This window comes from Oreochromis aureus, linkage group 5 (genome assembly GCF_013358895.1).
Source record: "Oreochromis aureus strain Israel breed Guangdong linkage group 5, ZZ_aureus, whole genome shotgun sequence".
NCBI lineage: Eukaryota > Metazoa > Chordata > Actinopteri > Cichliformes > Cichlidae > Oreochromis > Oreochromis aureus.
The window spans coordinates 20457644-20529732 of NC_052946.1; the positions used below are offsets into that span (position 1 = coordinate 20457644).

Here is a 72089-nt window from a genome sequence, read left to right on the forward strand (position 1 = left end):
TGTTAACACAACTGATCTGAAATCACACAAAAACATAAAATCCTAGTAGTATTTTTTACTGTAAAAGCAACAGACATGCTGAGTAAATTATTTTTACAACTTGAAATGCAAATATAAATTGTACATTTTGAAAAGTTAGGCACATATTTTGTAAACATATACAACTAGTTATCTAAAAATGCAGCCAATACAGCTGTTTTTGTTTTTTAATTTGTACAACCATTTAAAAATATTACTATAACTAAATTGAGAGAACAATCAGGTGTCACAATAAGATGCCCCACAAAATTATTTGTGCCAGTAAAAAAAAAAAAAAAAAGTTTATCCGTCACAATACAGAAGAGAACACCACGGGGAGAAACCCTGCAGGCCTGACTCACTCCTCTTTTTCACCTAGAGACAGCGTTTACATTGCAATCTGCCTTTGTGACATTCATTAGTACCATCACTCACACACAAAACAAAACAACAACTACACAACAGACTAATTACACGAGACAACACAACACACAAACTAGATACTCCATGCTAAAAGTCACAAATCTCCCACATCTCAAAACTCTCTCTCTCACTCGCTTGCTCTGTCTCGCTGTCTACCTTCACTCCCAACTGCACCTTCTGCACAATCTGTGGTATTCATTTCATTTCTGTCATCCTGTATTTTATGTATATAAGATTTAGACTGGTTATTTATGGTTGGTTTATATACCTTTGTGTACGTATGTGTGCATATGTGCATGGGCGATATGGCCCAAAATACATATCTCGATATTCTTTAGCTGGATGGCGATATACAATAGATATCTTGATATTTTTTTAAAGCCATAAAGTAAGAACAAAAAGAGAATTCCTAATCAAAGCTGTGTCCCAAATCTCACATAGGCACTTTTATTAACATACAGCGTGGATGTACATGAAAAAAATACTCAGAAATAAATTGTCAGCATTTATTAAATAATAATGCTCCATAAATAAACGTATTACTCTGCGAGGCTCCTGACTATGGTAGCCGTAATGCTCCTACAATCCATCAAGCGATGGGGCTTCGTAGCTTACCAAAGTCGTACTAAAACATTTTTTGACAGATTGCGCCGTGTACCACACAAAATCACAGACTTGGATGCAAATATTCTGATTGGCTGTCACGGTCTCCAATCAGCTCGCTAGCTACTGGATTCTGAAAAGACAGTCCAGAATGTAGCTAAATCCAGTGGAGTGGTTTGGTTTAAACTAGATTAAAACCAACAAGGGTCATAAGAAATTATATATTTTAAAATAAAATAATTAAACATACTAACCGAAAATGGATTTAGCAAAGCCTCCGTTTGGAATTGGATCCAGCTGATCATGATCATGGTAACCATTCACAAGATCATCACAAGTGTACAGAGCACTAAAGTAAACGTGTTAATCTATTTATATTACTGCTCAGTGAAATCTTGGTGCTGCTGTGTATTTCTAATGTAACAGCTGTAAAAGCTCTAAAGGGTTAGACTGCATGAGATTAAACATAAAAGAGACATGGAAATTGTAGTTTGTCACCAAATAAATGTGAAATTCATTTTAGTGATCAAATAGATATTCCCTGTGATAAACAGTCTACAAATGTAACTGATCACTTTTCTAATCTGTGTTCTAGTAACTGCAATTACAACAGTTTCAAAACAAAAGTTTGGTAAAAGAATAGGACCAAGCAAAAAAAGATTAGATATTTTCTACTTTGCCATCTGAATATGAATGCATGCCATGACAATGTGACATGCAGTTTGCTGGGCTTTATTTACTGCTGTTTTCTACATGTTGTTTATATAAAATGTTTTCCTTCAGTAGTGAATCGATATTGCACTTACTGGATACTATAAAAACATGAATTAGTGAAAATGTGTCACTACCAGCCAATTGTAAGCCAAAAGTTCTAACATAGGTCGTGTCCAAATTCATGGGCTGCATCCTCCTGAGGCCGCATTTGTAGACCGATTACGTCACAGCAACGCGCCGAAGGCTGCCGACAAATGCGTCCTCCTTTTCCCTGAATTTGAAGGATGGGTCGGGTGTGTCCTTCGTGGCCCACCATATCCCAGAATTCATAGCGCGGCCCAGCCAAACTCCAGTTTCCGGCAATGGCGGCCGCTACTAAGTTTTAAAATTACTTTTATTAATCTTTCTGGGTCACAAAATAAACTTTTAACATATTTTCAGGCGAGAATGTGGGTGTGTAAACTTCAAATATCTGCTTGGTTTATCAAGATATTGCATATTTGCAAAAGTGCTTCGATGTTTTCGGAGACGTCTGTTACCCACTAGCTCGATAGCTAGCCGAGAGCTCGAGGGTCACTGAAGCCGCCGAAAACGGCACAACTCCTGGCACATCATTTTCAGATCACCCCGGACTTTCGCTACTCAGGTTAAATGTAATATATAAGTCACTTAGACAACCTAAAAATGATATTGTTTGGCTTTTTTCAGTGTTTTATTTGTTCGTGAGTAAATCGGTTTGGCTGAGATTAAAGTTATTAGATTAGATTAGATAAAATAAAACTTTATTAATCCCCCGGGTGAGTTCCTCGGTTTTCACACAGCGGAATAAACGTCAAACAGAAAACCGATTAAACAGAAGTGTGAGACGGTCGAGAATTTACGCCAGTGTCCTGTTATATTTTAGATAGCAAGGAGCAGACGGCCGAGTTTATTAAACTCCACCGAGACAGCGGTGACGCTAATCAGAAGGCTAGACCGTCCAATTTCACAGCCGTTTACTTCCGGCCTACCCGACCTTCTGAGGACCCGGCCCACGTAGATCGCGAAGGCCGGGTCCTCAGGAGGATGCAGCCCATGAATTTGGACACGACCATAGACTGGTCTGGACCAGGTAATGTGTTCATTATAGGTTACCATAGCGATGTAGGTGGTAAAAAGGGATCCACTTTTGTGACACTAAAATCTCCTGCTTTACACTCAACTTACCTTGCTAACCTAATAATTTTGCTTTATGGTACACTCCTCGGACCTTTTCCTATTTCATACACATACAAGAAGACATACAAAGTGAAAATAAAGATAACTCTGGTTCTGTATTACTCACAGGGTCTAATCAACTCAAAAGACAAGATTCTCAAACTGAGAATGTAAGTGAGACAAGTGCATCCTCAGCATTTAATGTATTTACTACAGAGAAAATACAGATGCAAATAACTTTTGCTCTATTTTATTTCTAGTCTTCCTTATACCACTTGTACTCAAGCATCCCTGAGGAGCCAGATGAAACACCTACAGTGAAAACAGACCTGGCATACAGCACTCTACAGGCACACTGAAACACATTAAAAATATTGAACTGGCAAAAAACAGAAGATAAGACTGAATGGCCATTACACACTCAAGCCATATCGATAAGACAGGAAAATATTTTTCTTTCTTTCTTTCTTTCTTTTATTTTGTAGGAATCTCACCTGGATAATATTTCTACTTAAGACAATAATTTCCAAAAGATTAATAGAGAAGTATTAAACCCAATTTAACATTTCATATGTGCATGGCTTGCTTTCTGATGTCAGCCCAGAGATTTGTATTACCAGTGCAGTATTATTCAAGCAGTATTTGTGCTTTCTACAAAATGTGTTCTGTAGAACATTATGGAGTTTTTTACATACTGTCATCACTGCTGGAACTGCCTCACAAGGGCAGTGCCAGCAAAAATGCTGGAGCTTTCTTTATGTTTATCTACCTTGTTAAGAATGATCTTAATAAGGGAAGAAAAACCAATAAAGCAGTTAAGCTGATCTTTACTGATTAACTATTAATTTGGAGATTCTAATAACTAAATTTGTTAAAATCAGTGGGAAATCTAAATAAGTTTTTAGTTTAATCAGTCTTATAAAATAGACTATTGGTTTGAAACCAGTTAATAATAATTACAATCACAGTTAGATGTCAGTAGTCAGTGAGGTTGAAGGATTTCAGAACTTTGCATAGCCATGGTTGGCAGCATTCATTCCTATACAACATTAATTATGCCAACATATGTATTAAAGAAAAATTATTTACAACAGCGCTGAGGAAAACCAAACAAAGATCTAACTAAAAACTAAGAGAAGAATATATGTGCATGTGAGAAAATTTCCTCACCATGTGCTTCAATGTTAATAAAAAATGACAAAAAAAAGAGCAAAAACTGCCTTGGTGTAAGAAGGAAAGGAGATCTGATAGTGACCATGAGAAAACCACCTGATCCACCAGACACGTTTGCAGAAAATGCATTACTGCATGCAGACATTGCAGGGGAGATAATATATGTAAAGCCAAGAAGTTTCTATTGACCATGGAAGGTACAGTATGAAATACAGTCCTTCTATACCAATACATGGCAGCTGCATTAAACATTGTCTGTATTATGTTCAAGATATTTTTGTAACAGGATATGTTTTGTTCTTCTGGACACAGATACACATGAGTACACACACATGCATGCACACACACAGACAAACAAACAAAAAAAAAAACTGTAAATGAAGAAGTTTTTCCTTAAATATCGTTGGCTTTAAAACAAGAACAAGAACAGAATAAAGCCATGTTAAAATCTACACTGTCTTTCTGGTAATTTATGTTATTTCATCAATGTGAATTTTAAAAAAGTAAACAAAATATGAATGTACTTCAATACTAAAAAGGGAAACCGTCTCATTGTGCAAATTTATATCTGTTCATGTTCTCTAAAAGCGTGACCGTGAATAAAATTTTCTTGTGCAGATGCTGATGAAGTAAATTTAAAAATCTTGCCTTGAAAAAGTGAAACCCAAATATATAATTAAATGCAGACCACACGGGTGAGAGAACAACTCTGCATTCTCTAGCCTCTATTTCTATACTTCATATATTTACATCAGCCCCAGCATGAGAAAAAATGAATACTTCAACATGGCATCGCTATTTACAATTATGGTATTGCATTTTTGACTTGTGTATTTTTTCCAGTTTCATTTTTGATGGTTTAACGTAATTAAATGTAATTTATTTAAAAACCAAGTCAACTGTGATAATTGATCTAAATATGAGAATAAATGCTGTGCCTTTGAATTCTAATTGAAATTAGCGCTTTAACTAAATAAAGTGCACATTATCAAGTAATTATCAAACTTTAAGTTTGATAATTACTTTTAAAAATAGTTAAGCATTTATGTTGCCAATAAACAAAATATCTTTACAGCTGTTTTCTTTGACAAATTCATTCTTTTTAAGGTTGTGCCTAGATATCTTTTTGTTTTTTGGAAATGAGGAAATCATAACAGCACATTTGCATCAGTATAGAACCTTCAAAAATCTACTTTTGCGGTTTATCAAAATGTGTTTCTTATCTTTGTGTTTCTTTTGTAAGTTACTACTAAAACTTTGTAGGGGTGTAAGGTCTTCAAGGCGGAGTTAATGATTTATTGGTCAAAAAAATGACAGAATATAACTTAGAAACTATGATTCTTACAAGTCTGGTGTATATGGTCAGCATATAGAAAGTACCGTATAAAGACTTAAAATGTCATGTCAGATTAGACCTCTGACCTCTCATTCAAGATCAATAGACTGATATGAAGGTCAACGCGATATTAATGCTATGAAGAGCTATTAAAAACTATGTTCCTTACTGCAATGTTGTACTGAAAACATAAAGGGACTGATAACCCTTCTTCGAGGTCAAGCAAGATCAAACTATAAAGATAAAGACAAGGATAAAATGTGTTTTATCTTTAAAACTATGCTAAAACTATTTAAATTCTGCTGCCTTTGTGTGTGTTGGCCACATTTAGGAAATAATATTAGTATGTTGGGATTCTGAATATTACATTATACTTTGCATTTCATATAAGTTCACAAAAGCTACAGATCAGAAATAACTCAGATTTACTCTTAGATAGATCTTTAACCAAAGAGACGAAGCTCAGCTGAAACAAAACCAGAATGTGTTGGTATAGTTTGAATGTGATAATATTCTTTTGTTTTATATGGTTTGGCGCCCTCTGGTGGTCACAATTGTTAATTGGGAAGCTTGTTATACCCAGCTAGTTCAGTACAAGAGCGCAGTTAGAGATGAAACCTCGGCCCACGGCCTGCAAGTTTCCATTGGTGTATTATAAGCTTACTGTTTGATATATGGTCCATGTATAATGTGAGTATACTAAGTTACTACTTAAGCTGTATGGCAATTAATTATGTCTTCTTATTATTGTTAATTTAGCAGGTGTCTATCTTATTATGCTCACTAAAGTTTGTTGCAGTCAACGTAATTTCAGCTATACAGCTAGCTTAACATTCTTTATTCCCAGCACCTTATCCTCCAAGAAACAGGCCGCTTGTTGTGTTTGGCAGGATTTAATGAGGAAAATAAATTCTCTCTCTCTCTTTTTTGTAAAACTGTACAAAAATGAATACAAAATACACAATGAAGGCTGTTCCATGACGCAGAGAGAATAACATTGTTCAAGAAAACGATACATAACCACAAATTAAGCATCTGCTGAAAATACAAGTGTCCACCTGCCTCCAAATGATTCAACTAAAAATAGTGTCAGAACTTACTAATATGCATTAAAGGTATAAGAATTTACAGATGAAGCCGATATTGTGGACTTTAACACCAGGATTGAAGAGATTGCCATTGGATTACAATTTTCCACTGAAGCAAAAGAGCACACTACTTCCTGAAGACGACTTCCTCTTCAAAAGGGCATTCTGCTTAATTACCACTAGGTGGTAGTAACACTTCTAAACAACTCTAATACGTCCATTCCAATGACTGTACAAAACATGGATGACATGACAGCACCTCCTCCCATTGTTCAGAAATGAAGCCAAAATATCCCACTTGTGGAGGCCATCTTGCATTTTTGGAGCCAGAGTCTGTGCAGTAGTGACTTGAGGTGGAGCGACTGTGTCACCCTCCCGCCCACATGCCCCCCTACACTTTTTACATAGCCCGGCTGCTCCAGTTTATTTGCTGATGGGTTTACTGCAACTGACGACTCGTTCAATTAAGGTAAAAACAACCATGTCACTGTTATGAAAAAGACTCACAGCTTATCATCTTATAGTTCTAAAACATCTAAAATCACTCTGTTGTTAATTCGTTTGCTAGATTAGCCGCTAGCACTTGCAATGTGTTGGGGGCTTGTTGCTAGCTAGTTAGCAATGCTACACACCTGTTACTCTAATACAGGGGGCGGCAACCCTGGGCACGTGTGCCATAGCACGCCAAGGGTTAACTGATGGCATGACCATAGCTCGACTGGCCATCAGGCATATGGGCCGATGGTTTTAGTTTTTTGTTTTTTCGTAACGGTATAAACAATGAAAGGTGGTGAATTGGCCAGATGCTGGCAGATGTGTAAAAATAACTCAATTGTTTGGTGGTGGCTATCGCGGAGCTTCCACAGATTAAGTAACATTAGCAAGTGGTGGAGGCCAGCAGGTGGATGAGGAAAAGGGGAGGCAGGAGGAGAAGAGACCCGAGGCGGCCGCCGGTCCGAATGTCAGGTGAACTGAACTTCAGGTAAGAAGTTATGACCTGCAGTCTATCTGGGTCAGATATAAACCAAGTTTAGGTGTAGTTTATTTTCATTGTGCTGACTTTTTACAGTCAGTTACAATAACTCGTATTGCCTACTAGCTAGCATGACGGAGTTTCTATACAGCTGGGTGGGTGCTATGATGTTACTGATAGTGAACTTTATTTTATTCATAAGGTTAGTTAGTAGAGTTGCCAACCATCCCGTTAACAATGGAATTGTCCCGTATTCAGAGAAAATATTACGTGTTTCGTATTGAGCTGAAAAGGAACACAGTTTGTCCCGTACTATGCTAGAATGAAAAAAGACACAAAGCTGGAGTTATTCTGTGTCTTTACGCTGCAGCTGTTTCTTCTTCTCTCATTCTCTCCCTCTCCCTCTCCTGTTGCTACTTCAATCATGAAACTGATCAATGATCAGCTGATCGGTATTTCTGATGCAAGTCCTGTCTCTCTTGTTTGTTTATGTCCCACTTTGCGCCAGAAAGAAGAAACCAGCGGATGTTACGCTAAACAACAGCAGCACGTTTAACCTTGATCAGCTGTTGTTAGAATTTATTTAATATTAATTTCTAGTATCAGCTGATGTTGGAGCCACAGCTGTAAAAGCTGCTGGTCATGATGTCGGTTTGGATCTGGTGAGAGGGAAACCAGGAGATGTCCTTACTGAATCATCAGAGCTAAACAGGTGATGGAGAAACAGGTTTACCTTTTAGGTGACATCAGTGAGTTGAAGGGAAGTTATGAACTGTTTCTGAGGGACAAATAACACCAGGATCCGTTTCTAAGTAGCTGACAGGTAGGGCATTAACAGGGAAAGGGGGGCACAAAGAAATACTTTTCTTTCTTATTCTCATTTAAAGTGTCTAGCTTTTAATAAAAAAAATATCTGAATCTTACAACCGAAGTTGTTATCTGATGTAAAATGTATAGAAATCATACATATACCAACAAGACAGTGTACATCACTGTCACAACAGCGTTTGTTTTCATTCAAAGGCTTTATGGCTTTTCCTATAATACCTGGGGGGCCGTTCTCTAGTCAAAATGCCCGGGCCGATTTTTTTGTCCCAGTCCAGCCCTGGGCACGACACACAGTGAATTAATCTGAGAAGGTGAATTAAAAAATAAATGGTTGGGCCAGCGGTGCACATCGCAAATTAGCTCGCATAGACACATTAGTTGTGCCGCTTCTTAATGACGGTATCTTAGCTAACAACCCCAACTACCAGATTCAACTTATAATTAGCTAAAAAAAACTTAGCCTACCGGTGAGAGGGACGTTGCTAGCTGGCAGTTTTTTCAATCGATGTTGAAATTTCCACATTCTAAAACTTCAAATGCTTCAGGAGCTGTTCGCTCAGCGCAGCATCAGCACCGTGGAAATACACAGATACATCCATAGACTCGAGACAGAATTCACAATGCGTTTTCGGGACTTTCAGGTGTATGGACCAATGGTTTTTTTTTTGTTTGTTTGTTTTTTCTGATCAAACAAGAAAGTTTTAATGAGCAGCTAGATTTGTCTCTCTGTAACTGGCTGGACACAGAGGACATCGAAATGCAAGTGACTGAACTGAAAAGCTCCACTCTGTGGGGGTCAAAGTTTGCAGAACTACGAACGCAGCTGGAATCCACAGCTGTGCGTGTTCATGGAGCTGCATTTTCACCTGCTGGACATCACTACGTGACAAGTTTAACTGTCTTCAGAACATTGCAGAGGCCTTATTGACAGTATTTGGCTCTACATATCTGTGTGAGCAGAGTTTCTCTCACATGAAGAGTGTCCTCAGGTAGCCGTCTGAATGCTGGACACTCGGAGACCTGTGTCTCTGAGTGGAAGACCAGAGATCAGATTAACATGTGTATCCCTGTATTAACAAACATGCCATATTGGCCCAGTTTATTTTTCTTATCATTGTTGTGAGGAGACTATAAATAGCATTTACATTTTCTGTTGTACAGTTCATTTGGTGTTATGGAGTTCTTGTTATGGATAAAAAGTGTTTTTTTTTTGTTTCAAAATAGCTGATAACTATTCGCTGATAGCTGCCAACATCTGTGAACAAATATAATTCTATAAAGTTGTTCTATATAGTGTGTAACTGTTAATATAGAGCGTTATTAAATTCATTGCTAATGCAATCATATGGCACATTGACTTCTGAGGAAATTTTAGATGGCACTCATTATCAGAAAGGTTGCCGACCCCTGGTTTTGATAGTGAGAGATAGCGAACCACTGATCATTCTATTGAGAGAAACGGAGCCAGCGAGGAAATGGGGAGGTTCTGTCGTGTGTGGGAGTATCTTGAGTTGATTTTGGTCAATTTATTTTATCTGAAAACGTGTAAAACTTGAAATGTCAAAAATCAGCTTTTCATAATGTAAATATCATTACAGTATATAACTTTAGAAACACTTCCATTTGACTTAAATTTAATGTAATAAAAAATGTATTTTTAAAATAAACTTAAAATGCTATTCTAAAATGTGCAGCAATTTAATATTAAATTGCTGCACATTTTAGAATAGCATTTTAAGTGTATTCTTTGTGTATTCTTTTTAGGTGATAGTCTGTGGGACCCTGGAAGACCGTATACCTGCATCTCTACCTACTTGCATTGCAGTTTCTATGTACTTCAGCCTCTTCTGTTCCATACAACAGGATTTTTCCTCAGGCAGGAAAAATTATCTCCAAGAAAAGAAACAGACTTGGCCATCGCACAGTGAAACAAGTTCTCTTATTAAATAAAAATGAAAAAAGGGTTACCTTAAATGGATCATTACCTTAAACTTTAAGGTAATGATCCATTTAAGGTAACCCTTTAAGGCTTAAAGGGTTACCTTAAATGGATCAACCATACTTACGAAGTTCGTAAGTATGGTTGGGTTTTGATTATCGATTTTCCGATTAAAATCGATTCTAGGTTGATCAAAGTGATATTGATTCATTAAAATCCTGAATCGATTTTTAAATATAAATTTATTTTGCCTGAAATGCCAGAATCTCACGTTAAACCTCACAAAATTTCTACAACCACCAAACAGCTAAAACGGGAAATGAGAGCTGGTTTACGGATTCTCACCCGACGGCACGGACACTGCATCGGGGCTGAAAGCCGATAGCCCACAGATTTTGATGCGTCGGCGGGTCCGCTCTTTGTTTTTACGTTTTTTTTGGGAGGGGAGGGGGGGGGGTTGCGGTAGATTCTGCAGCTGCAGGTTTCATCGCTCTCCAAACAAAATTGACTGAACCAGCAGCAAAAGAAGATCCAAACTATGCTTCACATTCCACGTCAGATAAACATCATAATGAATTCCCTCTTACTTTTGCTGTTTTGCTTCCACCACGCTAAAATCACACTTCATGCACAGCTCTCTCTCTCAGTGTACTTCAAGAACAGTTTCCCATCTAAAAATTTCTGTTTTCTGCATTTTTCGCTTGCTTATTACCCACCGGTCTACCGGTATGTACTGACTTCTGACAAGGAAGTCTAATTTCTGCTGTTCAATACTGAAGAAATTTAAACTTTTTAAAATTATGCGAAATTGCAATATGCTTAGCTGTATCTCTAATAAAGACCTCTGTAACTTTGCTCTGCTTTACTTCAGCAGCATCAGGTAATGTTCATATGTTGATTCATGGTTTTCTTCAGTTTTTGTTCTACTGCAGAATATTTTTAAGGTTGCCTGCTATGAAAAGCCAGGCCAGGAAAATTTCCTTCATGTTTTTCTGTGTTTTATTCTGAGTTACTTTGACACAAAGGCATCTGCTGTGATGTTTACCCCTCTGATGAAGTCTCACAAGTTTCAGCTTTCTTTTTATAGATATTAAAATATGGATATTTACTGATAAGTGATCAGAATTATAATATTTCTGACTGCCTGAGACAAAATTTCCCCGATTCAAATCGAATCAAATCGACTCTAGAAATCAGTAACGATACCCACCCCTATTTATAAGCATTTTCCCTTTCCAGTTCACAATCGATCCTACCCCAGGTCAAAAATATGTAAAAGAAAATTGGCCTAATATAATGATATTTATAAACATACCTGTCCAGCTGTCCAGTGATTAATTGCATAAGTACATGGAGGCAGGAACTCACAGCAAAAGCATACTCCATAATGTGTTGTACATTATTATATGTATATTATATGTATTTTTCACTTATTGTATTTACCAATATCAAGAAGTCACAAGTAAAGAAAGACCACACCATGGCACATATTTGAACAAGGAAAGTTTATTGATCAAAATTATTTATTAAACAAATAAACAAGACAATTTTTTCAGCCCCCCCAAATAAATAAATAAATAAATAAATAAATAAAACATGTTCAAAACAACACAACGGTGGCCCAATATCAAACAGAACTGGGCAGTCAAAATGAAGCAGTCCGTTTTATTTTGTAGATTCAATCTGCTCTTCATATTTTTAGCCACCAGATGTCACCGGAGAATACTGTTGAAAAGCTTCGAGTAATGAACGGTTTTTCAATACAAGCTTTAATGCTTCAGAAAGCTTCATTTGGCCATCACTACTCGGTCGTGTTTTCGTAACGTAAACGCTGGCTGTCCTCTCAGACCCTACGCTCTATCTGCTATTCCCGAACAGAGATACGCAAGTTTCTCCGTGACTGCAGCTGTCAGTCAAAGCTGTTATGATGACGTTACACCCCAATTTAATATCACCGCAGTAGGAATTAGAACAAAACTAATGGGAAAGGAGAGCCCTTGGACATAAATCAGCGTGATGAGAACTATTGATAACGAAAAGAAAGAAGCTTTGGAAGAAATGTATCTGAGGAGAATTAATTTATTTTAGTCTGACCGCAGTCCCATCCGCTAACATGGAGGAGGCGGGGTTTATGACCTATACTGCAGCCAGACACCAGGGGGCGATAGAGACGTTTTGGCTTCATTTTTGGGGAGCTGTCACCTTGTCCATGTTTTCTACAGTCATTGGTACAAACAGACCAGTTTTACTGTAACAGGCGCACTTTGATGTGCAAATGATAGCATTTCAGATCATTCAGTTTCTGCAGACAAGAAAATCGTTTGGCAAGTTGTTGTGTAAGGACAAGAGAGGCATTGTGGACAAAACAAGAAACCCCCCATAATCTTTAGTTAAAATATTATATTTGGTTAAAATGTTCTGATTGTTCAGATATGTTATTTTCGTTGGTTGTTATAAAATAATGTGTGCCACAGTCTCCAATAAGACATGGTATGGGAAGGGTAGTTATTCCTCAGTTCCTAAAGATGAGCCCACAGGTTGCAGAGAATGTGGGAAAGTTGGCCGTTAATCCCCATTATGTGTCATTAGTATATACTCATTGGTAGCGATAGTCATGAAGCTAACGATTAGCAGCTAGAGCTAATTCGCTAATGCTTGTGGAAACCTTGTGGCGCTGTAGTGGACCTATACCGGTGTCGGGCTGTAATCACAGTGGGTGAAGACTGGTGAATTACACTATCTTTGTTTATGTTATTTCATTTATGTTACTGTAAGGAGTATTAGCATTTGAGTTTAAAGACTAACCATAAGGCAGTGCACCTAAAAAGGGCTGTGTAAGACTGTGTCTATATATTTGCAGGCACAGTAAAGGCAAACTCATAAAGCTACACTGGTTGCAATTCCTTTCAATCCAAGTGTGCAACAGTTGCCTTGAAGTGTGGAAAAAACAATCAGATATAGTAGGGTGACCATATTTTGATGCCTTCTCTGTGCAGTTAATGAATTGTGAAATAAAATATATAATATAGGCTTTTACAAGACAACAAGTGCAAAAAAAAAAATAGCTTAAAAGCCTCTGGAATAACAAATAATGGTACAGAAATAATGCCTCCTCTGCATAAGAAAAATTACTAGTACCGGGACGGTATGAGGAAAATTTCTTTTGCAGTTCGTCTGAAAAGATGCACACTTTGGGATCTTTTAAACACCATTAGGCGCATTGCTGCTCGCTGTTTGTCCGCACAGAACAAGCGCTCACAAAGCAGCAGGATGACGTCACACATATGGGTCCTCTGTCGGACTATAGAAAAACCCAGACATTTTTATTGATCTTGAAAATCCCCCCGGACGGAACGTGAAAAGTGGACATGTCCGGGGAAAAGAGGACGGTTGGTCACCCTAAGATATAGAAACAGATGGTGGAGTCTCACAGTGCAGTATGACTGAGTCTATCTCTGTGATCACCTGTGGTCTCGCTTTCAGTTTAGGTGAAAAAAGGCCTAAAAAACTGAAGTTAGGTCTTTCTCAGAGTCAGCATAAAGGTGTAAATGATTCAAGTCACTCTATATACTATAATTGCAGTATATATATGAAGTTCATGCCAGTACAGTTACTTACTGTTTATGGCAATAGTAGATGGGTCACTGCCAGGAGACATAAAAAGAAAAGCATCAAGTTTTGCAACATAAGCACACCTAACTTCAGCTTCAGCAGGTAAAATCTTTCTAACCATCTCCAACAACACCGTCCCTGTTAGTGTCTGCCCACAGGAGGAGCCTGTAGACACTTGGCTTGCAATGTAGAAATCACACTGACGGAGCTTCACAGCTCAATATGACTGAGGCTGTCACTGTGATCAAGGATTTACTCAGAGTCAGTTTTGGTGGAGGAAAGGCTGCTAACATCACCACATCAGACAGGTGACCATGAAAGTAAAAACTAGGTTCTCTGACTAACTACTCTTTGATATCATCAACAATAATCTGCTGGAGAGAGAATTTATTAAAAACTAAATGTTAGAAGATTGCAACTCCCACTAAGTGTAATTCTGTCAGTCTAAGGTAAAATACTACAATTACATAAACATTTAATATTTTATAAAAAAAACCAATATTAAATAGGGCTTGAGTTAAATATAGATACCAGGGGGCGATAGATGTTTTGGTTTCATTTTTGGGGAGCTGTCACGTCGTCCATGTTTTCTACAGTCACTGGTTTGTACCTTTTTATATATCAGTCTCCGTGTGTGCAGACAACAATATTACAATATGCAGTAAAACCACTCTATACCTATTTTAGACACATATGTTAAAAGAAAAGTTCGTTCTCCTGTCTGACACAACTGACATGAGCTAAACCTCTGGAGATAGCCAATCTCAGACCACATGGAGAGTGAATTATTCTTACGCGCTCCAGACGGGAGGGTCAGACTCTTTTTACAGTCACTATTCCTCCATCATCATCCGAAGTGAGTCTGCGGCTTTACCACAAAGTATTGATGTTATCTTAATGTGTGAAAGCAAAGCATGCTTTCAGTATGTTGGTCAGACACAGATGTGAACTTAACTGCAGTTAAAGCTTCAACTCTTCAGCTCCTCTTCCACCTAAACTCATCATTAATCACCGGTGATCACAGAGACAGACTCCGTCACACTGAACTGTGAGACTCCTTCGTCTGTTTCTGTGCCTGAATGTTATTTACAATAGCATATTGACCATTACAGTACAAATTTCTTTTTTTCCATATTATTATATACTGATACAGCACCTTAACAACAGACGTTTGTGCTGTAACATGTCAGTTTTTGTTTATCTAAAGGTTGGAATAAGAACCACAGATTTAACAACCTTCATTCCTGGGGACAGGATTGATTAAGGTATTCTTCATCTACAGTAACCTAACCTCCATTACTGTACAAAGTAAGTGACTGTCACTCTTGTCCTATCATATCTTAAAAGAAAATCATATTAATAAAGCTTTTTCACTTGTGAATTAGTTTTTAGTTAAACACAGAAATTAGCAATAATAATAATAACAATTGAGTTTTAAAAACCTTAATTACAAGTAAAATGTTTTCTACAGGAAGATGCAGTTTATTGTTTTTGCAGGTTTGGTTAACCTTTTGCTGTCATCTGTGTGATTCTGAGAAGTCAATAATTTAAATCGATTGATTTGTCTTAGATATTGATCACAAAGTACCCACAAATTTATTCTGATAAGCATCACAGAGATGAGCTGCCCTTTGGGCCTTCTCCTGATGAGCTGGGCCTTCTCCTGAAGTTGCCTGTGTGGGCGTGTCCTACTGTCCTTCTGCTTTAGGTGCCACCTTTTTCTTTTGTACAGCTGACTCCCATCAGCAGTTAAAGGTATTTAAGGCCAGAGAAAGCGAAGCTCTAGGGCCAGAAAAAGCAGATAGAATGCCTAAGGAAGTTATTAAAAGAGTAGACGCAGAGGTACGGATACCATTATCTAAATCTGAAGGAAAGTGTATAGTTTGGAGTGAAAGTAAGAAGTTATGGAAAATGGCGTGGGATAATGAAACTAGAGGGAGACAATTGTATAGGGTACAAAATACAATAGAAGTAAAAGAAATAGAAGACTGAATAGGAGGGAGGAGATTGTTATGTGTAGAATAAGAACAGGGCATTGTTACATGAATGGCACTCTTTTTAGGATGGGGAAACATTTAAAGGGGCTATGTAATTGGTGTGGTGTTATGGAAACAATTGAGCATGTATTTATTAACTGCAGGAGGTATGGTATAGGAGAATGATGAGGGTAGAAACTGGAATGAGGGGGGAACTCAGGTTTGAAAAGGTGGTTGAATGGCTAGGATGTCATGAAAGGAAAGGAGTGGTTCTTTGGTTTCTGAGAAGTACGGGATTATTTAAGAGGATTTAAAGAGCTAGATGCAGTCTAAGTAACACCAGAGGGTGGCAGTAATGCAACTTCTATGGAAGCGCAAGCTGCCGTTAAAATGGAAGAAGAAGAAGAAGAAGACGATGAAGAAGAGCAGCAGCTCTTGGGCCAGATCCTTGTTGATTTGCAGCTAGTGAGCTGTGTGTGTTCTGCTCCTACTTGGTGGAGAGGAGTGTGTTTGGCAACTAATCCTCTTTACTTACTTTTCAGTTTACTGACCAACGCTTGAGTTTTGTTTTGTTTCTTTAAATGGTGATAACAGCTTGTCTGTCTCTTTTAGTTGAGTTATTAATAGAAACTTTAATAAAACTCTTTAATTTAACCCCTTTTGCCTCCCTGTCTCCTTTTTCTGACCCGGACACTTTTTGTTACTTTCCCTAATGGCCTGGACCCTTTTAGGGGAACGTAACAAAGATTAACAATGACTAACACTGAGCAGTGCTGATTTTCTAACACTGGAAAATAACTAAACATGCTAGTAACTTTACAGTGTTAGAGAATCAACACTGCTAATGTTAGCCATTGTTAATCTTTAACACTGACTAGGTTACTGTTAGAAATATAACACTGTCAAAAATGTTCATTTAACACTCAAAAGAGTGGATTCATATAGACAGTTTATCGTGTCAATTTAACACTGGAGATTTTGCAGTGTTATTATTTAAGAATAAAATGTCATACATCTTTTGACAAGCTGTTAAAAAGGAGAATAGCAGGTCTTTAGAGACAATTATTTCAAAATTACTTTTGATTTTGTCTGGAAACACATGAGAGAGAGAACAGCTCATTTATAATACATAATTTAGCTTCCACCAACATATTTCTGAGGAAAAGACTGTTGCTCGCCTATTGAATAAATTCCTTCCTTTTAAGATCACCTCTGTGCTCTGTGCCTGTGTCCAGATTTCCATTTAACTTAACAATATCATCATTATATGGGTTGAGGGTTTCTAAAAGTGTGCTACAGCAGGTCTATTTGGTCTCTGTGTTTCTCTGAGTTTTGATTACAAAAAAGTATCCAGCATTTAGGAAACAGACAACGAAAAAAATTAGTGTGTATTGTTGTTTATCTTTTGTCTTTTTCCTGTTTTACTTGGAAGGTTAGTTTTCTTATACTCCTTGCTTTCATTTGACTTCCAGCTGTTGTTTGTAATTTGCTTCTCTGCTCTCATTAGTTTCACTTTAGTTTGCTTTTACCCGTGTTCACTCGCCTATTTGTGTATATGGTCTTGTCTTGTCTTGTGTTGTCCTCTACAAAAGCCTTGCTTCACCCACAGCCTGTGCTATTTTCCTTTAAAACAAACTTTCTTCTGATTGGCTGAACATCACAATGAGGAGATTTGAACAGCAGTTAGGAGGAACGTCTGTCCTCGAAGTCAAACCTCTTTTACTTTATATAGTCTCATTTTAGACAAGTTATTTATAATTCTATTTGTCCATTTATTCTCATGTATTAAGGTTGTTGAATGCCTATGCCATATTTTTTCTTGCAAGGCATAGCATGGTGTATAGTAATGATGAGACCTCTGCTGTATAGTTTATATGAACTCTAACTGTAGCTATACTGTATGCTAAAATGCATTTTTCTTCAAAGGAAGTTTTGTAATAGCTGGTGAACAAAAACAAAAACTATACTGATATTCAGGTGGAAATGGCATCCCCATCTGTGTCTAAAGATTTCTTTAACCATTTTTACCAACATCTCAAAATTTAATTAATAATCCGTTTACTAAAAACCAAATTACTTGTTGTTTTGACATATATGATAAAGCATGTATCCACTAATCGTTCTGCCATTGTAGAAATAAGCATGTCTAAGAAACACAAAAGCAAAGCAACAGAAGTGATCAACAGACACTTTAACTGTTACGTGCCTACAAAAAGGATGACTAAATATATTCTAGTTATATGTGTGGGGGTTTAAAAAGTGTATCATTGCAGGTTCTCAGTATGTGGCGTGTGTCTTACTGTGGCCAGTTAGTGTGACACTTTGAAAACTGTGGTTTTCCTGAAAACAAGTTCTAAAATTAACATTTAATATAGGTGAGAGTCAGAGCAGTCAGACAGACTGTTGTAGTCTGTGCTGCACATTCACATTGTTCTTTTAATCATGGCTGATCTCCTGCTGCTAGTCGTTCTCATGTGTAAGTTAAACTTCTTATAATTCATTGTTCATGTCAGCTATTACTAAATATAGTCTCACCTATTATTACTATTAAGTGTTGTTTAACTCTAACACAAGTTTACATTTTGAATCTTTTTATTGTTGATTCTATTTTGTATTTTCCTTCTTTCCTTCTTCAGATTCCTTTCATGAAATTAAAGCACAAGGTCAGTCGTAATTTCATGTGTTTCTCACTGTATGGGATTATTAATTTTTCGGTTTTGTCTCTGGAGTTTCTCTACAATAACTCAACTTTGCTCATCATCAATACTTTTTGTGCATATGTAAACTATTTGAAATAACATCTGTGTAAATGTAATTTCAGTCAGTGTTCCACCTGAACTGACTGCGAATCCACCTGCGATCACAGAGACAGACTCAGTCACACTGAGCTGTCAGACGCCATCATCTGTTTCTGTGGCTCAGTGTGATTTCTACATTGCAAGCCAGAAACTGTCCAAAGGTTCCTCCTGTGTGCAGACACTGACAGCGACCGAGCTGCTGAAGATCACACATAAGAGTTTACCTGCTGAGGTTGAAGTGAGATGTTCTTACACTGTACACATTGATACTTTAAAACATACATCTCCTGACAGCGAGCCATCCACCATCAACATAAACAGTGAGTGACAAAAGTACATGAACAGTTTATAATATGTTTCAATAGTAATTATGGGGTTGATTAGTTATTATCTAAGTACTTGCAATAATTATGAATCTAAATGTAATTATTATAAATCTACAATATGAAATATATAATATAGATGTGAATGTATTTAATGAATCTAACATGTACCTGAATTTTTCAGATCTCCGTCCACCTAAACTGACAGTAAATCCACAGAAGATCACAGAGACAGACTCAGTCACAGTGAACTGTCAGACTCCATCATCTGTTTCTGTGACTCAGTGTCATTTCATCATTGCAGGGAATGAAATTGCCAGAACAGCTCCTTGTCTGCAGACTCTGACAGGGTCTGAATTTCTTTCATGGACACGTCAAAGTTCACCTGTAACAGTTGAAATGACCTGTTTTTACCTTAATATATATAAATCTCCAGTGAGTAACACGTCACCAATCACAATACAAGGTGAGTAAATGCTACTGCAATGAACGCAGTAATATTAGGTTTAAATGTGCATCAGATTAAAACTTTCAGAGTAGTTTTTTTTTTTAGATTTTATTTTCAAATAAATGTAGTGTTTTCTCTTTTAACTCAAGAAACTTTTACATTTTTAGCTCCTCGACCCGAACTGACAGTGAACCCACAGAAGATTACAAAGACAGACTCAGTCACAGTGAACTGTCAGACTCCATCATCTGTTTCTGTGACTCAGTGTTTTTTGTACTTTATGAGAAGAAAAAAATCTATGTCCATCTCCTGTCAGCAGACACTTACAGTTACTGAGCTCCTCTCTATGGCACAGCAGAGTTCACCTGCTGAGGTGGAAGTGACATGTTTTTACAGCTCAGAGCACAAAGGAGGACAATACCAGTCTCCTCACAGTAACAGATATTCCATCAGCATACAAAGTAAGTGATCATGCTGTGAGTGAAGAGGACAATTTTCATGTGCATCAGAAAAAAAAAACCAGTTTCTATTATTAGATTTTATTTTAAATAAATTAAGCATTTGCTTATTTAACTCAACAACTGTTTACACTTTTTTAGATCCTCGGCCTGAACTGACAGTGAATCCACAGATGATCACAGAGACAGACTCAGTCACACTGAACTGTCAGACTCCATCATCTGTTCCTGTGTCTCGGTGTTATTTCATCATTTCAGGACATAAACCTGATAAAGCAGCTCCTTGTCTGCAGACTCTGACAGGGTCTGAATTTCTGTCATGGACACGTCAAAGTTCACCTCTTACAGCTGAAGTGACCTGTTATTACTTTTATATACTTAAATCTCCAGAGAGTAACATGTCACCCATCAACATACAACGTGAGTAAATTCTGCTGAAGTGCACTAATGTGAGGATGTTTGTCTACAGTATCAGTACAAAAAACAAAGTTGCTCTCAACTTAAGGGTTGTTGGAGGAAATTGTTTATGTGTATCAAACTTGATTATTTTAAAAAGTAAAACTCTCAGATCAGTTTCTATCAATATATTTTATTTTTAAGTAAATGAAACATTTGCTTATTTAACTAAAAAAATCTTTACATTTTTTAGCCCCTCGGCCTGAACTGACAGTGAATCCAACTGTGATCACAGAAACAGACTCAGTCACAGTGAACTGTCAGACTCCATCATCTGTTTCTGTGTCTCAGTGTTTTTTGTACTTTATGAGAGGAAGAAAATCTTCGTCCATCTCCTGTCAGCAGACACTGACAGGAACTGAGCTCCTCTCTATGGCAGAGCAGAGTTTACCTGTTGAGGTCAAAGTGACATGTTTTTACACATTGGAACATAAAGGAGGACCACATAAGTCTCTGCATAGTAACACGTCCTCCATCAGCATACAAAGTAAGTGATCATAACATGCTGCTCTATAGTATACCTCTGTACAGTATGTGCATAAAGTTTTAGCTTTTATAAACCAAAGAATGAAACTAAAAACTGATTTTTATAAAGTTTTTCATTTACATGTAACTGATGTTACATTCTTAAATAAACTGCCATTTGTTTGAATTTAAGAGTCAATTTAAAACAAAATTTCCATTGAGTAACATGTCAGAAATTACAGCTATTATACAAAGTGAGTAAATACTAATGCAGTTAACTAATATGAGGATGTCTGGCAAGAGTATCAGTAGAAAAAAACAACAACCTCTCTCAACTTGTCGGTTGTTTTAGGTGTGAGGAAAATTTAAATGTGCATAAGATACATAAGCAGTTTCAATAAATGAAACATTTCTTTAATTAACTTGAGAAATCTTTACATTTTTTAGCTCCTCGACCCGAACTGACAATGAATCTAATGATGATCACAGAAACAGACTCAGTCACAGTGAACTGTCAGACTCCATCATCTGTTTCTGTGTCTCAGTGTTTTTTGTACTTTATGAGAAGAAGAAAATCTACGTCCATCTCCTGTCAGCAGACACTGACAGCAACTGAGCTGCTCTCTATGGCACAGCAGAGTTCACCTGCTGAGGTTCAAGTGGCATGTTTTTACATGTCACAGCATAAAGGGGGACAATACCAGTCTCCTCACAGCAACATATCCTCCATTAACATACAAAGTAAGTGATCACAATGTGCTGCTCTCTATTATACCTCATTACAGCATGTGCATTTATTTCTACAAATGAAAAAGGGTAGCTGAAAACTGATGTTTATAAGGTTCTTTTTAGCTTTAACAATGTAATGTACCAGATATTAAGAGGTGATATATATTTCCATCCTAAAATAATCTGCCTATCTATTGAATTAATTTAAGTCCGTCCAGGGAGCAGAATTCTGAGTATTGATGGATGTATTTACAGTGCATTATGTGTTATGCAATGACATCAGATGACAGTAAAATAGTATTATAGGGCTTCAGCTACCGATTATTTTAGTTATTGAGTAAGCTTCCATTTTAGAAATTGTAATGTTTATTGCATATAAGATATAAGATCTGTAAAATAATTGTATTTGTAAATTATATATATGTGTGTGTGTGTGTGTATTTATATAAAATATATTTTAAGAAAGCTTTATCTTAAATTAAAACATTTATAAATAGTTTAAAGTTCAGTCAAAGGTCCAATAAAACAAAGCAAGATATATGTGTAATCTAAACTAAGGCACAAAACAGATGATACGATGTTCTAGATGTTAATAATAAATATTAATAATAATTCAGTGTCCAACCTAACAACTCTCAGGTCAGTGGATCAGAGTTTAAATGCCCATTTACATTTTTATTAGGTTGTTAAAAAAGTTTTTATTCCTATATTTTTAAATATTAATGCAGTTTAATTAGCACATTATCTGATATGATTTCATTTTCAGCGTGAAAAATGTTACAAGAGTCTTCAAGTTAATACGGTTTAGCCCCTGTTTGCTGCAGGTACCACTTCCATGTCAAATAAGACTGCTACCGTCAGCCTTCAGCAAGCTGTATGTTTTAACCAGTCTGATCTCAGACTCAGTTCATCTGCATGTTTTAATAGTACTTGTGGAGGCTTACTGCTGATGTTTTTCTCTGTTTAAAACAAATGGCAGTGGATGGAGCAGCTGCAGAGTTTGCTTTTCTTCACGTTGGAAGTTTGTTGATCAGGTGCTTTGATGACGGACTCACGCTAAAGTAAAGGTTTTAATGGTGATTACAGGAACATCGCTGCTGTTTTAACGTTAAAAACACATTTTGTTTCACTCACCTTGAGCTCACTGTCTTGGTAACACCTCCACTTCTTTGCTCTTGCGCATAAACAAACTCCGGCTCCATGTTAAACTGTGTCAGCGTCATCATCACTGTTGCTATTGTGTTATCAGTGTGTGTAGGATCAATGTTGTCAAACCTTTTATTCACACACTGCTTCTAAATACTTTTGTATTGCAGGTCTTGTTCTAGTCGCGTTTACATCGTTTAATACATCGGAGCACTACAGAGCCGCGTGTTAAAGGAAGCATTGAAGCAAAGACTGTGTCGAGAGTTTTTTATAATCAAAGTATTCGAATCACTCAATCAGTATTAAAGCCCTACAACATTGTTTTGAATTTGAAAGTTTAAAGTTAAGTGTAAAACATTGACACTTTGCTGCTGTATGACAGTTTTGCAGTAGTGGAAGAAAAATGCCTTTTGTGGTGAATCCACAAGAAACTCAAATAATGAAACAATCACTACACAATCTTCTTTTATTGCAGCTGAAAAAAACACTTTGACCTTTGCTCCTCCTCCTTCTATGGACTTTACAATTCACACAATTACAATTCACACAATTGGTAAGATTTCTACAAGTGAATAAAAATGCTTAGGTCAATTGCTGTGGTGTTTTTTGACATTTAGAGATATTCATTTCAGTGGGGACGACTTCTTCTGTGACCACACCAAGGACATCTTCAGGTGAGTGAAATTTCCTTGCACTGTGTATTCATCATACTAGGAGGGTTTTGCTTTGCATATCAGTGAAGTTTGTTCTTTGCCTACATGTCATTCAGCATACTTTGCTGCTCTCAAGACCATAAAATAAGAGATTTGTTGGTTTTTAACAGTAGATGTCTTTCTTCTTTACTTCCACCAAAATGGAAGCAAGACTGACACTTGTTTGTGGTCTGTGCTTTTCTAGTACTTCCTGCCCATAAACTTCTACCTGTAGTTGCAACTGTTTTTGGTGTAATCGTGGGCGTCATCTCACTGGGAATGGCTCTTGTCTGTGTGAAAAGAAGAAATGGTAAGGATAGTAATCATTCCTTATGTCATGTAAAGCCTCAAACCTTTTCTACAGTTTGAAGTATTTCTGATCACACTATATTATAAAAAAGTTTATACACAAAATCCACCAGCCCCACCGCCATTCTGTTCATAAACCGACTGATTTCCTCTGACCTCCATATCTTTTACTTCTCTTCCATACTTACACGCTTTCCCACAATTTTCTTATTCCTCCTTAAGACTCAGCATTATGTTTCAGCTGCTCCGCACCAACACTGTACCTCACTGCTTCAACACACCGGTGAATATATTAACTCGCCCAGCATAGGGTAAAAAGAATTGATGTGACAGTCAACAGAAAAAAGTTTGCATCTTTTTCAACGTGTATGTTTGAGTTTTTTCATTTTTCATTTACAAAAAATGAAAAATTGATTTAACACAGTTCAGTGGAGTGCATACATACAGGATAGAAACATGTATTGATCCAACTGCTTTAGTATATCATTGATATTTAACTCAGTCCGCCCACCTCTATCACACACACATGAGAATGCCCATTCCCATATAGATTTGAGTAGGTCTGGTATCAAGTATCATTCTGATTTATAAGTGAATAGACAGCAGCTGCCACAAAATGGCAGTGTTTTTTTTTTTTTTTTTTTTTTTTAAGAACCTGTTTGGATGGATGCAAACAGGTATGTGAGAAGCTTAATGACAGATTGCTGATGAAAGCAGAGAGATCACTTTACTTTAGCATGTATTAACAGACAATTAATTAATTTGAGAATTAATGCTTGTCTTTTTTGCCCTGATGTAACAACACTGTCACATCCACAATGACTTAAATTAATTAAATATTTAATCACCTCTGGTATTATGTGTGTAATAAATCCACGGCAGACCCAGCCAAGTTTCCATGCTTGTCAGCATACACTTTACTAATGGTTGCTGTACTTTATATATATACACACACACACACACGCACACACACACACACACACACACACACACACACACACACACACACACACACACACACACACACAGCTGCAGCTTTTCAGCTCGCAGCCGAACACATCAAAACAACAACACAAACTCAGGACCCAATAAAGACTTTAAAGCTGGCGAGGCATGATTGCATGCCATCCAGGTGCGACTGCCTCCCTCACAGCTGTGCTGCAGACCACGATGTCCTTGAGTGTTGTTGTTTTTTTTGTATGGTAGTTTTATATGCTTACTTTTGTTTTGCCTTTTGTTGTAGGTAATTTTTCAAGCACGAAAAAAACTGACCGAGGAGGATGGGTACTTTTCTTTCTTATTTTTGTTGTAATAAAATTCCTTGTATCTACTAATAATTCATGTACTTAATTGCAAGTCATTCATGACTTCTCTTCTTCTCCATTTCTTCTGTTATCAAACAAGATGTCTCCGAATGATTCTGAAGTCTACAGTATGACCAGTTTAGTCCCTGTTGATGACCCACCTAACGGTGAGTTGCTGCTTTTGTGCTCACAGGTTTGTTACAGTTGTGTAACAATTAAGATTATTTTGATGAGGAACCAAAATGATATAATTGAATGAACAAAGCATTTATAGAACAAAACAATCTTATTATATGAATATCAGAGGGGTATACTACAAACCAAGATCAACATAGCCAGAATTGATTTGCATTAGTGGACTTAAAACATTCTAAAACCCCAGCTGGAGATAACAGGTGTCATGACAATGGTTATTGTCATCATGATAACCATTCACAAGATCATCACAAGCGCATGGAGCACTAAAATAAACATGTTAATCTATTTATATTACTACTCAGTGTACTCTTGGTGCTGCTGTTTATGTAACAGCTGTATGGAAAAGCTCTAAAAGGTTAGACTGTATGACCCTAAACAATAAAGCAGACATGGGAATTACTGTAGTTTGTCTCTAAATCAAAGTGACATTCATTTTATTTATCAAATAGATATGGTGACAAACAGTCTACAAATGTAACTGATCACTTTTCTAATCTGTATTCTTGCACGGTCCTGGGTCAGTGCCCCTGTGTTCTGATTTCATCAAGGTTTATGATTACTAGTGTTTTGGTTTCTGTTTTTTATTCCTAGCGCTCTAGTCCCTCTTTGCTCTGTTAATTCCAGTTCTTAGGTTTAGTTCTGGTGCCCCTATGTTTAGTGTAGGTTTAGTTCTGTCCTTATGTTTGTCTTCTTGTTCCCCAGTCAGTCGTGTCTCTTGTCGCTCCTGTCTCTGTACTCTGTGGTCCTTCTGTTCAGTGTCTAGTCTGGGTCTCTGTGTCTGTCGAGTCAAGTCAAGTCAAGTCATTTTTATTTATATAGCACATTTAAAAGACATCGAGTGCCGGCCAAAGTGCTGAACAGAGGGATAATATGATAAAAAGAATTAAAATAGATAAAATGAAAACATTATAGAAACATTGTAAGACATCCATATAAGTTTGTAAAAAGTATATGTGTACATGCAAATATGTAACTATATATACAAAAATGTACACATTCACACACAAGCACACATAAGTGAACATAAAATACATGTATATGTGTATACACATGCAAACATCATCCAATGAGATAAAAGACCAGAATAGTTAGAACAGAATAAAAGAGGTGTCAGAGAGATCCGAAAGCCTTCGAAAATAGGTAGGTCTTCAATTTGATTTGAAGACTTCCAAGGATGAAGAGGATTTTATGAAAGGGGGAAGACTGTTCCAGAGTTTCGGGGCGGCAATGGAGAAAGCCCTGTCACCTCTAGATTTGAACTGGGAGCGTGGAACTAATAACAGCATCTGACTGGAGGAGCGCAGAGTTCGAGTGGGTAAGTGCAGGTTAAGAAGATCTGAAATGTAACCTGGAGCCAAACCATGGAGAGCTTTAAAAACAAATAATAAAACCTTAAAATCAATTCTATATTTAACTGGCAGCCAATGTAGAGATGCGAGTATCGGAGTAATACTCTCTCTCTTTCTGGTACCCGTTAGGAGCCTTGTGGCTGTATTTTGAACAAGTTGCAGGCGGCACAGGCTGGAGTGACAGATGCCTAAGTAGAGAGAGTTACAATAGTCAAGACGTGATGATATGCAGGCATGGATAAGGGTTTCCAGGTCTTTAGATGACAGGATATTTTTGAGTTTAGAAATGCTCCTGAGTTGGAAAAAACTGCCACGAACAACTGAATTTATTTGCTTGTCCAGCTTGAGGGTAGAATCAAAAATAAAACCAAGATTTTTTACATGGGGATGTGCATTAGCTGATAATGGGCCCAGATTGTTTCTTTATAAGACTAATAGAGTCCTGCTTACCGAAAATTATAATGTTGGTTTTGTCGTGATTTAGTTTGAGAAAGTTCAGAGACATCCAGCAATGTATGTCGCTAAGACATACACTGAGACTTTCTGCAGTGTACTATCAGCACCTGGTTTTAGAGAGAGGTAGAACTGTGTATCATCTGCATAAGAGTGATAGGAGATCTGATGTTTCTGAAAAATGGAGCCTAAAGGGAGCATGTATAAGGAGAATAAGACAGGGCCCAGAATAGAGCCCTGAGGTATTCCACAAGTAAGTGAAGCTGGGGAAGAGTATTTGTTACCCAGCATCACAGAGTATGATCTGCTCTCCAGGTAAGAGGCAAACCATTTTAGAGCAGAGCCTTGAATGCCGACACGTCTTTAGACGGTTTTAATAGGATTGTGTGGTCGACAGTGTCAAATGCTTCACTCAGGTCTAAAAGAATCAAAACTGTACTTTTTCCAGAGTCAACAGCTAAAAGCACATCATTGAACACCTTCAATAGAGCAGACTCTGTGCTGTGGAAGGCTCTGAAACCAGACTGATATTTATCCAGAATATTATGTGTGTCTAAGAATGAGGATAATTGGTGGAGGACAACTTTTTTGAGAACCTTAGACAAAAATGGCAGCTTAGAGATTGGTCTAAAATTGCCAAGAACTGACAGATCCAAACCAGGTTTTTTTTAGAAGCGGCTGGACAACAGCTTGTTTAAACAAATGAGGAACAGTTCCATTTGAGATACTGCCATTTACAATAGCGAGGATGTTAGGGCCGACTGTCTTCAGCACATCTCTGAGAAATGGTGTAGGTAACACATCCAAGGGGCACGTAGTTGGTTTCATGTGCATTATTATATTAGTAAGATGGGATAATGAAACTGGTTTAAATTCGGAGAAAAAGAATGACCATGTAGGTGGTTCAGAAGGGTCTTGGGATGGGAGCGGGATATGTGCTCTGATATTATCAATTTTTTCAGTAAAGAACTTTTGAAAATCCTCAGACGTGTGTGAGGCAGTCTCAGATATGGCTGAAGTGGTGGGATGCAGGACTGTGTTGAATAGAACTTTAGGATTACCAGAATTCTTAGAAATGATCTTGGAGAAATAATTTGCTCTTTCTACCTTGATGGTGCGCTGATAGTTATTTAAACAATCTCTAAACACTTGGTAAGAAACGTGAGCTTATCTTTCTTCCATGTACTTCCTGTTTTATTTTGACAGTCCTGTGTTCGGCCTCTGTTCCCCGTGTTGTCTGTGTAGTTAGTACCAGCTGTGTTTCCCTTCTGTCTGCCATTTCCTGGTTACTCCGTCATGTATTTTAGTCCTATGTCATCCCCTGCTTGTTGTCACATCGTACCCTCTCTTTGTGCTGTGTTTCTCCCGTCATGTTTCGAGCCCATGTTCCTTAGTGTCTATTTTCCGGTGCCAGTTTAGTTTAGGTTTTAGGTTTTGGTTTCTTTTTGTAAGTGTTAATTTCCATGAAGAGCTCTTTCAGCAATAAAGCTGCGCCCTAAGCTTAACCCTCTGTTTCTGAGTCCTACATTTGGATCCTCCCTCCTGCCCGCCGCACGGCACTAACCATGACAATTCTAGTAGATGCAATTACAAGAGTGCCAAAGCAAAAGTTTGGTAAAAGAATAGGACCAAGCATAAAAAAGGTTATATATTTTCTGCTTCACCATCTGAATATGAATACATGGCACGACAATGTGGCATGCAGTTTGCTGGGCTTTATTTACTGCTGTTTTTTGCATGTTTATATATAAATTGTTTTCTTTCAGTAGTAAAACTATATTGCATTTACAGGATACTATTAAAAAAAGAATTAGTGAAAATATGTCACTTCCAGCCAATTTTAAGCCAAAATTTCATACAAAGACTGGTTTGGACCAGTAATGTGTTCAGCATAGGTTACCATAGCGATGTAGGTGTTAAAAGACATTACAATATCCTGTTCATATTCAACTTACCTTGCTAACCAATAATTTTGCTTTATAGCACAGTCCTCAGACCTTTTCCTATTTCATACACATTATATTTTTATGCATAGAAATACAAAGTGAAATAAAGGTAACTCTGGTTCTGTATTACTCACAGGGTCTAATCAACTCAAAAGACAGGAGTCTCAAACTGAGAATGTAAGTGAGACAAGTGCATCCTCAGTATTTAATATGTTTACCACAGAGAAGACACAGATGTAAAAACCTTTTGCTCTATTTTCTTTCTAGTCTGCCGCATACTACTTTTACTCCAGCATCCCTGAGGAGCCAGATGAAACGCCTACAATGAAAACAGACCTGGCATACAGCACTCTACAGGCACACTGAAACACATCAAAAATACTGAATTGGAATAAAACAGAAGATAAGACTGAATGGCCATTACACACTCAAGCCATATAGATAAGACAGGAAAGTATTTTTCTTTCTTTCTTTCTTTCTTTTTGTTGGAAACTCACCTGGATAATATTTCTACTTAAGACAATAATTTCCAAAAGATTAATAGAGAAGTATTAAACCCAATTTAACATTTGTATGTGCATGGCTTGGCTTGCTTTCTGGTGTCAGCCCAGAGCTTTGTATTACCAGTGCAGTGAGTATTATCCAAGTAGCATTTCTGTGTTCTACATAATGTGTTCTGTAGAACATTATGGAGTCTTTCATATAATGTCATCACTGTGCCTCACAAGGGCAGTGCCAGCAAAAATGCTGGAGCTTTCTTTGTGTCTACCCCGTTAAGAATGATCTTAATAAGGGCACCACCTTTAAAAGAAGAAAAACAATTAAGCTAATTTTAACTGATTAACCATTAATTTAGGGATTCTAATAACTAAAATCATTAAAATAAGTGCAAAATCTAAATAAATTCTTAGTTTAATCAGTCTTATAAAATAGAATATTGGTTTGAAACCAGTTAATAATAATTACAATCACAGTTATATGTCAGTAGTCAGTGAGGTTGAAGGATATCAGAATTTTGCATAGCCATGGTTGGCAGCATTCATTCCTATACAACATTAATCATGCCAACATTTGTATTAAAGAAAAATTATTTACAACAGCGCTGAGGAAAACCAAACAAAGATCTAACTAAAAACTAAGAGAAGAATATATGTGCATGTGAGAAAATTTCCTCACCATGTGCTTCAATGTTAATAAAAAATGACAAAAAAAAGAGCAAAAACTGCCTTGGTGTAAGAAGGAAAGAAGTTCTAATAGTGACTACGATCCACCAGACATGCATGCAGAACTGCATTACTGCATGCAGACGTTGCAGGGGAGATAATATATGTAAAGCCAAGAAGTTTCTAGTGAGCATGGAGGGTACAGCATGAAATACAGTCCTATACCACAAATGCCAGCTGCATTAAATATTTTCTGTATTATGTTTAAGATATTTTTGTAACAGGATATGTTTTGTTCTTCTGGACACAGTAGATACACATAAGTACACACACACATAAGTACACACACACATAAGTACACACACACACACACACACACACACACACACACACACACACACAGATAAACAAAACAAAACTGTAAATTAAGAAGTATTTTTCTTAAATATCATTGGCTTTAAAACAAGAACAAATAAAGCCATGTTAAAATCTACACTGTCTTTCTGGTAATTTCTGTGATTTCATCCATATGAATTTTTAAAAAGTTTAAAAAAAAATATGGATGTACTTCAATACTAAAAAGGGAAACCATCTCATTGTGCAAATTTATTTCTGTTCATGTTCTCTAAAAGCGTGACCGTGAAAAAAATTTACTATTTAAAATTTTATTGTACAGATACTGATGAAGTAAATTCTCTAGCCTCTATTTCTATATTTCATATATTTACATCAGCCCCAGCATGTTTGTTTTTTTGTGACAGATTCATTCTTTTTAAGGTTGTGCACAGAGATCTTTTTTTATTTGTTTTTTAAAAGTAAGGAACTAAAATTGTAACAGCACATTTGCATCGGTATAAAGTCCCCAGAAAGCTATTGTTGCAGTTTATCAAAATGTGTTTTTTATTAAGTTACTATTAAAACTTTGTAGGGGTGTAGAGTGGCGTCATGTTAGTATTCCATTCAAATTTGGCTTACTTCCATTAAGGTCTTCAAGGTGGAGTTAATGATTTATTGGTCATAAAATGACAGAATATAACTTAGAAATTTTGATTCTTACAAGTGCCGTGTGTATGGTCAGCATTTAGAAAGTACCGTATAAAGACTTAAAATGTCATGTCAGATTAGACCTCTGACCTCTCATTCAAGATCAATAGACTGATTTGAAGGTCAACACGATATTAATGCTATAAAGAGTTATTTAACCCTCTGGGGTCAACAGACGCGCCGGCGGGTCAAAATCACATGACCAGTTTAAGACTGAACACAAACTATTTTTTTTGGACTGGCACAAATAATTTGTGTCCCTTCTTATTTGATGCAGCACACCTGATTGTTCTGTAAATAGATTTAAATGGTTATATAAAAAGCGCCTGAGGCCTTGGCTGCATTTTTAGGCAAATAGTACCATATAACTTTGTTGTTTGCAGAACTTGTGCATAATTTTTAGAAATGTACAATTTCTATTTGCATTTCAAGTTATGAAAAGGATTTGTTAAACATTTTTGTCGGTTTTACAGTAAAAAATATTACTTTTCTACTCGGATTTTGAATTTTTTTTGTCTGAATTTAGATTAATTGTGCTAATATAGTATGCAAAAATGAAATAATAACTCAAATATAGAGATATTTGAGGTTGTGCTGAAAATAATGATACCAAACAAGGCAAGATAAACAGTTTTTAAAGGTGAAATACAGAGGTAAAATCAAAAGTAGTCAAAAACTGCCAATTATACCCTGGACCCCAGAGGGTTAAAACTATGTTCCTTACTGCAATGTTGTACTGAAAACATCAAGAGAATGATATGGGAATTCTAAATATCACCTTCTTTGACATCTGACCTCTTCTTCAAGGTCAAGTAAGGTCAAACTTTAATGAAATGTCTTTTATCTCTAAAACTATGCTTTAAATTCTGCTGCCTTTGTGTGTGTTGGCCACTTTTAGGAAATAATAGGGGAGACCGGGGATAGTTGTAACGTGGGTCAGTTGTAACACTTCCAATTTCTCCAATCAGGACTAAGTTTCAAATGATGTGACTCATCCTGTGCATGCCCAATTCAGTTCTGCTATCACATGTGAAAAATCAGCACATTTTGTCAAACACAGACAATTTCACACGAAAAAAAGTAATTTGTATGCCAAAAAGTAAGTTTTTGTACTTTATTTCAATTTCTAATAGCATTATCTGCTTTGCAGTTAAACTCATCAAACTTAAATTATGTTATTTGTATGTCTATGGGGATATATTCTGTGCAGGTCTTTAGTGCTAATGTTTTAGCCGTTGGCTGTATTGTTAGCTAGTTCATGGCTATAGGAGTCTGGGTCAGTTGTAACAGCAACAGTCTGGGTTAGTTGTAACAATAATGCAGATGTTACAACTTACCACACTATTACTTTAACTTATATTAAACAAGTTGGGGCAACGACATCAGCAGAGAGAGGTTCACTGGTCGCTTTTGTATATGCGGTTAATGCCATTGGCAACACAATTCCTCCACTGTTTGTGTTCCCACACATACATGATGCAGACCACTGTGTCAGAGATGGACCAGTAGGAAGTATTGGTAGTGGAAATAAATCAGGATGGGTGCAAGAAACAGATTTCCTCATCTTTCTGAAGCACTTTGCAAACCACACCAAGGTAAGCCATGATAAAAAGTAATGGAATTGCGATGCTGGTGCACAACTACATTTTTTCAGCTTCATTGTTATGTTCAAAATTGGTGCAAGAGTTGTAGGTTATAATGCCCACTGAGCCAACGAGGCCAAACTCAAGGAAGACCAACCAAAATTAATGAAATATTCAGTTGCAGAAAATTCCATAATTTGTCTTTTTTGGGGGGTTGGAATATGTTCAAAAGCTAGATTTCTGCACTCTGTCACACACACATAGCTACATAAATGGCTCTAAGTGCATTCAGGTGTTGAATAAATAAAGATTACATGTTAATGTTTTGTTAGTACCCTTATTTCATTGTGTTACATTTCACCCCAGGATATGTTACAACTAACCCAGACTATGGGGTTAATTGTAACATTTCACTCTTTGTGTTTGAGACCATACCATGCAATGGGTAATTGTGCTGCAGAGAAAATAGCTGCACTATTTAATAGCAGAGACATGTAAATACTTTGCATTACATTTTGAATCCACTACTTCAAAAGAGCTCCAATTTACAGACAGAAATGTCAAAAATGTTACAACTATCCCCGGTCTCCCCTACTGGTATATTGGGATTCTAAATATCACATTATAGTTTGCATTTAATATCATGTCAAATTTGACCTCTGACCTCACTTTCACATTTGACAGCTGCCTTTCTTTTACACTGACCCCAAAATGTGTTATATCTTTATAAAAGACAATTTTGTTAAGAGAAAGAGAATAACTGTTAAGTATAATAAAATGAGTTTCAACAGGGCACTTAGCAAAAGTCTGGATTTTACACTTGGTTTTATTCCAGTACAAAAAATTTTCAAGTACATTAAAAAAGAACAAAAAAACCCAAAATGATTATGATAATGCCCAGAGAGGGGTCTGTCCCTCTTCTTGTTCTACATCACATCTATGGGATGAATAATAAACATAGGTCCAATATGTTTATTGTCTTCATCTTTTTCCTGAGGTCAACAGGTGCAGGATGTGAGTGGGCGTTAAGCCGTCTAGGAAAGGATCTCAAAACTGGATTATAGATGGCAGATGATGTCGTAAACCACCGCCTCTGTTCACTGCCACTGTGAATTACCATCTTTGAACAGAGGAAATCACAAGATAGGGTGGGGCTAGGTTTCACAGCGGGTTCACGCGAAACCTTGGGTGACCTACACCCGTTTTCACACCTTGGCACGTGTGATTAGGTAGAGAATCAACAGGGGGTTCATGACCCCCTTGGGGGACACTCCCCTAGAACTTAAATCTGGGACTCTCCACCATTTGACCTTAGAACTCAAGAGGCTTCTCAGATGAGAGGTGAAATGTCCTCAATGAACTTAAAGAAGTCCAGATGCTTTTCTTTCCAAGCTCTTTAGACTACCATGACCTGGATTGACTGAGAACCTTCACAGACTTATTTCACACAAACACCACATGAGGCCACAACATGAAGTTGCTATTGGCAATGGAAACAGTGCCTATATGTATTTTTGTAGACTTTTGAATATGATGTATTCTGATGCTGCCTGTGGTTTCCTGACAGTAAATATAACAAGTATGAAAACTACATTTACATATAACTCAGATAGGTGTAGTTTTCACAGTCACAGTATTCAGGTTCTTCATCATGGCTGGACATCTGCTGTTTGTCATCCTCATCTGTAAGTTCAACGTTTTATCATTTCTTTGTATTTGAAATGGTTTTGTATTTAACCCGATACCTATTTAATGTCTGCTTTTAAACAATATTAAATGTTTATGTAATTACAGTATATTATATTAGACTGACAGAATTACACTTAGTGGGAGAAGCAATCTTTTAACATTTTGTTTTTAATCAGTTCTTTCTCCAACAGATTTTTTTGATGATGTCAAAGCACAAGGTCAGTCACTGAGTCTAGTATTACATTTCTTGGACACTATCGTGGATATTATTTGTATTTCATTCACTTATGTTCGCCTCTAACTTTTCAGCCTTTAATCTGCCAAAAGTGATTCTGAGTAAATCCCTGATCACAGAGACAGACTCAGTCACACTGAGCTGTGAAGCTCCATCATCTATTTCTGTGTCTCAGTGTGATTTCTACATTGCAAGTCAAAAAGTGTCTACAGGCTCCTCCTGTGTGCAGACACTAACAGGGACTATGCTGCTGAGGATGGCTCGAAAGACTTTACCTGCTGAGGTTGAAGTTAGATGTGCTTATGTTGCAAAGCGTGATGGGTTTTATTTAACATCTCTTGACAGTGAACCATCTACTATCGCCATAAATGGTACGTAACCTTTCTGACATGATCTTTATATATTGCAATTACAGTATATACATGAACCTGAATCATTTACATCTCGGTGCTGACTCTGATAATTACCTAACTTCAATTTTTCAGCCCTTCTTCCACCTAAACTGAAAGTGAGACCACAGGTGATCACAGAGACAGACTCAGTCATACTGGACTGTGAGACTCCACCATCTGTTTCTATATCTGATTGTTATTTTCGCACTTCAGGACAACAACTTGCCAAAAAATTTTCTTGTTTGCAGAAACTGAATGGATCTGAAATGCTATCACTTGCACATCAAAGTGCACCTGTTACATTAAAAGTGACCTGTTTTTACCTTTTTATATATCAGTCTCCAATGAGTAATGTGTCTCCACTCACCATAAAATGTGAGTAAATGTGACTGTAAAATATTACTTTTAGTTACAGTATTACAATAAGCAGCAAAACCACCCTATACCTATTCCAGACACATATGTTATAATCTGTCTCTGCAGCTTTTCTCCAACCTACACTGACAGTAAGTAGATCAGCTATCACAGAGATGGATTCAGTCACACTGAACTGTGAGGCTCCGTCTTCGGTTTCAGAGTGTTATTTCTACACTTTGAGTAAAGGAACTGTTAGAAAGTTGTCCTGTCTGACACAACAGACAGCAACTGAACTTCTGGAGATGGCTGGTCTCAGACCACCTGCAGAGATTAAAGTGAATTGTTCTTACACGCCCCAGACGGGAGGGTCAAACTCTTTGTACAGTGACTATTCCTCCATCATCATCCAAAGTGAGTGAGCGGCTTTACCACAAAGTACTGATGTTATCTTAATGTGTGAAAGCAAAGAATGCATGATGGTCAGGCACAGATGTGATCCTAACTGCATTTAATGTTTCAACTTTTCAGCTCCCCTTCCACCTAAACTCATCATTAATCCACCAGTGATCACAGAGACAGACTCAGTCACACTGAACTGTGAGACTCCTTCATCTGTTTCTGTGCCTGAATGTTATTTCTACACTTTGAGTGGAGGGACGGTGAAAGAGTTTTCCTGTCTAACAACACTGACAGCAACCACGCTGCTGGAGATGGCAAATCTCAGGACACCTGCTGAAGTTAAAGTGATCTGTTTTTACATTGCACAACCTGGAGAGTTAAAGTCTCGGAACAGTAGCATGTCAACCATTACAGTACAAAGTAAGTGACCTTCTTTTTCATCACATTATATACTGATACAGCATCCTAACAACAGAAGTTTTGTGCTGTAATATTTCAGCTTTAAATGTGTTTTTAGGGGGAAATCTAAAGGATGGAAAAAGATCTATGGATTTAGTAACCATCATTCCTGGGGACAAAACTGGTATTCTTCATGTTTTTTATGACACAACCTGGAGGGTCAGGCTCTCCATACAGTAACCTAACCTTCATTACTGTACAAAGTAAGTGTTTGCCACTCTTGTCCCATCATCATTTTGTACTACTTTTGTGTATTTACTACCGTTGCAGGAATGCCCATAACGCCAACTTCAGAGAAACGTGTATCAGGTGATGAAACTGTAAACTGATTCTGATACACTTTACGTAAAGTGATCACACTTATGTAGATTGCAGTATGTTGTTTTTGCATTTCAGACAGACAGCATGTGTATATACTCATTTTTTCAGATAACACACATCCAATGGATCCATCACCACAAGATGAAAGAACAGGTAGGCTGGCTATGTTAACAAGCACAATAGGTCATATATTATACCTGCTGACACATATATCTCCCATTCTACTTTTAAATACTACATATTGTCAACCCTTCTTATTTGTTTAATATGTGCATTGAAGGACACATCCTGATCAAAAATGACTCCAAGATTTCTCACAGTGTTACTAGAGGCCAAGGTAATGCTATCCAGAGTAAGAGTCTGGTTAGATACCATATTTCTAAGATTTTCAGGGCCGAGTACAATAACCTCAGTTTAATCTCAATTTAGAAGGAGAAAGTTAGAGGTCATCCAGGTTTTTATGTTTTTAAGATCTTCCTGCAGTTTAACTAACTGGTGTGTGTTAACAAAACCTTTCATATGATAGCGTTCTTTGCTAATAAATGTTTCCATTGCAGGGACGCTGCTGATAACTGTAATTGTTGTGAGTTGTTCCGGAGTAGCTGTGACCTTCATCGTTATGGGATTTTTACTTCTCTATACTCGAAAAACAGCTGGTGAGAATCTGAGCTTTATTATTTTATGGAGATAGTGGATCTCTAGTGGATTTTTAATTAAATAATCAAGACATAATTTATGCAGATTTTCAACCTTAGTTAAGGAAGATTAACAAAAGTACTACATTATCTGTTAACATTTACCTTTATTTTTATATGTAGGCCATCATTTCCAGACAAATCAAAGCTTGATTCTCCTTTATTTTATTTTCTAGTAATATTTTTTTCCAAAATTATGATAATTATAAATTTATGGCTCTGGAATAACATTACTGAAAATTATAGAATATAAAATTCTATTTATATGTGTAAACTGGACAAAAACTGAGCACATATAGCTAAGCTTTAATTATTTAAGGCAAATTACCTTCATATCTTATATACAGTAGGAAACAAAAGTATATTAAAGTATAATATAAAAAGTTTCCTCATGAGCAACAAGTTTTTATAAAGAAAAGTTTTTAAAGTTGCATGAACAAGATTTAAAGTACTTCAGCTTGGACATGACGGGATTTATCTGCTAGCAAATTGTATGTTTCCCAAAATGTTCAAAAGGTACTGTCTGTTTTTTCTGTTCATAGAGTGAAGAATACCAACAGAGGCACCTCAGAGAAATTATGGGTGTCATTTCAAAAGAATACAGTGTTGACAATGGGATTAATTATGAAGTTAAACATTTTATTATTGTCAGCTTTTGTGTGTGTTTTTTATAATTTACATTTCATTTAAAGTTTGATCCCCAAATGGTTTCATAGTGTTGACACGGAGATGCAAATTAACTATAAAGAAGTAAATAGTGTGTTCAAACAAGATGATAAAAACAATAAAAAGTAAATTATCTATAAATAATAAGATAATAACTATTTTAGAGCTCACTGGTTTTGTTTTTGTCCTTAAAAAACAAAATAAACGTATTGTAAGAACTCCAGCAAGAAAGAGAATATAAATTATTGGTCAGATTGTCTGTGTACTTCTCTCATTATGTTTTTTTTCTTTGTTTTTGTTTTGTTTGTGGCTGCTATGGATCTTTAATTTCAGTAAATATCACCAGTGTAGCATTTGCAGTTGTTTTAAGGTTTCTAATAACAAATAGTTTTTAGATGGTATTTTTGATGTTCTTATGGAGACTCACTCTTTCTCTCTGTAGGCATAAGAAATGAAACAGGAAGGGTAATGTGACCTGCACTGTTGCATTAACTTTGAAGCCCTAGCCTAAAAATGACTCCCACAGACCCTAAAACACCTTTAATGCAGTTCTTTTCAGCATTTGATGCTAATCTGAATAAACACACATACAGAATTAGACTGCATAACTGGTAAGACCGAAATTAAACTGATATTGATGTCTGTCTTTTTAGTTTATTTCACTGGTTCTGAATCTGCACCAGTTGGTCTGTACTAAAAAGAATAAATCTAAATATACAACATGCTGGGGGGTTTACAGAGGAAGACTGAATGTGTTTTTGTGGTTATTGTATTTTGATGCTGTTCTGGTTTCCTGATGTGTATAAAGTGTCGACAAAATGTGTTTGTTAAAGTCAGGTAGATGTAGTGTTTGGAGGTATTCCTCTCAGTTGTAGTAATCTGCTGTTTGCCATCTTCCTCTCTATGCTGAACTTTCTGTCATATACATTGTTTAATTGTTCATACTGCCACTTAACCTCAATAAAAACTTGATGCCTTAATTAATTACCCTTCTAGCAATCGATATTATTATTAGTGGATTTATTTAATTTGTTAACTATTTGCTTCTCCAAAACATTCTTTTTGTGAGAAGTTAGATTTGATGAATCTAATATGTGTTTTAATGGTTTTAATGGTTATCTTTATTGACAACTGACATTGTTGGGCACCAGCATCTGCCTCAGTTTTTCAGTGCTATTTTGATACTGGAGAGTAATAAACTACTAAAGGCTGGCATTAAGGTGTTTTGATGTACATGATATGAAAATGCAAAAGAAAAAGAAATAGCAAACAAACATGTAAACTGTTTTGTACAAGTGAGCTGACATTGGCAAAGAATTCATCTAAATATATTTGTCATGTTCCCCCGTGATTGGTCACATGTCAAATTTTTCACCTGAGCCGTTGGATTAGTTCCCATCTGGGTTTAAAAGCTTGGATCTTCTCAGGCACTGCCAGACTGTTGCACTGCATGTTGTGAAGGAAGCCTGGATCAAAACTTTTGCTTCTGTGTTGTTGCCTTGTTATCATTGTTCGCTTTACTTTTTCTTTGTCCAGAAACTCACCCCTGAGGAGAAACTGTGCGAGAGGATTTTGTCTGGAAACGCACGAGGGAGAGACAACCACTGAATTATTGATAATTAACCTTTTACGAGCATATTTCTGAGGAAAAGCCTGTTGCCAGCCTATTGAATAATTCCTTCTTTTTAACCTTACCACTGTGCTCTGTGCATGTGTCCAGGTTTCCATACAGCTTTACAATATTATAGTTTTATAGGTTGAGGGTTTCAAAGACTGTGCTAGAACAGGTCTATTTGAAGAGTGTCTTACTGTGGCCACCTACTGTTTACTTCAGAGTAGTCAGAGTAGTTTTAGTTTGTATATTCACATCATTCATTTTAATATGGCTGCTGCTAGTGGTCTTTATGTGTCTCATCTTTTTATTGCCCACTGGTCTCTGTGTTTCTCTGAGTTTTGATTAAAGAAAAGTATCCAGCATTTAGGAAAACAGACAATGAAAAAATTAGTGTGCACTGTTGTTTATCTTTTGTATTTTTCCTGTTTTACTTGGGAGGTTAGTTTTCTTATAGGCCTTGCTTTGCTTTGACTTCCAGCTTTTATCTACAATCTTCTTCTCTGCTCTGCTCTCATTGGTTTAACCTCAGTTTATTTTTACCCAAGTTCAGTGGGCCTATTTGTGTATATAGTCTTGTCTTGTGTTGTCTCCTACAAGAGCCTTGCTTCACCCACAGCCTGTGCTAGCTTTCTTTAAAACAACTCCATACTGCCTTGCTGAACATCACAATGAGGAGATTTGAACAGCAGTTAGGAGGAGCATCTGTCTTTTAAGTCAGCGCTCTTTTACTTTATAAAGTCTCATTTTAGACAAGAATGAGAATTTATAATTCTATTTGTCTATTTATTCTTATGTATTGAGGTTGTCGCTATGCCTTGCAAGAAAAAACATGACGCAGGCATTCATGATTCATTGTAATGAGACGTCTGCTGTATAGTTTATATGAACTCTAGCTCATACTGTATGCTAAAATCCATTTTTACTTGAAAGGAAGTTTTATATTTGCTGGTGAACAAACACAAAAACTATACTGATATTCAGGTGGAAATGGCATCCCCATCTGTGTCTGCATCTTAAGTCCTTTCATAATCCATTTATCCAAAACTACGGAGCCCCGCAAGGGACACGGGAGAAAAAAAAATTAAGATGAACTTTTGCGGGATCTCGCAAAAGTAATTCGGGATCGCAAAAGTTCAGACAGACTGTTGTTGTCTGTTCTGCACATTCTCATTGTTCTTTTTATCATGGCTGATCTCCTGCTGCTAGTCGTTCTGAGTACCAGCAGTGAGTAAATACTACTGCACTAATACGAGGAAGTTTGGCTACAGTATCAGTACAAAAAACAAAGATGCTGAGGTGTGTAGAAAATTTTCATCTGCATCAGGCATTATTTTTTTAAATCCGCTCAGAGCAGTTTCTATTAATAAATTTTATTTTCAAGTAAATGATTTGCTTATATTGCTTCTATATATTGACTGTCTATTTTTTAGCTCCTTGGCCTGAACTGACAGATGATCACAGAGAGATTTATCGTGAACTGTCAGACTCCATCATCTGTTTCTGTGACTCAGTTTTATTTGTACTTTATGAGAAGAAGAAATTCTGTCTATCTCCTGTCAGCAGACACCTAAAGGAACTGAGCTCCTCTGTATGGCAAAACAAAGTTCATCTGCTGATGCTGAAGTGGCATGTTGTTAAACTTCAGTGCACAAAAAGAGGTAATATAGGTGTGCCTTAAAAAGCATATAGGTGTGCCTTATGGCCATTCAATTTAGCAGCAGTCACCATAACCCAGATGACTGAACAGAACTGTATGAACAGAACTGTATGAACAGAACTGTATGAACAGAACTGTATTAAAATACTATGATATAATAAAACCTGACTTGTAAACTGTAAAATGTGTGCACAATGATGAAACATGTAGGAGATATTCTACATATTGCAGGGGTCTCAATCTCTAATTTTCTGGTGAGCATTTTTTAAAGTTAATTTTGGATTCAAATAATCGAAAAAAATAATAAATGGTGGGAAAACTGCTTTGATTGTTCACTCCACATGCAAACATGCTGACTGAGGAAATGGGAAGGCTTATGAATGGTCTCCAGGCTGCCACTTTGAGACCTCTGCAGAAATGCATTTTACAAGTGTTTACAAAAACATTGCCTCAGTTGTAATAAGAAAACAGAGAAACACAAAGAAGTACCTCAAATTGGATTACAGTGGTATTTCACCAAAGACTTTTTCTTGGAACCCAGTTTTTAAAACACCTGAAACCTTTGATCTGACATTCACATGGGAACACTTCAGTTTTAGTTCACAACTCAAATATAATCTGTTGTAAAACACCCGTGGCTTTTAAGCCATTGTCCGTGAACCAAACCTTTAGATAATGTCCATGACCCACACATTTGATTCCAACACACTGTTCATCTCCGATCTGAAGTCAGGATATCTGTCATAATTTATCGGCAGCTCCAGTACACATCCACATGTGTGTGCCACAGGTCGTCTCTGGAAACCTTTAAGCTCGTTAAACCCAATGATGATGTTCTTTCCAAGATGTAAATCTGAACCTGTGCAAAACCTGAGGAACAAACACAAATGTTGCTTCCCAGCATTCTTCACATATGTAGTTAGATATTTCTGAATCACCTTCTGGTGGGCCATTATTGTTTCAGGGAAAGTGAGACACTTGAGAACTTTTCTCACATTTGGCTGGAGGGTTTCTTAAACTGAAGATAGATCACAAATGCTTTTCCATGCAGTTCTGAGTGTTCTTGCCCACTGTTCAATAACATATGCAGGCTCTTGGACAAGTGTTTTGTGTGCAAGCTCCAACAGGACTTCAGTGGCATTGTAGGCTGTTGGTATCTTTCTGCAGCTGTGGTTATCAAGTATGTCTACAAGTCCTTCTTAGTCCACGGTGCTAAAATCGGATCGCCACGCCTCTAACACTGTACGCTCAGATTCAGGCATGAACTTGAGGAAATTCTCCACAATATCACTCTTTACATATCCAAAGGCAGCTCGTTCCAGAATGGCAGGTGCAATTTTCACAGGCAGATATTTCTCTCTAACCCATCCAAATGCAATGATTCTGCCCACACTCTCCCACTCCTGTTGCCCAAAATCATGCCTTAAGAAGTGCACTTTGTAAACATTTCCAGTGGTGCACTGGTCATAGAATTCTTTCCAGAATTCTGAAAGACAATCTCTCACAACTCCCCCATCGTCATAGGCCATTTCAGGTGTTCCATCAGGCAGTACGAGCTGGATTTTGATGTCGACATCTTCAAGGTCCTTATCACTAAAATGTGAAATGAGCTCTGACATTACCTGCCCTCTGTGGACCACCACTACTCTCCTCACTCTCTCACTGGATGGACCAGGTTGTGGAAAAAAAATCAGGGTGTCATCCAAATTTATTGGCTCACTGTCAGAAAAGGGGTCAACAAAAATAATGTCACTGCTGTGAGAAGTGTTAGCACTTAGAGACTGCGTGGAAGATTGTGGAAGGATATCGTTTGGAGTGTCTTCTATGTATGTCACATCATGGCGGATTGTTTCAAATGGAGCAGATGTTTGGACTGTAGTGACAGTAAAAGAAGAGGTTTCGGTTTTGAGGACTCTTTTCAATTTCTGAAGGTGGATGCAAACCTGGGCTGGAACTCTGATGGCTGTCATTTTGTTTTTTCTTTGTGGTGAGGTAGAACCTGAGGATATTTAGTTTTGTGACATGATACAGTTCTCCTACAGTAGGATTATCAAGAGACTATCATCTCTTGATAATCCTTTAGATCACAGTCAAAATCTGTTAAGGGCCCCTGAATGTTTCCTCATCTGGAAAGAACAGGACTGTTGCTACCTGTAATATGTCCCTTTTCTTGGCATCCTTGCAAATGTCTATTTTTCTTGTCCCTCGTCCTCGTCTAGCTCTAACCTGCTTGAAAACCTCAGTCTTTTCATCATAATGCATCCATCCTATTTCTATTTTTCTATTTGTCTTCAGAGCGTTTCTTTTATGGGTTGTTTGGGAATGTTCTTCTTGCCGTGTGCTACAGCCATTCAAAAAGCACTGACTTGCGGCTGCTGCCCCTCCGTCTGCAAAATCCAAATACTGCTAGACGATCACCATATTGATGTCAAATAAGTCTTCAGCTCCTCATCTGTCATTAGACTTATGACACTGGCATCAACCTAAAGATGGAAAAATGATTTAATTTATTAAAACAAACAGCCTTGAAAATACAGTTGTATTTTTAATTTAAAAACAATTAAGAAAAGTTGCATTTCAAATAGTATCTTGTTGGAATTAAGTACCTTCTCATTCTCCAAGGTCTGTACAATTTCCTCAGAGACTTCTCTTTGTTTCAAGAATTTCATCAGGTCTCCCATGCTGTAAGCAAGGATGTAAATTAAAATTACCTATTATAAAGCCACCATATTATCATTAAAGTGTCTGTGCCTACATTATGAGCTCTGACTATGGTACAGAAGTGGGAATCGCATTTTTAAGTGTCCATTTGCACTGTAACTGCAATCTGCAATACAATACAGTCAATCCCACATTTTCTCAGTTGTTTGATTACATTTTTATTGGTTTTGTTCCTTATTTATGTAGCTTTCAGTCATATTACCTTCTTTTTTGGTGATTTATGATTTTGTTTTATACAGTGCTGTACACTTATTATTTATGCATGCTTTCAGCAAAACATCGTCTTAAATAAGTTTCATCAGACGTAACAGGTGTCTTTAGCGTGTAACAGAAACCTTATAGGTACCTTTGGTTAACCATCATGTTGCATCCTATTCACAAGAACTTTGTATGTAACAATTGCTGTCACACCGTTGTTGTATACCTTTTATCCAGTTATCATTTGTAGGAAGACATTCAAAGCTGAAGAACCTGGCGCCAATTTGTTGCTATACAGTAGCTCACGATCCAGTTTTGAGTGCGCGCTCCTCTGCGCCATATCCTTCCGGGTAACAAGGAAATGACGTCAGTCAAGTAGATTTCTGATTGGCAGCGCTAACTTGATATTTTGAGTTACTTTTCTCAAAATTTTGACTTAATAATTCTAAATTTCGAGTTAATGAGTCGATTTTGGAGAAAATAACTTAAAATTTCGAGTTATGGATACTTTTTTTTTGTGGCGGAAACGGGCTTCCATACCTTTGACATGTGTACAGAACGTTGACACATTGTTTGACACCCTGAATAGGATTTTGGGTTTATCACATTTCATTGAGGGATTTTGATAGGCCTCAAATATGCTGGGAGCACCTGGAGAATGATGTTGTTCTTCCAGAGCTAAATGTGATTGATTGTTTTGGTTTCCCCAATAGGCATCACTGATGTGGGGACAGTAAAGATAATTGTGAGATGTTTTAATCTGTTTTAAATGGGCTGATTGATCTATTACTCTGTTTAAAATTTAGCTCAGAAGTGTTTGATGTATGGTGGCTGTGTAGAAATACATGGCTACTTCAGGGTTTTACCCCAGACTTTGAGAAGCACTAACATCAGTTTTAGCTTATGTTTGTGGTATTAATTTAGCTCCAGGTTCAGGCATATTCACTGCCCTTGATGGTAAACATCTAGACAGGGCAAAGTAAAATGCCACAAAAGAGTGTGTGTGATGTTTGGTGTGGCATGTTTTTCTTAATCCCTAACAACACTGAGGATAAAGGTTCTTTTACAGAAACAGATACTAAATTGGAAAACATGGGTTGATGGATTTATGATAAAGTAAAGAAATATGTCTCACACTGAAGGACTTCCTTATCTTAATAACAGGTTCTTATGAGTGAACAACTTGATGTAACTAAAGTTGATTTTTTCTTTTGCAGATGAAAGCACTGTAAGATGTACATTGGTGAAGACAAACAAGTAAAAAGCCCTCAACTTTACTTTCACATCCGACTCATCATTCAATGCTTTCAGTGCCTACTGCATATGTTTAGCTATCTGTCACTTCGTGTACCAGAACCACGCACGCAGGGGACAGAATAGTGAAAAAACAGCATCACGCCAGGGATAATACGGCAAGTCTGGATAACAGAGACTGCTACCGCTCATTAATCATCCCACCTCGTTTAGTTGTACCTTACATGCCAAATAGTCAGCATGGACAATAAGATCTCAGGGCAGTGGACATCACAGGAATTCGCCCTGACTCCATAGAAAAAAGAAAAATGATTATGTTGAGTGTCACTCCAGAATGCACTCTAGTCAACTGTCATTGCCTGGCCTTGAGTCCCACATCACTTGCAGTCAGCCATGGGATGTTCCACCACTCCAAGGCAACGAACCGAATCCCATTCGTACAGCCAATGATAGACTGAGCTTCATTCCAGCTCATGTCAAGTGCCATACTAGCTCTGCAGAAAATGGTATAAAGCATCCACCTGCCCAAAATTTCCCTGGGATTTATCCATCTAGTGTCACCCCCCTGCAGGAACCTCAGCCACACACACATCCTCTTAGAATGCAAGCAGCACAGCCCCCTGCTCTGAACCATACCGGCATTAATGACTTTGCTGTCCACATGGCTCGCCGGGAACTTGTGACATCCGGGATGACAAAGTTTGATGATCGTCCAGAGAGTTATTGGGGCTGGAAGTCTACCTTCATGAACATCATAGAAGGACTGAAACTCGCCTGCAATGAAGAGCTTGACCTTCTCACTAGATGGTTAGGCCCTCAATCATCTGAGCAAGTCAGGAGAATCAGAGCTGTTCATGTCAATGACCCCGCTGCAGGGCTCAGGATGGCGTGGATGCAACTTGAAGAGAACTATGGGTCTCCTGAAATAATTGAGAAAACTCTGCTGGATAAACTTGAGAGATTTCCTAAGATCAGCAACAGGGATCCTCTCAACCTGAGAGAGCTTGGTGACTTGTTAAGGGAGTTGGAGTCAGCAAAGTTGGAAGGTTGTTTGCCTGGGCTTGCCTATCTGGATACCTCTCGCGGCATTAACCCAATAGTGGAGAAACTGCCATATGGCCTTCAAGAAAAATGGATGACACAAGGCAGTGCGTACAAGCTGCAAACCCAAGGCCAGTTTCCACCATTCTCATTCTTCACTGACTTTGTCTGCAAAGAAGCCCACACTCGTAATGATCCAAGTTTTGCATTTAGCTCATTTGGAATGACAACAGTGAAACCAGAAAACTCACCTAAAAGGTACACACATTCAAGGAGCCAGGTCTCATCCAACAAAACAGAGATTACATCAACATCTTCCATCAAGCCCACAGAGTCAGCTAGCAGTAAGTTGGATGTGGACAGACAGCGTCCAATTCACAAAAAACCCCACCCTCTCAAGCGGTGCAGGGGCTTCCGAGCTAAGACACTTGAGGAACGCAAAACATTCCTGCGAGACAGTGGAGTTTGTTCCAGATGCTGCTCCTCAACTGAACACGTTGCTAAAGACTGCAAAATGATCATTCACTGTAAGGAGTGTAACAGTGACAAGCATGTCACAGCGCTTCATCCAGGACCAGCTCCATGGGCTGTCAAAGACCCTGAGGATGAGCATGGCGGGGAGGAAAATGAAATGGCTTCTCCAGACGTAATCTCCAAATGCACAGAAGTGTGTGGAATTGCCAATAACTCCCGCTTTTGCTCGAAAATCTGCCTCATAAAGGTACATCCTAAAGGACAACCAGAAAGATCGATAAAAGTCTATGCCGTACTTGATGACCAGAGCAATAGGTCTCTTGCTCGGTCCAAATTCTTTGACCTGTCAGAGCTCAAGGGTACTGGTTCTCCCTACATGCTGCGCACATGTGCTGGAGTCACTGAGTTATCTGGCCGAAGAGGAGTTGGATTTGTGACTCAGCCATTGGATGGACGTCTCAACATTCCTCTTCCCACACTTACTGAGTGTAGCCACATCCCAGATGACAGGTCGGAGATACCTACTCCTGATGTAGTCAAATACCACCCTCACCTAAAGTCTATCAGTCATCTCATCCCTGAACTTAATCCAAATGCACAAATTCTCCTTCTGCTGGGTCGGGATGTTTTACAAGTCCATAAAGTGAGAGACCAACGCAACGGGCCCAATAATGCGCCTTATGCCCAAAGGCTGGACCTTGGCTGGGTCGTAGTTGGAGACGTCTGTTTGGGTGCAGCTCACAAGCCGAAAGCAGTTAATGTCTACCGGACTAACATTCTGGAGAATGGGCGTCACTCTCATTTCAGTCCATGTCCCAACCACCTAGTTGTGAAAGAGAAGCTTACAACAAGGACAGGCATAAGACCTCTCAGCTCTCAAACCCTGGCACGCTTTCATCCTCTGGACAGTCTGTTTCAGAACTCTGATGATCATTCACTTGGCAACAAAATCTTTGAAAGAACAGAGAATGACAATGAAGTTGCCCCATCTATTGAGGACAAACGGTTCATTCAGTTGATGGATAATGAGATGTTCATAGACGATGCTAACAGTTGGGTAGCTCCCCTTCCCTTTTGCCTGCCAAGACCACGGCTGCCTAACAACAGAGAACAAGCTCTGACTCGTTTTACCAGTCTCTGCAAAACTCTAGAAAGAAAGCCTGAGATGAGGAGACATTTTCTGGCTTTTATGCAGAATATCTTTGAGATCATGCTGAACCAGCTCCAGCACTCAACGATGGAGACGAACGCTGGTACCTTCCCAGTTTTGGCGTCTAACATCCACACAAGCCTGGCCAGATCCGAGTTGTGTTTGATTCAAGCGCTCCTTATCTTGGCATCTCCTTGAACGATGTGCTGTTGACAGGGCCAAACTTAAATAACAGTCTGCTGGGAGTACTAATGCGGTTTAGGCATGAACAGGTAGCCATCACAGCAGATATTGAACAAATGTTTCACAGCTTTGTTGTCAGGGAAGACCACAGGAACTTCCTCAGATTTCTTTGGTTCAAAGACAATGACATCATGAAGGAAGTTGTGGAATATCGTATGAGAGTACGTACTTTGTCTCTAGGGGCCACCGTAAATATACTTTTATTTACTCACTTCACATAAAATGTAATAAATAAATTATAAAATACAAAAACCAACTATTTACATTTCAGCTTTTAACTATTTAAATTTTCAGCTTTTTCCTTTTAAAAAGATTTAAAGTGCAACACAATAAATTTATATTTTATTGTGTTGCAAACCACAACACAATAAAATATAAATTAAAATATGCAAAACAAAAAGAAGATGCACATTCTCTGTCATATAGGCCTGGGAAAATTTTTTGGGAGATTGTTTTCCTGCTTGTAATTTACAAATGTTGGTCTGGATGTATTTGGCCCCTGGAACGTGTCCACCCGTTGCACCCAAGGTGGTGCAGCAAACTCTAAAAGGTGGGCAGTACTCTTCACATGTTTAAGTGTTCGTGCTGTGCATATCGAGCTCATAGAGTCAATGGACACATCGAGCTTCATTAATGCTCTACGGCGGTTCTTTGCTATGCGTGGTCCTGTGAAGATGATCTGCTCTGACTGTGGCACAAATTTTAAGGGAGCTTGCAGAGAACTTCAAATTCTCCAACAAGATGAAACTAACATCTCAAGGTACCTCAGTGAGGAAGGATGCACATGGCTGTTCAACCCACCTCATTCTTCCCACATGCGAGGAGTGTGGGAAAGAATGATTGGGGTTTCGAGTCAGATTCTTGACTCTATGCTTTCTCAGATCAGTCCCTCGCATCTCACTAATGAAGTGCTTCCAACCCTTATGGCTGAAGTTGGAGCGATAATAAATGCAAGGCCTCTTGCTCCCATCTCAAGTGATCCAGATTCACCGTTTCTTCTGACTCCAGCAATGATAAAACACAGATGTGAGCAAGCTGTTAATTAATTTCATTTAGCTTAAAGGGGAAATTTTACATATGCTCATATTTAGCTCCATTTTTTTCATTCTTGGAAGTTATTTATAACAAGTCTTGGTTAAACCTCTCAGTTCAGCCGCAGCCTGTTTTGGTTTCCTTTAAGACAAAGTTTCTTCTGACTAGTTTAACATAACAATGACGAGGTTTGAACAGCAGTTAGGAGGAGCTGTTGTGCTCCTCCTAACTGCAAAGCTTTTTACTTTATATGGGCTCTTTTTTACTGCCCTGCTTGTCAGAGCTTTTTCATGGTGTCATGTGTTGAGGTCTTTGCAGGGGAAAAAAAACGTCATAGACATTCACTGGTCATTGTAATGTCACTTCTGCTGGATTATTTATATTAATTGTGCCTCAAACATGTATATTTCACACTGTATGTCTATCTCATAGATCCCTTTGTAACGCCTGGTGAACAAATAAACTATACTGACTCATAGAAAGAGAAAAGACTAAGGTGAAAATGTGTTTTTAGAAAGTTTTTTTTTTAGGTACAATGATTAATTGATGAGGGGAGCACAAAGAGTTTATAGAAGACACAGGGTACTAGCCAGATTTTCTAGGAACATGTTTAACATTGTGAATTTCCATGCCCTTTTTCTGTTGATTAAACCAAACTAAAATGCAAATGTAAACTAAAAATGTATTAGTCGTCCTGTCATTCCAGTAAATACGGGCCTCTAAGAAAACCAAATAGCAAAGCAGCACAAATGACCAAAAAAACTTTAACTGTTCTGTACCAATACTATGGTTGGCTAAATATATTCTAGTTATATGTGTGAGGGTTTTTAAAAGTGTATCATTGCAGGTTCACAGTATGTGACGTGTGTCTTACTGTGGCCAGTTAGTGTGACACTGGCTGGTTTTCCTGAAAGCAAGTTCTAAAGCGAATATTTAATGTAAATAAGACTCAGAGCAGTCAGTCAGACTGTTGTAGTCTGTTCTGCACATTCACATTGTTCTTTTAATCATGGCTGATCTCCTGCTGCTAGTCGTTCTCATGTGTAAGTTAAACTTCTTATCAGGTTCATTCAGTGTTCATGTCAACTATTACTTACTATAGGCTCAATTATAATGGCTGTTACATGTTGCTGTTAGCATGTTTCTCTTGTTTACATCAGAATTTTAACACTAGTTTACATTTTTTTATTGTTGAATCTATTTTGTTGTTTTGTTCTTTTCTTCTTCAGATTCTTTTCATGAAATCAAAGCACAAGGTCAGTCATATTTTCATGTTTTTATCACTGTATGGGATGTTTTTATTTTTATTTTTTGTAGCTTCTCTAGAGTAACTCAGCTTTGCTCACCATGAATACTTTTTGTGCAACTATTAACTGTTTAAAACCACATCTGTGCATATGTTAAATTACATCTGTGTATATGAAATTTCAGCCAGTGTTCCACCTGAACTGACCGTGAATCCACCTGCGATCACAGAGACAGACTCAGTCACACTGAACTGTCAGACATCTGCTGCTGTGCCTCAGTGTGATTTCTACATTGTAAGCCAAAAACTGTCCAAAGGTTCCTCCTGTGTGCAGACACTGACAGGGAGTGAGCTGCTGAAGATCGCGCATAAGAGTTTACCTGCTGAGGTTGAAGTGAGATGTTCTTACACTGTACAGGTTTATAGTGATAAACATACATCTCCTGACAGCCAGCCATCCACAATCACCATAAACAGTGAGTGACTACAATACCATGAACAGTTTGTAATATGTTTCACTAATGCTTATGGAGTTGATTATTATCTCAGTTCTTATGCTGCCATTATAAATATTTAATTTAAAATAACTAATATGGATGTAAATGTATTTAATTAATATAACAAATACATTATTTTTTCAGATCTTCATCCACCTAAACTGACAGTGAGCCCACTGATGATCACAGACACAGACTCAGTCACACTGAACTGTCAGAATCCTGTTCCTGTGTCTCAGTGTTATTTCATCATTTCAGGAGATAAAACAGCCAAAACAGCTCCTTGTCTGCAGACTCTGACAGGAGCTGAATTTCTGTCATGGACACGTCAAAGTTTACCTGCTACAGTTGAAATGACCTGTTATTACATTTTTAAACATAAATCTCCAGTGAGCAACATGTCAGCAATCATCATACGAAGTGAGTAAATTCTACTGAAGAGCTCTAATACAAGGATGTTTGGCTACAGTATCAATACATAAAAAACAGATTTCTATCAATTTGGGTGTTGAGGGGGGTATAAGAAAAAAATATTTGATCATTTAAAAACTAAAACGCTGAGAGAGGTTTCTATTATTAGATTGAAAGAATGAAATTAAACATTTGTTTATTTAACTTGGGAAATGTTTACATTTTTAGCTCCTCGGCCTGAACTGACAGTGAATCCAACTGTGATAACAGAAACAGACTCAGTCACAGTGAACTGTCAGACGCCATCATCTGTTTCTGTGACTCAGTGTTTTTTGTACTTTATGAGAAGAAGAAAGTCTATGTCCATCTCCTGTCAGCAGACACAGACAGCAACTGAGCTCCTCTCTATGGCACAGCAGAGTTCACCTGCTGAGGTGGAAGTCACATGTTTTTACATGTCAGAGCGTAAAGGAGGACAATATCAGTCTCCTCACAGCAATATATCCTTCATTAGTGTACAAAGTAAGTGATCATACTGTTTTTCTTGTTGTTTATTCTTTCAGGATCATATATCGGGTTCTGAGTTCTGCCATTTTAGTGAATTAGAGCCTCTTACACACACACACACAAAAAAAAAAAAAAAATCAAAGGGATAGAAATTGTGAAGGAACATGTATATTGTTCCTTCACAATTTCTATCCAGGTATTGCATCCAGGTTGTTTGAAGTTTTTATTTATTTTTTTTAGATCCATCAAGTCTGACTATCTGTACATCACTTCTGAAAGGATCTGAAAGTACTGATCTGAATTTCACCAGAGATGCTACTACAGGTGAGAGTTTTACAATTGTTAATTGAAAACAAGCATTTACCTGAATACACTTACCTTACCACTCATGTAGTTGCTTTTACATTATTAGCTTACAAAGTAAGCAAGGTAAACTGATACTACAAAAAAAGAGTGGAACAAATAATTCTCTTGTTATACATTTGTGTATTTAGGTGTTATAAACAAACTGATTTAAATAATTTAACAAAATCTCAAAAATACACCTGTATTAAGAGCTGATACGAAACAAATTTAGAGAATACTTAATGTTCCTTTTTTAAGTGACACAGTTAAAAGTCAAATGTACAAAAAGATGATTTTGTAGTCAGACCTTTGTGAATTTCAGAGATTCTGGTGAATAAATGCAGATCTGTGTTTATGACCCAGCATTTTGTGTTACAACATCCTCACAACAACTTTCACAGTGTCTTTGCCCTGTTGATAATTTGAACCTGTGACATGACCTCTCTTAAAGCAGAAAAAAGGATGTGGATGATCGGAGCAGTGCTGATAGTGGATGCCTTTCTGCTTGTGTTGCCTTTTCTTTTTAATCAATGCAGGACTGGTAAGAATTTAAAAAGTCCAGTTAATACATTTTCACATTTTATTTCAATTTGATTTCATATTCAGGTTTTATTATTTTATGGTGGTAAAACATGAACAAATGACTGCCTATCCAGCGTTCCTCATTTGTCTTGGACTTCTAAGGTTTTAATAAATAATTACTTGTTATTATTTTTTAACATTCTACAGAGAAATGCCGTTTTGGGAGGTAAGAAATGTTATTCTCACATATTAGCATATGTCTTGTGTATCAGTCTACACCTTAATTTCCATCATTGCTCACATTAAGGTTCATTCTGTTTTCTCTTTTTCCATTCAGACAAAAAAGCAAAGTCAATGGTAAATCAAAATCTATGTTGCTCTTTTGATTTTACTGCAATAATAATTCAGATGCTATGTCAATAGTTTATATTTAGTCATTAAACACATTTTGTTGCGGTTTCTGTTTTAGATGATTGGAAATCTTTGGTGAGTCTCAACAATTGAAGACTTTTATTTTCAAAACTTCATCTACTCAGAGATATTCCTTCCTGCAGTGATTATCTGTGTTGAATAAAGCTGCTGTAATACCTGAAGTAAATTCTTATTAAATGATTTAACAGGCTGGTAATAGTGACACGTACAGTACTGTCACCTATGACTGCAACACTGGTGAGTTGCATTTTCCTTTATTCCTGTTGTTAAATACTCTGATTTTCAAATTTCACTGAACCAAATCGGACAGCTTGAATCTAAACAGACATAAAATCTCATTATAGATGCAAATCATTAAAATATGTGTATTCAGTGAATTGTGAAAAAAATGTTATTGAGCATGTCAAATAATAAATATTTAAAGGGTTTTATTGTGTTTTTTTTTTTTTTTAACAATTATGGTAACTATAGAATAACTGGCACTTCATTTGCATCTTCTTGTTTATTCTCCAAAAGTTGATTCTGTTCATCTGGACGTAGCGTTTTGTGGGAGAAACGTTTCGTCACTCATCCAAGTGACTTCTTCAGTCTCAGCTGACTGCAGGTTTCCCCAATCTTATAAACAGTACATTTGCATAATGACTGAAACCAGCCCACTGAAGGAACAATGGGCTGGGAGGTCAGTTCCTTAATCATAATTATGCAGATTCTCATGACCATTGATCAACAACCACTGACCAAAACCCACTGATCAATGGCCATGAGTACCATTCACAGAGAGTTGGGGAATGGCTGCAATCACAGCATTGTAAGATGGTGACAGATGTACCCTTAGGCCCCCTCCTCGATTCAGAGATGGTCTTTCCCTTTTCACGTAAATGGCCTCCTTGACTCCGTGCTCAAACCAGCGTTCCTCCCTGTCCAGGATGTGTACATCCTCATCATAGAAAGAGTGTCCACTGGCCTGTAGGTGTAAATAGACTGCAGAGTCCTGGCCTGACGAGGTGGCTCTTCTGTGTTGTGCCATCTGCTTCGTCAGAGGTTGTTTGGTTTCCCCGATGTATAAATCCTGGCAATCCTCCTGGCACTTACCAGCGTACACTGTTACTCTGTTTGTGTCGGGGGACCCGATCCTTGGGGTGGACCAATTTTTGGCGCAGCGTATTTTGGGGTTTGAAAGCCACGGAGACCTGGTGTTTAGAAAAAATGCGTCTCAACTGCTCCGATACTCCTGACACATATGGGATCACTACAGGTTTTCGCTTGGGCAGCGGTTCTCCTTCTCTCCTGGATCGGCTTTCTTTAGGTGCCTTTCCAGCTGAGACTGAAGAAGTCACTTGGATGAGTGACGAAATGTTTCTCCCACAAAACGCTACGTCCAGATGAACAGAATCAACTTTTGGAGATTTACTTTCCTGGATGATTGAGAATGCATCAAGATGTTTCTTGTTTATTCTTTACAGAGTGACAGCTGCAGCTCCAGTGTCTCAGTTTAATGCCTGTTTAAATGTCTGTGGACACTTTTTATTATTAAAAAATGATTTTTTTTCTCTGACCTTCATACAGTAACAACTGTAGCATCACACAAGAGCACGATCAATACTGTTTCCACACAGAGAATCGTGCTCATTGTTATTGTGATCTTACAGTAGCTTTATTAATATAATGGTTTCTTTGAGTGAAAAAGCTGTATTTCTGTACAAAGTCAGTTTCTACAGTGAGATTGGTGTAACAAAGTAGTTGTATTCAGTGTAACTCATTTACAACATAAGTGAAAATATTGTTTCCTCTGCAGAGATTGTTTACTTTCTTTATACCATACCAAGTGATGAAAACACCAAAAATCAAAGTAATGTTAAACAGATCCAAACCCTTTTCTTGAATTAAAACCAAAAAAAAAAAAAATTTCGTCATGGTCATTGTTGTTTCTGGTATTTCTATTTCCTTCTTCCTTTTGTTTCCCTGTCTTCCTCTTATTCATGTTTGGTCTTACTTGTTTATCATTGGTTTACTTCCTATTTTATTTTGAAAGCTTCCTTCTTTTACTTCCTGCCACTCAGTCCTCATTCAATTCACCTCAGTTTTATTTTTCTCACTTCAGGCTGTTCAGGCTATGTGCTCCATGTGAACAAATAGTCTTGCCCCTGCCTTTATCTGATGTCAGTTTGTCTGTTTCCACTCTTTCTCTAGTTTTAGAAAGAAAACAGAGATCTCCTGTATTTGGGTCGTGTTTCCAGCTGTCCTATAAGAAACAGAAAAAAACCCACACACAAATAGAATAAAGAATAAATGAGAATGTGCCAGCTTTGACTTAATGAAATGTAATTTAAAGATGAATTTTTAGCTCTCTTTAATCTCCATCTTTTCATTGTTGGAAGTTATTTAAAACAGGCCTTGGTTAAACTCCTCAGTTCAGCCACAGCCTATTTTAGCACATTTAAGACAAACTTTCTTCTGAAGATCACAATAACAAGGTTTGAACAGCAGTTAGGAGGAGCTACTGTGCTCAAGTCAAACCTTACGATCTCTTTTTAGCTTTGCTACCTGTCAGTCTGTTTGTATACTTATACTAATAATATACTTGACAAAAGCACAAATAAAAGTTGGAACTTTTAACATGGAGGTAAGTGTATTAAATCATCGTATAATATCCACAAAAAGATGACCATTCATGCAAAAGTAGGGTCTATTCCATGCTAAGATCTGTGGGTACAAAATGTATGAAGAAACTTAAACCGAGCTTTGACAAATGTCATATGAGATCTGACATGACATCTCAGACTGATCAGCATGAAATGCTTACTTGTCACTTTAGTAAAAATGCTTAGTTACACTCCTGATAAGTGGTTTAAACTATGCTGTGTGGTGACATCTACAGAAAGACAAGCAGACCCCTAAAAATAAAATAAGATAAAATAAAATAAAATAAAGCTTTAACAAGACAAACTGGACAGATTAAAGCATACTCAGCTCAGAAACACATGGCTACATCCTCATTTTAAAAAGTTAAAAGCATTTCTTTTTTAATCTGAGTTTAATTAAAAGCCTCGAGCCCTGTGGAAATTGGTTAAATGCCAACATATAGAGCAGGATGAAAATGAAAGTATTATATCAGTGAAACAGCTGGTTAAAATTTTGTGATTTCTCAGACATTAATCTGAAAGTGTTGTAAGAACTGCATCCGGTCCACTTACCTGTTTTACTAAACTGCACATTGCAGGAGTTCCCCTTGTTATTGTTAAAGCTTTTCAGTAATAATGTGTGTTTTCTCTTACATTAGTAATCTACCTATAGCACTCTACCCAAATCACAACCCAGAGGTTTAGCTACAGTGTGCATGCACAATCAATCTGCTAACAGCTGCAAGCATCTCACATGACAAACTCCAGTCCATGATATAGCTTTTTTTTTTTTTTTTAAATGGATCTAATGCGGGAGACTCACTGTTATTACATGCAGAGGTTCTTTCTCTTCAGCACCCTCTGCTGGTCATAGTGGGATTACTCACGAGCATATATTTAGTGGGGTTTTTATGCTCCTATTGGTGGAGGAAACAGGAAGCTGGCTGCTTGTTAGCCTGCAGATATGCTATTCGTTGGCTTAGATGCCTTTTAAAACATTTCTGCCTTGGAGAGTTATTGCTTGTGAGTATTAATGATACAACAGGTTTACAAGTTTAGTTAGTGCATTTCTATCACAGAGATTTGTTTAGAAACAAGTTATTTCATCTGTTATGTTTATCCTTGGGAAGCTAAACTTCCCAAGGATAGCTTCAAAAGGCTAAGTTGTATTGTCATCACTACTGAGTCGCTGTTGTTACGCATACTATGTAACAGTATAGTTTGAAGTGTAAGTTAAAGGAAAGACATCTGGTAAGAGATGAGCCAGTGTGTACCAGTCTACTTTCAATACTCTATTTTATAATACATATTGCATAATATATACAGTAGATCCAAATTATGTGAATCATTTGGGATGTTACAAACCAAAACAGTGAGCTAATTTTTAAAATAATTTCCTTCTAAGTTTTTATTTTAGTGAAATTCAAATGTAACTTGTATGAAGTGTTTCCCACTTTAAAAAATGCTGAACTGATTAAAGGCCAAAATTTGTTTAGTCATTCTACTCATGGTGTTTGCAGTGCGTTAAATGTCACACACTGACATTGAGGGTTTCAAAAAGTGTGACACAGCAGGTCTATCATTTGACGTGTGTCTCACTTAATGTTTACTTCCGTCTTTCTGAGAATCAAGTTCTGAAAATGACATTTTATGTGGATGAAACTTAAAACAGGTTTAGTTGGCTTTGTATATTCACACTGTTCATTTTAGTAAAGCTGAACTTCTGCAACTGATCCTCTTGTGTCCCTCCCCCCTGCAATCTGTTTGTTTTATGGCTTTTTATTAAAAAAACATGTATTTTTTCGGTCAGAAAACATACAAATACTGATATGCCTTGCTTTGGTCTGCTTGTCCATCTATTGTGCCTGTTGTTCAATTTTTGGGGTTCCTGTTTCGTTTTTCTCTGTTTTTGCTTAAAAGTTCTCTTGCATTTGGGTCCTTTTCCGGGCTATGTGTAAGCATAAACTGAATAAAACATAGATGTGAGCAAGCTGTTAATGAAGTTCGTTTAGCTTAAAGGGTAACTTTTACATATGCTCATATTCAGCTCAGTTCTTTTCATTCTTGGAAGTTATTTATAAGAGGTCTCGGTTAAATCTCTAAGTTCAGCCACAGAATGTTTTGGTTTCCTTTAAGACAAAGTTTCGTCTGACTGGTTTAACATAACAATGACGAGGTTTGAACAGCAGTTAGGAGGAGCTGTTGTGCTCTTAGTCAAAGCTTTTTACTTTATATGGGCTCTTTTTTGCCGCCCTGCTTGTCAGAGCTGTGTCATGTTGTCATGTGTTGAGGTCTTTGCAAGGAAAAAAATGTCACAGTGTGACAAAGTGGGTGAGAACACCATTTGTCCGTATTCTTAGTTAACATTCTTGTTCTTGTTTTGTAGTCTGCAATAAGCAAACATCTACTATCCCGGGTTTGTTTATGTTCTCACAGTGCCTACCTGTGTTCCAGGAACAAAAGAAGGAAATGTAGTTTCACTTCCTGTATTTATAGCTTTTTGGTTAATCTGAGGTCACCGGAAGAGACCAGGTGAAGAAGGGGGAGAATCTTTGTAATTTAATAAAGTTGATTTTAGAGTGTGTTTATAGAGAAATGGATTTGTTGTAATATGTATCGACTATACACTGAAGAGTTTTTTTTTTTTTTTTTGCTAGGAAGGAGTAGCAGTATAGGTTTGAGTGTAGAAATGTTTGTCTCACCTACCTAATGGAATAGTCCAGGGGTGAATGGACTATTTAAGCAGATGAATGCAGGTGTTCAGGGAAAAGGACCAGGTCAGTGTAGCTGTGTGCATTTTGACCTTAATTTCCATTGATTTAAGTTCAGTTATGTTTATTTGAACTGAGTTAACTGTGAGTTAAGTTTCTCATTTATTTTTGTAAATATTGTTTGGTCACAAACTCCTGCCATCCTTTAGCCGCTTAGGTCAAGTCGTACTACACATAGACATTCACAGGTCATTGTAATGTCACTTCTGCTGGATTCTTAATATTAATTGTGCCTCAAACATGTATATTTCACACTGTATGTCAATCTCATAGATCCCTTTGTAACGCCTGGTGAACAAATAAACTATACTGACTCACAGAAAGAGAAAAGACTAAGGTTAAAATGTCCTGTTGTGTTCGGGTCAAATCTGACCGATTTACAACTTAAAGCACTCATAAATATTGTTTTTTAAATCTGATTGCCTCAAGGCCTTATGGCATCCTCCACACTATGCACTTGAACATATAAATTGTTTCATTGAATTTTGAGTGTTTTAATCAACCTTGTTACATCTGTGGTGTTCCCGGTCACATATGACCACCATAGAAATTGAATGGGAATTCACTCAACCCCTCCCCCCATTGACTGAACGATTCCTGAATGGCCCACTGAGCAACCACTGAAGGACTCACTGAACTGAATTTGGTTGTGAAAAATGTTTGTTATGCTAATTTAAGAGTTGTTAAAACAGACCGGTCAATTTTCACCGGGAACACTAAAGTAAAGGGGGCGGGGGTGCACAAAACTGGAGGGTTAGGAGGTACGATGATTAATTGGTGAGGGGAGCATAAAGAGTTTATAGAAGACACAGGGTAATAGCCAGATTTTCTAGGCACACGTTTAACATTGTGAATTTTCATACCCTGGTCTTTTACTAAACTTTCTCAACGCCAAGCACTTTTGTTGAATAAACCCAAGTAAACTGCAAATGCAAACTAAAAATGTTAATAACAAATGTCATCTAAGTCAATTCCTCACAGGATATAAACTCTAGTCCACTTGATTAATGTTTGAGCTGTAATACACCACATCCTTGTCCTGTTGGAGCACATGTGACTCTGTAAAGCCATGAAGCGAAACTTCTGTCACACTGTACAGGCACAAAAACAGGAGGACACGAAGTGAAAGTTTAAAAAACGAGAGCCGAGGCAAGTATTTTAAAACATGAAACAAAGACAACATGACTTTAAGGAACAAAGTGAGGCATCGCACACTTTATTATTATTCATACAACACCTATAAAAAGAGTATTTAATAATAATAAAAGAGCATCCATTCTATGTAAATTAATGTTTGCTTATCAAGATCTGACATTGTTAACAACAGCACTCAGACAGATAATCAGTTACAGCGAGCGTGAAAAACCAGTTGTAAAGAACTAACAATTTATCATAGAAAAACATTGAAACATCAATAAAAAAGCTTATTTACAGTCTTTTATTAAATGTTTGTTCTCATGTTTGTATAGTAAATATAAAGCTGCAGTCAGCACACAATGAGATGTTTATAAATCAGGTGGAATCAAGATTTCAATAAATATGTATCAGTATCTTAAAAATTGTTAGTAATCTATTCAGGCCAACATGATAAAAACCCTCCACCAAAACACTGAAAAACATTTATGTATCTGATGTAACAAGATGTACGTGATATAAAGCATGTATGTATTAGTCCTCCTGTCATTCTAGTGAATACAAGCCTTTAAGAAACACAATAGCAAAGCAGCGCAAATGACCAAAAAACACTTTAAGTGTTCTGTACTAATGCTGTAGTTGGCTAAATATATTCTAGTTATATGTGTGAGGGTTTTGCAAAGTGTATCTTTGCCGTTTTACAGTATGTGAAGTGTGTCTTACTGTGGCCAGTTAGTGTGACACTGTGGCCAACTGTGGTTTTCCTGAAAGCAAGTTCTAAAGTTAACATTTCATATAGGGGAGAGTCAGAGCAGTCAGACAGACTGTTGTAGTCTGTTCTGCACATTCACATTGTTCTTTTAATCATGGCTGATCTCCTGCTGCTAGTCGTTCTCATGTGTAAGTTAAACTTCTTATAGGTTCATTCGATGTTCACGTCAGCTATTCCTTAACATAGGCTCACTTATAATGGCTGTTAGCATGTTTCTCTTGTTTCTAACACTAGTTTACATTTTTTATTACTGAATCTATTTTGTTTCATCTCCTTTTCTCCTTCAGATTTTTTTCATGAAATCAAAGCACAAGGTCAGTCTTATTTTCATGTTTTTAATCAATGTATGGGATGTTTTGATTTTTCTTTGCTCGTCATGAATATTTTTGTGCATATGTTAACTATTTAAAATTACATCTGTGTATATGTAATTTCAGCCAGGGTTCCACCTGAACTGACCGTGAATCCACCTCTGATCACAGAGACAGACTCAGTCACACTGAGCTGTCAGACACATGCTGCTGTGCCTCAGTGTGATTTCTACATTGCATGCCAAAAACTGTCCAAAGGTTCCTCCTGTGTGCAGACACTGACAGGCAGTGAGCTGCTGAAGATTGCACAGACGAGTTTACCTGCTGAGGTTGAAGTGAGATGTTCTTACACTGTACAGGTTTATAGTGATAAACATACATCTCCTGACAGCCAGCCATCCACCATCACCATAAACAGTGAGTGACTAAAGTACCACGAACAATTTATAATATGTTTCACTGATGCTTATGGAGTTCATCTCACGGCTTATGCTGCCATTATAAATATTTATTGTAAAATAAATAATATAGATATAAATCTATTTAAATAATCTAACATATACTTTAATTTTTCAGATCTTCGTCCACCTGAACTGACAGTGAGCCCGCTGATGATCACAGAGACAGACTCAGTCACAGTGAACTGTCAGGCTGTTTCTGTGTCTTGGTGTTATTTCATCATTTCAGGCGATAAAACAGCCAAATCAGGTCCTTGTCTGTGGACTCTAACAGGAGCTGAATTTCTGTCATGGACACGTAAAAGTTTACCTGTTACAGTTGAGATGACCTGTTATTACATTTTTAAATATAAATCTCCAGTGAGCAACATGTCAGCAATCACCATACAAAGTGAGTAAATACTACTGAAGTGCACTAATACAAGGATGTTTGGCTACAGTATCAATACAAAAAAAAGAAACAGGTTTCTATCAGTTTGGGTTGTTGTGGGGGGAATAAGTAGAAATGTTTCCATCAGATTTAAACTAAACCTCTGAGAGAGGTTTCTATTATTAGATTGAAAGAATGAAATTAAACATTTGTTCATTTAACTTGAGAAATGTTTACATTTTTAGCTCCTCGGCCTGAACTGACAGTGAATCCACAGATGATCATAGAGCCATACTCAGTCACAGTGAACTGTCAGACTCCATCATCTGTTCCTGTGACTCAGTGTTTTTTGTACTTTATGAGAAGAAGAAAATCTACGTCCATCTCCTGTCAGCAGACACTGACAGGAACTGAGCTCCTCTTTATGGCACAGAAGAGTTCACCTGCTGAGGTGGAAGTCACATGTTTTTACATGTCACAGCATAAAGGAGGACAATACCAGTCTCCTTACAGTAACATATATTCCATCAGCATACAAAGTAAGTGAATATACTGTCTATATTATACCTCAGTACAACATGTGCATATATTTTTTGTTTAACAAACTAAAGGAGGAAGCGAAAAGCTGATATTTATAGAGCTTCATTTAATTTAATTGTAATGCATTAGGAGGGATGTACAGTTGTGCTCTTAAATAAACTGCTAGTTCGCTGAATTGATTTAATACTAAATTTCCATGTAGTACCATGTGATCCGTCACTATACAAAGTGTGTGAATACTACAGTATAAGCACTAATATGTGCATGTAAAGCTACAATATCAATACAAAACAACAAGCTGCTCTCAACTTGAAGAAATTTGTTATGTGGATCATACTTGATTATTTAAAAAAAATAGAACTCCCAGAACCGTGTCTATTGTAGCATCCCCAGTTGAAAAGATGGTCTCTCAAAATCGATGGTTCACAATCCTTTTTATTAAACAGCGGTGTATGTGAACACACCATTATTATATACAGAATAAAGACAATTAGTAACTCAAGCAGTGTGTTACCTTTAACCTTTGCCTTATTCATTAATCATAAATAGATTGTCTTTACCTTAAAATATTACACCTTTCAATTCTTGACAATCTCTACATTGAGTGCTATTAAGTGCTACCATACACATTTACTAAATTCTTCTAACCTTAAGCCTTTTACTCTTTCGATACCATGAAATAAAATAGACTATATTCCAATTGTCTTTGACTTTACATAGCATACAACAGTGAATCTTGTAAATTTGTGCATCGCTGATTAAACATGTCAAATTTACCTAGGTGCGTGAGCACCCTCTAGTGCAGTGGTTCTCAAAGTGGGGGGCGTGGTATGAATTTTAAAAAAAAAAAATGCTTGGACAGTGCTACCATAATGGACAGGTTTTTTGACGGGGCTCCCACACAAACCCAAAGCAGAAGATGAAGTTTCCTTACCAACTCCCTTCCAAGCGAAAGACTAGAAAATATGATGAAGTATATTTCTTTTGGCTTCACCAGCGCAACAGCGGTGCCAAGGTAGAGATGGTCTCTCAAAATTGACAGAATTCATTTCCCTGCGTCGGAAGTACGCGCTGGACTGTCCAAAATCAGGGACAAACAGTATCCCATCCATCTTCATCCGCTTTATCCGAGGCCGGGTCGCGGGGGCAGCAGCCTAAGCAGAGAAGCCCAGACCTCCCTCTCCCCAGCCACCTCCTCCAGCTTATCCGGGGGAATACCAAGGCGTTCCCAGGCCAGCCGAGAGATATAATCTCTCCAGCGTGTCCTGGGTCTGCCCCGGGGCCTCCTCCCGGTGAGACATGCCCGGAACACCTCACCCAGGAGGCGCCCAGGAGGCATCCTTGTCAGATGCCCGAACCACCTCAACTGGCTCCTTTCGATGCGTAGGAGCAGCGGCTCTACTCTGAGCCCCTCCCGGATGGCCGAACTTCTCACCCTATCTCTAAGGGAGGCCAGCCACCCTTCGGAGGAAGCTCATTTCTGCCGCTTGTATCCGCGATCTCATTCTTTCGGTCACTACCCACAGCTCGTGGCCATAGGTGAGGGTAGGGACGTAGATCGACCGGTAAATTGAGAGCTTCGCTTTTACACTCAGCTCCCTCTTCACCACGACGGACCGGTGCAGCGTCCGCATCACTGCAGCTGCAGCACCAATCCGTCTGTCGATCTCCGGCTCCCTTCTCCCATCACTCGCGAACAAGACCCCGAGATACTTGAACTCCTCCACTTGGGGCAGGAACTCATCCCCGACCCGGAGTGGGCACTCCACCCTTTTCCGGCTGAGAACCATGGCCTCAGATTTAGAGGTGCTGATCCTCATTCCCGCTGCTTCACACTCGGCTGCGAACCGTTCCAGTGCGAGCTGGAGGCCTTCACCTGATGAAGCCAACAGAACCACATCATCCGCATAAAAAGCAGAGATGAGATTCTCAGGCCACCGAGCGAAAGCCCTCCACCACTTGGCTGCGCCTAGAAATCCTGTCCATAAAATTATGAACAGAACCGGTGACAAAGGGCAGCCCTGGCGGAGCCCATCACCCACCGGGAGCGAGTCCGACTTATTGCCGGCAATGCGAACCAAACTCTTGCAACGGTTGTATAGGGATCGAATGGCCCGTAGCAATGGGCCAGACACCCCATACTCCCCGCAACACCTCCCACAGGACACCCGAGGGACACGGTCGAATGCCTTCTCCAAGTCCACAAAACACATGTAGACTGGTTGGGCAAACTCCCATGCACCCTCAAGTATCCTTGAGAGGATAAAGAGCTGGTCCAGTGTTCCGCGACCAGGACGAAAACCGCATTGTTCCTCCTGTATCCGAGGTTCGACTAACGGACGAACTCTCCTTTCCAACACCCTGGCATAGACTTTCCCAGGGAGGCTGAGGAGTGTGATCCCCTGTGGTTGGAACACACCCTCCGGTCTCCCTTCTTAAAGATGGGGACCACCACCCGGTCTGCCAGTCCAGGGGTACTGCCCCTGATCTCCACGCGCAACATTGTAGGCGTGTCAACCAGGACAGCCCTACAACATCCAGAGCCTTCAGGAACTCGGGCGGACCTCATCAACACCAGGGGCTCTGCCACCAAGGAGTTGTTTAACTGCCTCAGTGACCTCGCCCCGGAAATTGGCGGGTCATTCCCTCATCCCCAGACTCTGCTTCCTCCTCGGAAGGCGTGTCAGTGGGATTAAGGAGGTCCTCAGTATTCCTTCCACCGCCTGACAATTTTCTCAGTCGGCGTCAGCAGCGCTCCGCCAGCACTATACACAGTGCAGGTAGAGCACCGCTTTCCCCTCCTGAGGCGCCTGACGGTTTGCCAGAATCTCTTGAGGCAGTCCGAAAGTCTTTTTCCATGGCCTCTCCGAACTCCTCCCACACCCGAGTTTTTGCTTCAGCCACTGCCCGAGCCGCATTCCGCTTGGCCTGTCGATACCTGTTGGCTGCCTCCGAGTCCCACAGGCTAACCAAGCCCGATAGGACTCCTTCTTCAGCTTGGTGGCTCCCTTCACCTCTGGTGTCCACCATTTGGTTCGGGGATTACCACCACGGCAGGCACCAACCACCTTGCGGCCGCAGCTCAATGCAGCAGCCCGGCGATGGAGGCGCTGAACATGGTCCATTCGGACTCAATGTCCCCAGTCTCCCTCGGAATGCTGTTGAAGCTCTGCCGGAGGTGTGAATTGAAGATCTCGCAGACTGGGGCCTCTGCTAGACGTTCCCAGCACACCCTCACCACGCGTTTAGGTGCACGGGTCTGTCCAGCGTCCTCCCCGCCACCTGATCCAACTCACCACCAGGTGGTGATCAGTTGACAGTTCAGCCCCTCTCTTTACCCAGTGTCCAGAACATATGGTCGCAGGTCTGGTGATACGATTACAAAATCAATCATCGACCTGCGGCCTAGAGCGTCCTGGTGCCACGTGCACTTATGGACACTCTTATGTTCGAACAAGGTGTTCGTTATGGCCAAACTGTGATTTGCACAGAAGTCCAATAACAAAACACCGCTCGGATTCAGATCAGGGAGGCCGTTCCTCCCAATCACGCCCCTCCAGGTCTCGCTGTTGTTACCCACGTGAGCATTGAAGTCTCCCAGCAGGACAACAGAGTCTCCCGGTGGGGCACCTTCCAGCACACCCGAGGGACTCTAAGAAGGCTGGGTACTCTGAACTGCCACTCGGCGCATAAGCGCAGATGACAGTCAGGACCCTTTCCCCGACCCTAAGGCGCAGGGAACAAACCCTCTCATCCACCGGGAAAAACCCCAAAGTACCGGCAGCAAGCCGAGGGGATATTAGAATACCCACCCCAGCCCGCCGCCTCTCACCAGGGGCAACTCCAGACTGAGACAGAGTCCAGCCCCTCTCTAGGAGACTGGTTCCAGAGCCCAAGCCATGCGTAGAGGTGAGCCCGACTATATCTAGCCGGTACCTCTCAACCTCACGCACTAACTCAGGCTCCTTCGCCACCAGAGAGGTGACATTCCATGTCCCTATTGCCAGTCTTGGCAGCCGGCGATCAGTCCGCCAGGGCCTCTGCTCCTGGCCGCCGCCCAGCACACAATGCACCCGACCCCTATGGCGCCTCCTGCGGGTGGTGGGCCTGCGGGAGGATGGGCCCATGTCTCCTCTTCGGGCTGTGCCCGGCCGGGCCCCATGGACTAAGGCCTGGCCACCAGACGCTCGCCCTCGGGCACCCTCCCCGGGCCTGGCTCCAGGGCGGAGCCCCGGTAACCCTATCCCGGGCAGGGTAAACTGTTCCCTCGATGTTTTCTTCATAAGGGTCGGTATCCCACATTCTTGATTTAGTTCACAAACACTTCTTATAATGAATTTTTGGTGATGTTAGCTCTTTATACAGTAAAGTTACAGTGGGATACAAAAAATATCAAGCTGTTCCTGCCACAATTTGTTCAACCGGTTCAAATCACGGACAAACAGTCTCCCATAGTTGTTTATGTTTTTTAAGCCATTTTGCACTAAGAGACATTTTTTGAAAAATGTATTGATAGCAATGTTGAATATTCTTACACAGTAAAAAACAAAAAACAAAAACGAAAAATTAAACTATACATAAAATAATTACACCATGAATATGATTTCTTTAGTGGTTTATTTTATTGCAACCTGTAATTTATTGAAGTTTGTTTATCTGATCAAGTGGTCAGAAAGTATGGCATTATTTTTGTGCCTCTATTCTGAGTGCACGTAAAAAAAATTTTGTTGCATTTTGAGGTTTTTTTTGGTTTTTTGGGGGGTTTTTTGTGTTTTTGAGGGGCCTGTCCCATTTGGTTCTTTAGCTTTCAGAATTATTGTCTGAAGGCCAAGAAAGAAGTGGATCATCACAGCCTTGTCTTATTGGTCCATTTGATTGACCTTTGTTATTATTATTTATTTATTTTATTTTATTTTCAGTTGTTACAGACCTGACAAACATTACTGGGGGATAGGAAAGGGAGAAAGAAAGAAAGAAAGAGAGGGAGGGAAGAAAAACGGGAAGAGGGGAAGTGAGAAAGGGCACTTTAAAAAACAGAAAAAAAATCACCTGGATCACCTGTTGAGAGAAGAAAAAAGAAAAAAAAATAGAAAACAACCAAAAAAAGAGAGCAACATAATAAACACAACACCATCGCAATAATCTAGCTAAGTGTAAATAACAGTAAATACTAAATATTGAACGTTATTGTGCAGCACGCAAGACCAACAGCGCACAATGTGCTTTGAGGTAGCAGTCAAGAAAGGGGTAGCTTGTGTTTGTGAATTGATGCTATGCTGAGGACATCAGGAAGAGTCTCAGATTGAAGTGGACTCAACTATTGCCACTGAATGCAGACTGAAAGGTTATTGGAACTTGGTCTAACATGTTTTAAATGTCTAATTTGACTTGATCTCTTGCGTCCATCTTCTGTCAGCAGACACTTACAGGAACTGAGCTCCTCTTTATGGCACAGCAGAGTTCACCTGCTGAGGTTGAAGTCACATGTTTTTACATGTCACAGCATAAAGGAGGACAATATCAGTCTCCTCACGGCAACATATATTTCATCAGTATACAAAGTAAGTGATCATACAAACTATATTATACCTCTGTACAGTATGTGCATATACTTTTTGTTTTAACATGCCAAAGTATGAAGCTAGAGTGTGATGTTTAATGTAACTGTAATATATATTAGGAAAGATATACCAATTTTTTTCTTTGATAAACTCCCAATTGGTTGAAATTTTTAGTGAGTACCATATCATCAGTCATCATAAAAACAGAGTAAATACTCATTAAACTCATCAAATGTTTATGTCTTTAGATCCTCGACCTGAACTGACAGTGAATCCAACTGTGATCACAGAGACAGACTCAGTCACAGTGAACTGTCGGACTCCATCATCTGTTTCTGTGACTCAGTGTTTTTTGTACTTCGTGAGAGAAAAAAAAATATATGTCCATCTCTTGTTTCCATAATGTAACAGTAACTGAGCTCCTCTCTTTGACAAAGCAGAGTTCACCTGCTGATCTGGAAGTCACATGTTTTTACAGCTCAGAGCATAAAGGAGAACATAAGTTGCTGTCTCCTCATAGCAACATATCCTTCCTTAGCATACAAAGTGAGTGATCATAATGTGCTGATCTATATTATACCTCAGTAGAGTATGTACATATATTTCTACAAACCAAAAGGGGAAGCTAAAGCCTGATTGTTTATAAGGCTCTCTTTAGCTTTAAATGTAACAGATATAGGAGGTGATACATAATTTCATTCTTCAATAAATTTTGTATTTGTTAAATGGATTTAAGGCCGTCCAAGGAGAAGAATTCTGAGTACTGATATATGTGTTTATACTGCATTCAGTATTACGCACTGACATCAGATGACGGCAAATCAATATATCGTTTTGAATTTAAAAGAGGACTGTTAAGTGTAAAACATTGACACTGTGCTGTTGTATAGCAGTATTGCAGTAGTGGAAGGAAAATACCTTTTGTGGTGAAGCCACAAGAAACTCAAATAATGAAACAATCACAACACCATCTTCTTTTATTTTAGTAGAAAACAACACTTTGACCTCTGCTCCTCCTACTTCTATGAACTTTACAAGTCACACAATCACAAGAAACACAACTATTGGTAAGATTTTTAAAGTTGAATAAAAATGTTTAGGTCGATTGCCATTAGCACTGTTGTGTTTTGACATTTGAAGATATTCATACATTTCAGTAGGCCTTATTTCTAAAAATAAAATCTCAGCACTAAAGGGACTACTTCTTCTACTACACATGAAAAACTAAAAATTTCCTTAGACAGTGAAATAGGTTGTAGAGATTCTGGTGTTTCGCTTTTTTTTTTTTTTTTTTTTTTTTTACACTAAATGTCTTCCTTCTTTTCTCTTAACAAAATGGATAGTGGGACTTACACTTGTCTGTGTTTTCTGTTTTTTCTAGTACCTTTTGCTCGTAAACCTCTACCTGTATTTGCAACTAGTTTTGGTGTAATCATGGGCGTCATCTCACTGACAGTGGCTTTTGTATGTGTGAAAAGAAGAAATGGTAAGGACAGTAACAATTCCTTATGTTATATGTAGCCTCAAACCTTTTCTACAGTCAAATATTTAAGTGCTGGTCTGATCACACCATAATATATGTGTGACCAGACCAGACCTTCATATATTAGAAGCTTATACACAAAATCCACTGACCACCACTCCTGTTCTGTTCATAAACTGATTGCTTGACTCCATATGTTATACTCCTTTTCAATACTTATTGTCTTTTCAACAGTCGTCTTATTACCCCTTAAGACTCAGCATTATGTTTCAGCGCTCTGCACCAACACTCTGTACCTCACTACTGCAACACACCAGCAAATATATTAATTCGCCCAGCTGTTGTAATCTAGCTTTTACTCTATTGATGTCACATCCTAATGGTGTGTGGTGACTTTTAGAAGAGGAAAGCAGAGATATACTCCTCCTGCCCCATGAATGAATGGATGAATGAATGAATGAATAAATACATCCATCCATCCATCTTCTTCCACTTATCCGGGGCTGGGTCACGGGGGCAGCAGCCCAAGCAGCCCAGACCTCTCTCTCACCAGCCACCTCTAGCTTGTCTGGGGAAACACCAAGGTGTTCCCAGGCCAGCCAAGAGATATAATCTCTCCAGCGTGTCCTGGGTCTGCTCTGGGGTCTCCTCCCAGTGGGACATGCCCGGAACACCTCACCCAAAAGGCACCCAGGAGGCATCCTTGTCAGATGCCCGAACCACCTCAACTGGCTCCTTTCGATGCGGAGGAGCAGCAGCTCTACTCCGAGGCCCTCTTGGATGGCCGAACTTCTCACCCCATCTCTAAGTGAGAGGCCAGCCACCCTTCAGAGGAAGCCCATTTCTGCCGCTTGTATCCGCGATGTGATTCTTTCTCGGTCACTACCAGCAGCTCGTGACCATAGGTGAGGGTAGGAACATAGATCAACCAGTAAATTGAGAGCTTCGCTTTTACACTCAGCTCTCTCTTCAACACAACAGACCAGTACAGTGTCCGCATCACTGCAGCCGCAGCACCAATCCGTCTGTCGATCTCCTGCTCCCTTCTCCTGTCACTCGTCAACAAGTCCCTGAGATACTTAAACTCTTGGGGTAAGAACTCATCCCTGACCCGGAGTGGGCACTCCACCTTTTCCAGCTGAGAACCATGGCCTCAAATTTGAGGTGCTGATTCTCATTCCCAACGCTTCACACTCGGGCGGTGAACCGTTCCAGGGCGAGCTGGAGGCCATCACCCGATGAAGCCAACAGAAGCACATCATCCGCGAAAAGCAGAGATGAGATTCTAAGGCCACCCAAGTGAAAGCCTTCGGCCACTTGGCATCACCCACCAGGAACGAGTCTGACTTTTTGCCGGCTATGTGGACCAAGCTCTTGAAACAGTTGTATAAAAATTGAATGACCCGTGGCAATGGGCCAGACACCCCATACTCCCGACAATTTTCTCAGTCGAAGTCACCAGCGCAGGTCCACACAGTGCAGGTAGAACACTGTTTTCCCCTCCTTGTGAGGTCTGGTGATACGATTACAAGATCGATCATCGACCTGCAGCCTAGAGTGTCCTGGTACCACGTGCACTTATGGACACCCTTATGTTCGAACATGGTGTTCGTTATGGCCAAATTGTGGTTTGCACAGAAGTCCAGTAACAAAAAACCGCTCAGATTCAGATCTGGAAGGCCATATCACGCCCCTCCAGGTCTCACTGTTGTTGCCCACGTGAGCATTGAAGTCTCCAAGTAGGACAACAGAATCCCCAGGCAGAGCACCCTCCAGTACCCCACCCAGGGACTCCAAGAAGGCTGGGTACTCTGAACCACCACTCTGCGCATAAGCACAGACGACGGTCAGGACCCTTTCCCGACACGGAGGTGAAGGGAACAAACCCTCTCGTCCACTGGGAGAAACCCCAGCACACAGGCAGCAAGCGAGGGGAAACCAGGATACCCCCAAAAATGTGTCATGTAATTTCTATCATTTTTTGAGGGTTAAAAAGTTTTAAAACTCACAAAGGAACTGAGAAATAAGCAAAACTGGGAAAATCTAATAAAAGAAACTGGAACCTGGACTCACGGGATGACTTACAGAGGAACACAGGAAGACACACAGAAGAAACACAGACGGACCAGTAACGAGCACAAGAGAACACACACTATAAATACACATAGGGAAACGAGGAAACTGCACACAGGAGGGAGACACGGCTGTACCTAATTGCCATGACGAGACAGGGAGGACACAAACTGAATACACTGACACCAAACACGTACCTTCAAAGTAAAACAGGAAATATACACCGATAGAACTCAGACACACAATACTGACAGAACAGAGGAAACACACAGGCTGTGTCCCAATCCAGTGATCGCACGCTTCCTAGTATGCGCACCTTACGGACTACGTACGGCAGGTACTACGAAGTACGAGTAGTGTGGAAGTGAGAGGCTTGTGAAATGGGACGGTCTGGCCTTCGTCGCGCTGTTCAGGTTGCCTAGCAACCATGATACTAACCGCAGAAACGTTTCATACAGTATTGTTTGACAGAAATGAAGGAGAAAAATGTTTTTTTGTTCGTTCTTTTTTTGTATGAAATCCCTTTGACTTGTTGAGTATCTGAGGCTGAGACCACGGGACTGTAAAAACATGATAGTTGGGCTTCACTTCTGTACTGAACAGTCATTTTAAGATTAGTTAGTAAATAACAATTAGCTAATGTTGTTCATGAGACTAAAGTCATCTCACTTTGGCAATGTAAATATAATATGG

The 72089-nt window shown here is 38.5% G+C and overlaps 3 protein-coding genes across 3 annotated transcripts in view; all 3 read left to right on the forward strand.

Moving 5' to 3' along the window:
• Positions 1-19893: 19893 nt before the first annotated feature.
• Positions 19894-29594, forward strand: LOC120440169. Its single transcript, XM_039612005.1, has 11 exons — positions 19894-19910; positions 20049-20327; positions 20557-20850; positions 21276-21569; positions 23179-23256; positions 23336-23377; positions 23601-23705; positions 24948-24988; positions 25109-25175; positions 29091-29131; positions 29222-29594. The coding sequence occupies exons 2-11, from the start codon at positions 20081-20083 to the stop codon at positions 29318-29320; spliced, it is 1308 nt and encodes a 435-aa protein (XP_039467939.1). The 5' UTR covers positions 19894-19910; positions 20049-20080; the 3' UTR covers positions 29321-29594.
• A 4800-nt stretch (positions 29595-34394) lies between these two features.
• On the forward strand, positions 34395-38927 carry LOC120440374. The gene is made up of 11 exons (XM_039612728.1): positions 34395-34429; positions 34625-34651; positions 34743-35039; positions 35154-35435; positions 35544-35828; positions 35946-36236; positions 36334-36399; positions 36546-36584; positions 36705-36749; positions 37154-37252; positions 37834-38927. Exons 1-11 carry the CDS (start codon positions 34396-34398, stop codon positions 37836-37838), a joined length of 1470 nt encoding a protein of 489 aa, XP_039468662.1. The 5' UTR covers position 34395; the 3' UTR covers positions 37839-38927.
• Positions 38928-60887: 21960 nt separating this feature from the next.
• Positions 60888-72089, forward strand: part of LOC120440170 — an 18777-nt gene continuing 7575 nt past the window's right edge. Inside the window, exons 1-8 of the mRNA XM_039612006.1 lie at positions 60888-60914; positions 61042-61328; positions 61488-61760; positions 61985-62278; positions 67696-67840; positions 68089-68386; positions 68827-68907; positions 69222-69326. Coding sequence (XP_039467940.1) covers positions 68221-68386; positions 68827-68907; positions 69222-69326 — 352 coding nt within the window. The 5' untranslated portion in view covers positions 60888-60914; positions 61042-61328; positions 61488-61760; ... (1 more) ...; positions 67696-67840; positions 68089-68220. The remainder of the gene's footprint in view (positions 60915-61041; positions 61329-61487; positions 61761-61984; positions 62279-67695; positions 67841-68088; positions 68387-68826; positions 68908-69221; positions 69327-72089) is intronic.

Coding starts and splice junctions, on each gene's coding strand:
- LOC120440169 (XM_039612005.1), top strand. CDS start 20,081: ATGATCACAGAGACAGACTCAGTCACACTGAACTGTCAGACTCCATCA. Junction 21,570..23,178: donor ATCCTCCATTAACATACAAA/GTAAGTGATCAC, acceptor CTTTTATTGCAG/CTGAAAAAAACACTTTGACC. Junction 24,989..25,108: donor AAACTGACCGAGGAGGATGG/GTACTTTTCTTT, acceptor TTATCAAACAAG/ATGTCTCCGAATGATTCTGA.
- LOC120440374 (XM_039612728.1), top strand. CDS start 34,396: ATGGCTGGACATCTGCTGTTTGTCATCCTCATCT. Junction 35,040..35,153: donor ATCTACTATCGCCATAAATG/GTACGTAACCTT, acceptor TCAATTTTTCAG/CCCTTCTTCCACCTAAACTG. Junction 36,400..36,545: donor CATTCCTGGGGACAAAACTG/GTATTCTTCATG, acceptor CTACCGTTGCAG/GAATGCCCATAACGCCAACT.